Source organism: Zeugodacus cucurbitae, chromosome 6, assembly GCF_028554725.1.
Source record: "Zeugodacus cucurbitae isolate PBARC_wt_2022May chromosome 6, idZeuCucr1.2, whole genome shotgun sequence".
NCBI classification, from domain to species: domain Eukaryota; kingdom Metazoa; phylum Arthropoda; class Insecta; order Diptera; family Tephritidae; genus Zeugodacus; species Zeugodacus cucurbitae.
The window spans coordinates 24882314-24954402 of record NC_071671.1 but is presented as its reverse complement, the minus strand read 5'-3'; the positions used below and the strand labels follow the sequence as shown (position 1 = coordinate 24954402).

At 37.2% G+C, this 72089-nt stretch overlaps 1 protein-coding gene and 1 long non-coding RNA gene across 10 annotated transcripts; both read left to right on the top strand.

The window, feature by feature from the left end:
• Positions 1-28381: 28381 nt before the first annotated feature.
• LOC128922708 (uncharacterized) lies at positions 28382-31123 on the top strand. Its single transcript, XR_008471885.1, has 3 exons — positions 28382-29365; positions 29420-29810; positions 30349-31123. It is a non-coding gene; the product is annotated as an uncharacterized LOC128922708 (long non-coding RNA).
• Positions 31124-36861: 5738 nt separating this feature from the next.
• LOC105210670 (retinol dehydrogenase 12) lies at positions 36862-57811 on the top strand. Of its 9 annotated transcripts, none has more exons than XM_054234001.1 (8): positions 38123-38618; positions 40999-41270; positions 55753-55960; positions 56039-56204; positions 56265-56362; positions 56907-57063; positions 57123-57385; positions 57443-57811. In XM_054234001.1, the coding sequence occupies exons 3-8, from the start codon at positions 55875-55877 to the stop codon at positions 57663-57665; spliced, it is 993 nt and encodes a 330-aa protein (XP_054089976.1). In that variant the 5' UTR covers positions 38123-38618; positions 40999-41270; positions 55753-55874; the 3' UTR covers positions 57666-57811. The 9 variants fall into 9 exon arrangements, with proteins under 9 accessions (XP_054089975.1, XP_054089974.1, XP_054089980.1 ...); XM_011181760.3 differs by having other exon boundaries at positions 55747-55960; XM_054234006.1 differs by lacking the exon at positions 55753-55960 and having other exon boundaries at positions 38122-38618.
• Positions 57812-72089: the final 14278 nt, after the last annotated feature.

Sequence of the window (72089 nt, the reverse complement as noted above, 5' to 3'; positions counted from 1 at the left end):
GTGCCCCAATAGAAAAGGGTTATCCGCTGAGTGCGCGTGCACATTTTAATGGTTCGAACACTCAAGTGCTTAAGTGTGTGTGGGCGCCTCTTTATGCAGGCACCCTTTTGTGTTGTTCGACTTTATTTGTATTTGGGCACTCACCGCTGAGCTGGGAAATTGTTTACAATATTTTGGGTGCACATTTATATTGAGTGGTTGGCTGCTTAAAAGAAATCTACTTTCGAAAGTAAACTATTTTTTCGAAGTACTCAAATCAAGTCAGTCACTATATAACGGAATCAGCAATTATCTGCCCCAAAAAATTAAAAAGCTAACAAGTCTTTTATATTCTCGCAACCTGTTGCACAGAGTATAATAGTTTTGTTCACATAACGGTTGTTTGTGTCATCCGGATGTCTGTCCGTCCGTCTGTCCGTGCAAGCGATAACTTGAGCAAAAATTAAGATATCTTAATGAAACTTGGAACACATGTTCCTTGGCACCCTGAAGCGGTTGCTTTCGAAAATGGGCAAAATCGGTCCACTGCCACGCCCACAAAATGGTGGAAACCGAAAACCTATACGGTGTCATTACTAAAATTATGAAAATGAAATTTGGAACATAGTATCCCATGGAGGGGCACATGTGGATGTAATTTTTTTGGGAGGTGGGCGTGGCCCCGCCCCCAATAGGTTTTTTGTACATATCTCGGAAACCAATAGAGCTATATAAACCAAACTTTCTGCAGTCGTTTTTTTAGCCACTTCTTAATGGAGTCCAAAAATGAAAGAAATCGGATAATAACCAGGCCCACCAAACCTACAAAGGTTAGGTTGAAAATTACTAAAAGTTCGTTAACTCACTAACGAAAAACGTCAGAAACACCAAATTTTACATAAGAAATGGCAGAAGGAAGATGCACTGAGATTTTTTTACAAAATGGAAAATGGGCGTGGCGTCGCCCACTTATGGGTCAAAAACCATATCTCAAGAACTACTCAACAGATTTCAATGAAATCCGGTATATAACACTTTCTTGACACACTGATGACTCGGGTGGAACGGATGGTGGATATGGGCGAAATCGGTTCACAACTACGTCTACTTCCCATATAACTCAATTTTGAATTCTTTTGATTCGTTCACTTTATAATATATATATACTAGGGTGTCCCTTAAATTTCGAAGTGTTTAATTTTTTATGCATACCTTCTTAAAAGTTTTGTTTTAGCATAATACTATTAAAAAAAAACAAGTAAGGAAGGGCTAAGTTCGGGTGTAACCGAACATTTTATACTCTCGCAATTTATTGATGTAATTTTATAAAGACAACACAATTCGACCCATATATTCGGCATAAAGTTCAATAGAATAACGAAAATTATCATAAATAGTATATGGGGACTGAGGTAATTCCTAAACCGATTTCACTCGTTTTCACCACCAAGATGCAACGTATCGAAGACTATACGCTCACTTAATTTAATATTACTTATAATTAGGTATATGGGATCTGGGGGAAGTTATGACCCAATTTTTACCATTTCAGGTACAGAGAGAAACTGTTATAAGAAAAAAATTCAGAGGGAATGAATTACATTAAAATATCTGAGGGATTTACCTATATTTTCGGTGAAAAATTAACCTTAGGCACTGAGTTCTTCATGTTTGATATCAGGGGCCTTGAAAAGTCATGGTTCGATTTTGACAATTTTTCCACAAGTGATGTCACAGCTCAAATACAGTATTTGTGTAAAGTTTTATTCCGCTAGCTTCATTGGTTTCTTATGAATACATTATAAAGTGAACGAATCAGATGGAATTCAAAATTGGGTTATATGGGAAGTAGACGTAGTTGTGAACCGATTTCGCCCATATTCCATCCGTGTCATCAGGGTGTCAAGAAAGTGTTATGTACCGAATTTCATTGAAATCGGTCGAATAGTTCTTGAGGTATGGTTTTTGACCCAGAAGTGGGCGACGCCACGCCCATTTTCCATTTTGTAAAAAAATCTCAGTGCATCTTCCTTCTGCCATTTCTTATGTAAAATTTGGTGTTTCTGACGTTCTTCGTTAGGGAGCTAACCCACTTTTAGTAATTTTCAACCTAACCTTTGTATGGGAGGTGGGCGTGGTTATTATCCGATTTCTTTCATTTTTGGACTGTATAAGGAAATGGCTAAAAGAAACGACTGCAGAAAGTTTGGCTTATATAGCTTTATTGGTTTGCGAGTTATATACAAAAAACCTATTTGGGGGCGGGGTCACACCCACTTTTCCAAAAAAATTACATCCAAATGTGCCCCTCCCTAATGGGATCCTATGTTCCAAATTTCATTTTCATAACTTTATTTATGGCTTAGTTATGACACTGTATAGGTTTTCGGTTTCCTCCATTTTGTGGGCGTGGAAGTGGACCGATTTTGCCCATTTTCGAAAGCGACCTCCTCAGGGTGCCAAGGAACATGTGTTCCAAGTTTCATTCAGATATCTTAATTTTTACTCAAGTTATCGCTTGCACGGACAGACGGACAGACGGACAGACGGACGGACAGACATCCGGATTTCAAATCTACTCGTCATCCTGATCATTTATGTATATATAACCCCATATCTAACTCTTATATTTCTTGGTGACACAAACAACCGTTATGTGAACAAAACTATGATACTCTGTGCAACAGGTTGCGAGAGTATAAATATTAGCTCGTTTTATCAAAGATAACCCGTGCCGATTGAAACTTGCTCATACAAGAACCGCGCAACTGAGCGCTGCAACCTGTAGCGACGGGCAAGATGGATGTCAAGAGCAATATATTCATTGAAAATATGTTTACTGCGGTCCCAATTTCGTATGAACGCTAATGATAAAAAGGCTCTGCAAGATGTTTGTTTGTTTATTGTATGTTAAACCATGGCTTCAATGCTTGGTGGCGACTAAAGCACCAAACCAAGATTTGTGCTTTTTGAAAGCATTGAAAGCGTATGACAAAGTTGATGCAGCTATATCTAAAGCTTACATAAGCAAGTTTAGTCAGCATTTATGGTACCTTTGTGAAGAAACTGTTAGTTTATCACTTTTTGATAATAAAGTTGATAATGAGACTAAAAGGAAAATTATTGCCAACTTGAACAGAGAGGAAAGTCCGAATATTGGAAAGCGCTACATTCCATCGACGCTGGAAATGTCTAATACGTTGTTTGGTAAGTCTAATTTTTATAGATCTTATGTATATTATTTTTGTTATTTAAAATTTAATATATTTTTCTGGATGATTTTCTTTCTATGCGGAGCATCCATTTTTTTCAAGATTTCAAATAGATGCAAGCTTTCTCCACGTCGATGTATCTGCTTGGGAAGGTAATGCTGCTTTTCAGGATGCTTTACGAAAAGTAAGCCAGTTAAAAGTCGTAAATGACACTGCTGAAAGGGCCGTTAAATTAATGCAAGACTTTAACGGACTAATCACAGCCGAAGAAGAGCAAAAACAATTTTTATTACGATGTGTCCAGGAACATAGGCACTTATATCCAGATTGTAAAAAAAATACTCTAAAAAGAAGTTATTCTGCTTAATTTTAAGGTTCTTTTAATAAATATTTGTCTAACCTAACCACTTTTTTTATTTAACAGCGTTTTAATCAATTTTACAGTAACACAAATAATAGATAGGCTATATCTCAGAATAATGGCTATATACTAAGACAAAGAAAACTTTGGGGGGTTGGTCGGCACGAGCTGCACTCGTCGTAGAAAGATGAAAATTTATATTTGAGTATATATTTACATTTATAAAAAATATATAGGGTATGCGTTTTGAATTTCTAAAAGAAAAATTTTTTCGTCATATAAGGAACACCCTAATATATACATTAGGAACAAATGGAGATAGCGGAATAAAACATTACACAAATACTGTATTTGAGCAGTGACATCACTTGTCGAAAAATTGTCAAAATCGAACCATGACTTTTCAAGGCCCCTGATATCGAACATGAAGAAATCAGTGCCTAAGGGTAATTTTTCAAAAAATATAAAAAATATAGGAACATATAGGTAAATACCTCAGATATTTTTATGTAATTCATTCCCTCTGAATTTTTTTCTTATAACAGTTTCTCTCTGTACCTGAAATGGTAAAAAATTTCCCCAGATCCCATATACCTAATTATAAGTAATATTGAATTAAGTGAGCGTATAGTCTTCGATACATTGTATCTTGGTGGTGAAAACGAGTGAAATCGGTTTAGGAATTACCTCAGTCCCCATATACTATTTATGATGATTTTCGTTATTCTATTGAACTTTATACAGAATATATGGGTCGAATTGTGTTCTTCTTCTTCTTCTTGACTGGCGTAGACACCGCTTACGCGGTTATAGCCGAGTCCAAAACAGCGCGCCACGCATCTCTTCTGGCAGTTTGGCGCCAATTGGTTATTCCAAGCGAAGCCAGGTCCCTCTCCACCTGGTCCTTCCATCGGAGTGGAGGTCTCCCTCTTCCTCTGCTTCCACCAGCGGGTACTGCATCGAATACTTTCAGAGCTGGAGCACCTTCATCCATTCGAACAACATGTCCTAGCCAGCGTAGCCGCTGTTTTTTTATTCGCTGGACTATGTCTATGTCGTCGAATAACACATACAGCTCATCGTTCCATCGTCTGCGGTATTCGCCGTTGCCAATTCTTAAGGGACCATAAATCTTCCGCAAAACCTTTCTCTCGAAAACTCCTAGTGCCGTCTCATCGGATGTTGACATCGTCCACGCTTCTGCACCGTAAAGTAGGACGGGAATGATGAGAGACTTGTAGATTTTGGTTTTTGTTCGTCGAGAGAGGACTTTACTTTTCAATTGCCTACTTAGTCCATAGTAGCACCTGTTGGCAAGAGTGATTCTGCGTTGGATTTCCAGGCTGACATTGTTATTGCTGTTAATGCTGGTACCCAGGTAGACGAAATTATCTACAACTTCAAAGTTATGACTGTCAACAGTGACATGGGAGCCAAGACGCGAATGCGCTGACTGTTTGTTTGACGACAGGAGATATTTCGTCTTGTCCTCGTTCACCACCAGACCCATACGCTTCGCTTCCTTATCCAGTCTGGAGAAAGCAGAACTAACGGGGCGGGTGTTGTACGCCAGTAGCTGTACACTCTTATAAAGATAGATTAGAAGATTGTACCTTCTCTGTTTAGCTCTGCAGCTCGTATTATTTTCTCCAGCATCAGGTTAAAGAAATCACACGAGAGTGAGTCACCTTATCTGAAACCTCGTTTGGTATCGAACGGCTCGGAGAGGTCCTTCCCGATCCTGACGGAGCTTTTGGTGTTGCTCAACGTCAGCTTACACAGCCGTATTAGTTTTGCGGGGATACCAAATTCAGACATCGCGGCATAAAGGCAGCTCCTTTTCGTGCTGTCGAAAGCAGCTTTAAAGTCGACAAAGAGATGGTGTGTGTCGATCCTATTTTCACGGGTCTTCTCCAAAATTTGGCGCATGGTGAATATCTGGTCCGTTGTTGATTTTCCAGGTCTAAAGCCACACTGATAAGGTCCAATCAGTTCGTTGACGGTGGGCTTTAGTCTTTCACACAATACGCTCGAAAGAACCTTATACGCGATGTTGAGGAGGCTTATCCCACGGTAATTGGCTCAGATTGTGGGATCTCCCTTTTTATGGATTGGGCAGAGCACACTGAGATTCCAATCGTCAGGCATGCTTTCTTCCGACCATATTCTGCAAAGAAGCTGATGCAAGCACCTTATCAGCTCTTCGCCGCCGTATTTGAATAGCTCGGCCGGTAATCCATCGGCCCTCTCTGCTTTGTTATTCTTCAAGCGGGTAATTGCTATTCGGATTTCTTGATGTTCGGGTAATGGAACATCTGCTCCATCGTCGTCGATTGGGGAATCGGGTTCGCCATCTCCTGGTGTTGTACTTTCACTGCCATTCAGCAGGCTGGAGTAGTGTTCCCTCCACAAACTCAGTATACTCTGGTCATCAATAACTAGATCACCTCTGGGGGTCCTACAGGAGTGTGCTCCGGTCTTGAAACCTTCAGTTAGTCGCCGGATCTTTTCGTAAAATTTTCGAGCATTACCCCTGTCGGCCAGCTTGTCAAGCTCTTCATACTCACACATTTCGGCCTCTTTCTTTTTCTGTCTGCAAATGCGTCTCGCTTCCCTCTTCAGCTCTCGGTATCTTTCCTATCCCGCTCGTGTTGTGGTCGATCGCAACATTGCGAGGTAGGCAGTCTGTTTTCTCTCCACTGCGAGACGACAATCCTCATCATACCAGCTGTTTTTTTGACTTTTCCGAAAACCAATGGTTTCGGTTGCAGCTGTACGTAAGGAGTTTGATATGCCGTCCCACAGCTCCCTTATACCGAGATGCTGATGAGTGCTCTCAGAGAGCAGGAGTGCAAGTCGAGTAGAAAATCGTTCGGCTGTCGGTTGTGATTGCAGCTTCTCGATGTCGAACCTTCCTTGTGTTTGTTGACGGTTGCGCTTTTCTACACAGAGGAGGGTGCGTATCTTAGCTGCTACAAGATAGTGGTCCACGAAGCGTACGCACATCAAAAACACTGGAGACATGTCGTCCATCTATCACAATATGATCGATCTGGTTGCGAGTGATTCGATCCGGGGACAGCCAAGTAGCTTGATGGATTTTCTTATGCTGGAATCTAGTACTACAGACGACCATATTTCGGGCCCCGGCGAAGTCGATCAGCCTCAGACCGTTTGGTGATGTTTCGTCATGGAGGCTGAATTTTCCGACTGCTGTGCCAAAGACACCTTCTTTACCCACCCTAGCGTTGAAATCGCCAAGCACGATTTTGACATCGTGGCGGGGGCAGCGCTCATAGGTACGTTCTAGGTGCTCATAGAAGGTATCTTTGATCACTTCGTCCTTCTCTTCCGTCGGGGCGTGGGCGCAAATCAGCGATATGTTGAAGAACCTCGCTTTGATGCGGATTGTGGCTAAACGTTCATCCACCGGAGTGAATGCCAGGACTCGACGACGGAGTCTCTCTCCCACCACGAATCCCACACCGAATTTGCGCTCCTTTATATGACCGCTGTAGTAGATGTCACAAGGACCCACCTTCTTCCGTCCTTGTCCCGTCCATCGCATTTCTTGGATTGCGGTGATGTTAGCCTTTTACGAGGACATCAACCAGCTGGGCAGAGGCACCTTCCCAATTAAGGGTCCGGACATTCCAGGTGCATGCCCTTATGTCGTAGTCCTTTAAACGTTTGCAGTGGTCGTCATCAAAATTGGGGTCTCTCATCCGAGGCTGTTTTTTCTTTTTCATTGGGGGGTGTTTTTATGTGGTGGGTCCCAAACCCTACGCACCACCGCATAGGCGGGTTTCGCCTTCTCACTTTAGCTCGCCTCCAAACGGATGTCTGTTGGCTACCCAGAGGATACTTGGTCTAAGACCGGAAGTCGTGAGCTGCTTGAGCCACATGTAAAAGAATCGTTCCTGGCCACTCCCAAGTGAATGACAGTCAGAAACTTTCCTCACTTATGTGAACTTCTACATATGACTCCATCCTCCATTGTCGAATTGTGTTATCTTTATAAAATTACATCAATAAATTGCGAGAGTATAAAATGTTCGGTTACACCCGAACTTAGCCTTTCCTTACTTGTTTTATTTATCGAAAGATTATAGCGAAATAATAATATTATTGAATAAAAAAACAAACTAAAATAAAACAGATAACAAGAAAACCGCGAGGCACATTTTCGCACCATTTGAACAGTGCTGTGCGACGCTAAAACAAAAAAAAAACTTTTAAAACCGAAATAAGCCGCAACACCTTTCGGGAACCGTAAAAAATTAAATATATTCCCGATTTACACCGAGCTTGGCACCCGGGTAAGGTTTTCGTCAAAACCGCTAGGCAGCCTATTTATTAATAGATATACAGATTCGGGAAGTTTCCAACCTCAAAATGTGACTAAGACTTCGCTCGTGGTGTTCGAGGTATTTTCCAAAATTATTTATTACAGTTTTATGGAATCTATCGTAAAAGCTAATGAAATCTATATGGAAATATTTGATATTTATTATATTCGACCTGCAGCGAGATTTTTCAATTACTACCAATCTTAAACCAATGCCTAATGCAGGGAAAGAAATCAGCTAGGAAAATATTCCTTAATTGCAGCTGGATAGCATACTAGGGCTACATTTCCAAATTTCTCTGACGAAGTCCAACAACTAATACTCATTTTTCTGTGGACCAGCCTAGTCGAAGTTACTCATTTCCATAACCCATCGTTAGATAATTGAGCGAACCTTATGATGATATAAATATTGCTATCAAAGCCAATTATTACCACACGCATATCTTCAGTGGTCATCGATTTATCCTGGAATGTCCTTACCAATTCCAGCTGTTAGTAACCCCATATTATCTTAGCTACATGATCGTAGGCGCGACACAACTGCCGTTGTATCGTTACCGATTCAGAGAAGAAGGCACATCACTTAAGGATCACTTGGATAGGAATCATTCCCAAAAAGTAGAAATAAATGGAACCCATTGTGAGAGCTTTCAACTCGAAATTACAGTCTACCAAAGGCAACAGAAGTAATAATAACCTATAGAATAAGAGCCTTTCAAAAAACACTACTCTCTCGACACTAAACTCCCGAGATAGTTATCTGTTGGATTGTTGGAGATATTATTGGATGATATTTCTATTTAATAGCTAGAGGGAGAGATAGAATGAAAGGTGAAGAGAGAGAAAGAAAGCAAAAGAGTGAGACAATGAGAGATCGAAAGATATTGATTTAGAGAAAGAGAAAGGATAAAGGAAGGAGAGACAGAAAGCAAAATAGAGAGAGTGGGACAGAGAGAGGGCGAAAGGGAGAGGAAAGGAGACAGAGATAGAAAGAAAAAAAGCAAAATAAAGAGAGTGAGAATTATTTGTCTAATTTTCTTTGTTCTTCCCAAAGTGTATTCAACAAAGTGAACCAGGTATATGACATATCACAATTTTTTACCCGAATGTGACATGTTTGTTGCCAATGATTTAACCCATACATTTATTCAAAAATTCAAATTTTGAAATTCAAAAGTAAACAAATTTCAAACCAAAACAAATATTTTTTAAATGAATAAAATAAAATGCCGAATACTTTCTGCTTAGGCAAAACAACTCATGGAAGCAATTTACTAAGGTTTTGTGCTCCAACTGACAAATTGCAAACAAATTTATCAATATATATTATATTGTTAAAGTTAAAAAAGACGGGTTAATGTAAACAAATACATGTATTGTTTACTATTTTATTGTCAAAAGCGGGTATGCCAAATACTTAGTTCACTTTGTTGAATACACTTTGGTTCTTCCATAAATAAGCTTTTATTATCAATTTTTTTCAAACACTATTTCCAAAATCGCTTTTCTGACTGTAACGCACTATTACCGTAAAATCATATTATTAGCACAAGCAAAATATTTAAATTCTAATTTTCCGCAATAAGCGCTTTAAAAGCTATGAATGGGTGCATATAGAACCTCATATATGCCAGAGTGTGAGTGTGTGTTCACATATGTAAAAGTAAATGTATTGACTAAAGCCAACAGCTGTGCACAATTACCCTATCTTTTTCATGTATATGTTTTAGTATCAAAAATGCAGTAAAATTCAGCAGACAGAATGCAAGCAAACCAACACAAGCACATACATACTGAGAGACTTTCATATGTATGTATATGAATATATATGAGTGAGTCTTAAAATGTTCATTGTTGTTGTTGTGTTTCCAAGTATTTTGCAGCTTTGCCGCCACATAATTTGTACGTCAGCACCTTAGCAAAATATTTACGACGAGTTAGCACTTTTATCAGCGCTTGCAAATTACGAACACAGACAAAGGCAGAACAAGCTTAACACTTGCCTTTATACATACATATGTATCGCTATGAGTCTCCAAAAACTCAAAAAAATTTGTACCTGCTAGTGCTTACTATTTTTTGCAAATATTTTACTACATTTGGAATTTACTAGTTGCTTATTTGCATAGAGCATGCCAAACCATCCAGTAGACACCCTGTAGTAATAATTCGATGCTAGCGTAGAGTCAACACCGCCGGATCCAATGCACATTGCTACAAGCTACAAGCATGCTTGTTAACATGCAACAACAAAAATTATAGTATTCAGTTGTTAACAACAACCGACAAGCGAGAATTTGCTTTCTTCCGTGAGTGTGCGAAAATTGCATTTACATTTTGTGGGGGATTTCTTCAACAATGTTTGTTTTGTTGTTTGTGGGCATAAATATATTTATGAATAAGTATATGTATATGTGTGTGCAGCATATCTAGGGACCGCAAATTTAAATTTTTAAGTTTTAGTTTTAACTTTGTAATACTTTGTAAACGTCTCTTAAAAAGAGAATAAATGTGAAGACTCTGATAAGAACCCGACAAGGTAGTTAAACAGTCAAAAGATCTGAGCTTGACAGCTGGCAGTTTGAAAAATCTCTTCTTCGATAAAGAACTAGGTTCTTATAAGCTCGAAACTATAGTCCCACCAGAAACAAAAAATATTTGGACGATATAAACGAACTAAGCATTTCGACCCCCTCTTATGTACTCTAGAGTACTTCTTAAGGGGTTAAAACTATTTCCTAGATTTTTCTTCTTTCATAGATAGACTGTCCCCATTCCCATGGAATTAGTGTTCTAACCCTTCATATTGCAGTAAACTTCTGGAATATTTTACTCCTTTAAATTCACTTCCGACATAATAGGCTATGAACTCTTCTGAATCCCCTTACTAAAGGCATCACTGCATTCAAAACAAACTCTTGAGTTTTCGTTTAAAGGAACAAAACGAATAATGTTTTAATCTTTCTTTGAAAAGTTAAGACGAGAAATAAGCCTACAGATAAGAATATATTAGCTGTCCTCAACTTTTCATCACTTTCAAAACACTTTTGGACCGAGAAGGGATTGAAAGTAACGCTAGATCAGAATTTGAGAGTTCCAAAAGCGCTGACGAAATTAGGATGACCTGGTTCTATGCTAAATGACTTTGTACCATTTGTGAATTGCATTGCCCACTTATACGTAATAATCTCTTACATATCGAAAACTTTGGCACTTCACAAGATTCTCAGTGAAGAACTCAGTCTAGACTGTAAGATCGAACACAGGAGACCTGTAGTTAAATCAGTTTCTGACAACGAAACGAGACGATTGTAGTATTGTGAAAGAGGCTCTGAAGCAAGGTTCATATTTCTATTTTCCACGCAGATCAGGACAGAATAAGTCTCCACTGAGATGATTTGAGGGAAGGTCAAGGGATTAAGGACTCTGGTGCTATCTTCGGATAGATTATCCATGAAGAAGGTTGTTTTAAAATTAAGAGACATTATTAAGCGTTTTAGGCAAAGATCGTGGATTATAGATCAATAAAGGCGGTCAGATGCAAACTTAGGTTATGGTTCAGATTATTGAAATACCTATTCTACGAGGAAGAGTTAGGTTATTATTTTAGCTCAATATCATGAAGTCGATATATTAATGTTAAAAGAATAGATGAAATAGATGGCTCATAACATACAGTGAACGCTATATGCTAAGCAGAGTGGAATTTGTCTAGGTTAGGACTAATTATTAGCTGTTAAGCTGAATATATAGAAATTTAAAGTTTGTTAGGAGTAAAGTTCCGCATATTGAATAGATCATTGAATATAACATCTCGAAAGGCTTGTATACGCTTAGGTACTGCACTAAGCTCACTGATTGAAGATTAAGTAAGCCTCATATATAGCTGAAAATGGTACAACGCTGCTGGGGAGAAAGTAATGGAAATACTGGAAGTTGATGAAAAGAACATACAACCGGATCTTTTATATAGTCATTCGAGTCGTCTTCAAAAAAAGAAATTTTTAGACACATTCATTGAGGAAGATGCCAAGAAATGATGAAAAGCATTCACTACAGATAGATAATTGGCTACGTGTCTATATTCATTTATTTTGATATATATCCAAGCAATTGGTTGATTGCTTAATTGAAGGCAAACTCAAAGTTAAACGAAACGGCAACAACAGTGTAATTTCTAACACGAATTTTGATGGGAAAGACATTTTCAAGTTTGAGGCTAACGGGCGACGACAAACGTGTTTATAACGCACAGCCAGCGGAGTAATAGTATTTGCAAGCAAGAAACACACACACCAACATGAAATTGCACATATGTATGTTATGTATGTGTGTGCGCTGTGTTGCATTGGAATGCAGTTGGAAGAGCAAAATTGTTATTTGCATGAAGATTAAGGACGAAACAACGAAGTGAGATTCAAAGAAGTGATGAAAAAACAACAAAATTCAGCCAGAAGGATATTTTCGACTGTCAGACTTGACAGATGCGTACAGCGGCCAAAGCAGTTGTTGTCATTGTTACTGTTGTTGGATATTGTTTGTTGATGCTGTCACATTCACTGCGGCTCTTGCTGTTGTTGTTATTGTTGTTGGCAGTGTAGGCGTGCTGACGCCAACGGTGTTAGCTGCAAAGTGTGAAAATATGCCGTTAGGACAGTTTACAGGCGGCGTGACAACAACAATAGATTTTCACACACAAACCTTTCACTTTTGTTGTTGCTTTCACACAGTGAAGAGAAAAAATAAGCACAAAAAAAGAAAGAACATATGTACGTCAGCGCTGAGACTGCGTACGTTGGCGTCCGCACTGATGCGTTGCTGCCGACAAGCGACATATGCACGCAATCAAGTGAAATAATTGCAATTTGCATTTACAAGCACTCACTCAACTTCAAACAACAGCAACACAAATAACAACAACCACCCGATTCTGTACTCTTATAATGAGAAAAAGACTATAACGGAATTAATAGAAAATTCGTAAGCAATATTTGAAAAAAATAACAATAAAATTCCACATAGTCGTTTTTAAAGGCGCACTTCTAAAGCAAATAAAGCTTTATAAAGTTAGAAAGCTTCATATTAAACAGTTGAAAACTATATTTTTGAGGTTAGGTTAGGTGAGGTTATGTGGTTGTCAAAACGACGCACCTAGGCCTTTTGGAGGCCCATTGTGACACCAAGAGCGGCTCTTACTCCATTCAGACCATGTTTGTCTACTTACGGAACAAGTCGTTAATTGTTTCCATTGTTATCCGAAAATATGAATATATGCTTAGTCGTTAGCACTCTTTTTGACAAAACGAGAAGGCTTTCTTTAATTGCAGAGATCTCTGCTTGGAAAACACTGCAGTGATCCGGTAATCTGAAAGCGATTCTAGTATCCAGTTTCTCTGAAAATACCCCGCCTCCTACTCGTTTGTCCAGTTTTGAACCTGTGTAGATACTTATCTCTGAATCTTTGTCCACTTTTCCCATTTTCCACTCCTCTCTAGAGGGGAAGGATATGTGTAGGTCCGACTTTAGATTCATTTCTATAGGATTTCGAAAGTCCGTACTATTCGGTAGAAATGGGAACTTGCCGAGTATACTGGAATGTCCCCTATTGCAGTTTTGCAGTAGCGACGATTCCCTCAGCCTTAGTGCCGATTTCGCCGCCTGTTGTTTGCAGAATATATAGGCAGTAAATACAGAATCGCATCTATTGCCTGGCTCGGCGTTGTTCTGAGAGCTCCACTGATACATATACATGCCGCTCTTTGTAAACATACCATATGTTTTACTGCGTACTTCTTGTCAATTATTGGCCACCAGACCAGTATCCCATATGTCATAATCGGTCTAACTACAGCTGTGTAGAGCCAATGTGATACGCGGGGAGTTAGTCCCCATTTTGGTCCAACTATTCTTTTGCAAGTGTATAGTGCCAAAGCTGCATTCTTTACCCTGAAGGTGGTGTGAACTCTGGAATCTTGTGTTTCCTTGTAAACATCACTAATTCAGTTTTGGTTGCATTTAGGCTTAATCCACATGACTTTGCCCAACGATTTATCTCATTTAGCCTTGTTTGCATAAGGTCCGAGAGTATTTGTGGGAATTTTCCCCTAATTGATACCGCCACATCGTCAGCGTAGGCCACCACATGTACTCCCCCTTTCTCTAGATCTAACAACATACTATTCATTGTTAGGATCCATAGAAGTGGGGATAGCACGCCTCCTTGAGGTGTACCCCTTTTGACAGATCTGCACATCGTCGAAACCCCCAGCGTTGAAGTTATGAACCTGCCTAGAAGCATCTGTTCAATAAGTTTCATTAGTGATTCCGAGACGTTCAGATCTTTAAGCGCGTTGATAATGGCCTTCGGCTGGATGTTGTTAAACGCGCCTTCTATGTCTAAGAAGGCTATGAGAGCTTTACTACTAGAGCCCTTTCAATCTCTGTCACCACCGAGTTTAAGGCTGTTTCCGTGGATTTTCCTTTGGAGTATGCGTGCTGTGAAACTGCTAACTTTTCCGGAGCTAGCTTACTTCTTATGTTAATTTCTATTAATCTTTCCAGTGTTTTTAGTAGAAATGAGGAAAGACTGATTGGTCTAAAATCTTTTGGACTTGTGTGAGAGCTTTTGCCCGCTTTTGGTATGTATATTACCTTCACTTTTCTCCACAATGAAGGAATGTAATTTAACCCAAGGGTTCCTTCGAGAATGGTTATTAACCAGCCCGTTACGTAACTGAGCGATTTCTGCAATTAAGCCGGGAATATACCATCAGGTCCCGGAGATTTAAAAGGCTTGAAGCTGTTAATTGCCCACCTTATTTTGTCTATGGATATTAAGTCTCCAATATTAGGATCTGTGTCCACTACTCTGTCTAGAGTATACTCTGCGATGAAGCTCTCTGAGCTGCCCGGGAAGTGAGTATCCATCAGCAATTTTAAGGTTTCTTCACTGGATTCCGTCAAGCTCTGATCTGGCTTCTGTAGGTACCCAACATTATGTGTTGCCTTTGCTATTACTTTTCTTAACCGAGACGCTTCTGTCGTCGTCTCGATTTCTCCATAGAAGGATTTCCACGATTTACGTTTTGATTTCCTTTTTGTATAACTTAAGAAGGCTATAGTATCGTTCCCAGTCCTGCTCTACTTGGGATTGTTTCGCTACGTTAAATTGCCTCCTGCACTCTTTCTGAGATTTCTTGAACTCGGGGGACCACCATTGCGGTCTAATTCTTCCCTTACTGCGAGTAAGTGGACATTCCACTTCTAATTGTTGAAAAGATTCTGTGAACCTTTCAACTAGGGAATCTATGTCCTCCCTGTTCTTAGGTTGGAATGGAGGAGTCATAGGGATATACCTCTTTAGCTCTTGCATATGCACTAGCCAGTTTGTTTTCCTATAGTTCCTATATTTAGTATCTCGACCTACTTTGTCACTCAGTACACATTCAATATACCGATGATCGGAAAAGGAGTGTTCTTCTAGAACCCTCCATCGTATTACTCTGTTTACCAGTTCTTCCGACACAAGTGTTATATATTTGAGGTTAACTTAATAGAGATCTTATTATGTGTTCTTCTTTAGAACGGACTACAAATAACGCCCATTAGCTTATACCTTCTTCAAACCCTATACCGAGGTATCCAGAGCTTTAAGTTCTTTCGACGACTTTTTAAGCGCTCAACTCATACTTGTCTTCTTCCCTGAAACCGATATTTGCGTTTCGGAAACAGAAAACAGTCACAGAGTGTGAAATCTGTCGAGACCATGTAACATTAACGAGTAGTTCTGACTTCACACTCTTTAACTTAATAAGACCTACCTTGGACCTCTTTTGTCAGCTTTAACCCAGAAAATTCTATACTTCATCAACAGTTAAGAACATATTACGAAATTTTTCCTATGTTGCCCCAAAAACCTCTAAAATTATGTTGAATTCAACTAACAGACCAGTTTAACGAGTGCTTTATTCCTAAAGTCTCGGTGACCTCAACTTTTTAACTTCCGGTAATTTATACTAATTTCATAGGCCGGATCTGATGTCAAATATAGTCACATAAACGTCAGACCTCCTCAAACATCTTTGTTGAACGAAAATCTTAGTACATATTTCACTCAAGATTGCAATCTTTCCATATCTTGATTCCAAAAAATGAGGCTTGTGATGGATTCACCAGCCGATTTAAGTTTATCTAAATTTACATATTTTTATTGAAAAGAGCCAAAGAAAATTCACTGAAGCCGACAAGAGAATAAAGACTAGACATGGATAGAATTAGGCGGATATAAGAAGAACTTCTATATAGAAGATATTTCCTGGTGTGTACCGGATACCAAATTTTCAAAGCCCGCCTTACTGATTCAAAAACGTTGCATCTCACTTTGAGTTTAGTGGACCCAAAGTTTGCTTAAATAAATATTTTTCTAATATCATACTAAATGGTTCGAAACCAAAAATATGTTTCTTGTCCCTTTGGGCGAGCTTATTTAAACCCTAATTTCTCGGGATCTAATCCAAAGTCTTACCAAAAATTTAGTACAATAATTTAGTGAACACTTTAAGTTTTTACCGCTGGGTATATTTATTTTGAATTTTTAACAATTTCACGCACGACTTCGCATTTGCAATTTTCAGTGCAAATTTCTGTATGCTCTCAATCATTTCTAGTTGCTGTTGTATGCGTTCAGTGCAACATGGTCAGAACAAGCTTCAATGTGTCTAAATATGTAGAGGTAAAGATATATTGCATGCTTACATACACATTTAATAGTAAAGAGTTCATAATTTAAAAGAATGAGAGCAGTATCGGCGTCGAGGGCGGTAATTTTAATTTTTTCTTATGCTTCGTAAAGGAATTATTTTAGAATACACGAGGAGAGTTTCTTGCTTCCAGAAACTACTTACTAACTATCTGCAGAATCAACATCCTATGTTGAACTATGACTTAGAATATTCATCAAAACTATACGCACATCTTTTAGTTTTAAATCTTAAACCAATTTATTCCATATCAACATAAATAATAAAGGACTTAGAAATTTCGTTTAGTCCACTTACCTTACCAGAGATGTAGTGCATTCGCAATATTTTTTCCATTAGTTGCAAGCAGACATTTTTAACGTTTTTGTTTAGCAAATTTTTAGCTAACTTTGCTTGCCAATGAAAATTGTTTGAATAATTTTGGCATAAGTTAACTGTTGTCCTCTGCGAAGTGGTGCATAGTGGGGCGAAGCCGCACATTTTTCAGGATAATTTTTTTTAAATTAATTTAATAACTTTTTTAATCAAAAAAAACAATATATATTAAATAAAAGATATATAAATTAAAAAAATAAAATTAATTATATTTTAAACTTTCATTTAATTCATTTTTTTAATATATATATATATTTGTAAAAAACATTATTTTTTATTTGAATAATTTACTTGCATAACTAACTTTTTAATTTTATATTATATTTATATTTATTCTAAAAATTTAAAGAATTATTTTAAGCTTTAATTTAATTGATTAATTGTTTTACTGTTTATTTATAAAGCTTTATTTAATTTTTTATTAAAACACTCGTGAAAATGATTATAGTTTTTCATAATTCTAATTTGGCTAAAAAAGTTGGAAATAAAAAAAGAAAAGAAATGATCTTTCAATATAGATCATTTTTCTATTTGAAAAAAAAAAAATAACGATAAATAAATTTATCAAAGTGTGAATTTAAATGCTCTCAAAGCTTGAAAGCTTTCGGAACTCACTATAGATACGAGGACTGCTATATATGTTTCTTGTCTAGGCAACACTAAGTGTTGCCAGGTGCAATCTGACATTTCCATTGGAAAGCACTGTGAAAAACTGGAACAACGAATTACATCGTGGCCGACGCTCGCTCAAAGACGAATTCCGTGAAGGTCGTCCAGACAGCAAAACAGCCGTTGTGCCAGAACACATCGATGCCGTACGTGAACTGATAATGCAAGACCGTCATGTAACATACCTTCAGATAGAGGCATGCCTATGCATTTCTCCCACCAGCATACATTCGGTGTTGCATGAACACCTGGCCGTAAAAAAGGTTTGTTCTCGTTGGATCCCGCACAATTTGACAATCGCTCAAAAAAAGGCTCAAAATAAGTGCTTCGAAAATTGGTTTGAGCACATGCAAAAGTGTATAAATCTTGATGGAGAATATTTTGAAAAACAATAAAACCATTTTCGTTGATAAATATTTCTTTTTTATTATTAGGCCAGAAATATATATAGCAGCCCTCGTATCAACAAATAACCATTTTCTATTATATACATAGATAATATTTCATTTGGAAAAAAAATATTGATAGATATATTCTTACTAAATTGAACTTCAAATCTCTCAAAGCTTTAAAACTTTTAGAATTCACTATGGAAAACAACAAGGAACCATTATCTTGTAATATAGATCATATTTTATTTATAAGAAATTATCGATAAATAAAATTTTACCACAGCGAGTTGAAAACCTCTCAAAGCTTTCAGGGTTCACCAATACAAGTAATAACCAAGCAAGCTCACCTAAAATAATTCTAATATTTTTACCAAAACTTACTAAAATTCGCCCACTGTGCAACTGCATACCTTACCTCCAACTTGGCATGCAGCAAAAAAGAAAGCTTTGCATTTTATACTACATATCTCTTATATATATATATACAGACGTGCACTACAATTTATGTAGCTCTTTAAGGACATATGCGAAGATGCCACTGCCGTAGAGGACGTAAAAAGTTATAGTTCCGTAAAAAATATTTGCGCTGCACTGCTTTCACACACACGTGTGCACTGAGCACAAATTAAATACAACAAAAAACTTGTCGCACTCAAAGTTGTGTCCTTAACCGTTATATCCTTGCAACTTCCGTTGTATTGGCCCGAAGGCAGGTAAAACGTCTTTGTTTGAAACACGCTGCAACTTTTCAGCAAGTGAAGCTTCCTTTACTCACATATATGAAGACACATACTCTTTACTGTACATGTTGTTGTTTGACGCTTTTGGCTACCGGTAAAAATGAAGAAAAGTAAACTTTTACGTACGTGTTTTATACCACTACCGATATATAACGTATTTACAGTTGTAAGCGCCACGTTCAAGCCATTTCGGCACGCGCTCTCACTCACTCTGCCACTCTCACACACTTGTTGTCTCAACAGTTAGTTTTTTCTTCTCCCTTTTTTACTCCTTTGTTGTTGTATACCTTTAATTAGCTCACGTAAACGCCGGCCAGTTGTGTGCAGTGGCTGATTTATGAAGCAGATAAATTTTCGCCCAAATTTATGACACGTAAATTGCCATGGTACACCGATGTAAATGTACGGTTATACGGTACAGTTTGGCAGCCGCTCCTGCAGTGACCCCCAAAAACACACAGACACACACACACACATACTCCTTCCTGACTTTGGTTGGCTCTTGTTGTGTTGTCTGACACATTAAATCACCGTAATGCCCGGCCTTGAACTTCATCACCATTTCGGCTTTGGCGTAAGGGAATAGATAGCGCTGATCTCTTCGGTAAAACTGCTGTCATTCAATTAATGAAAAACCAACAATGCTCCATTTCGGTGATGACATCAATTTGTTGGTAATGGTAATGGTAATGTGCTGTTGGTAATTAAATTCGAACTTTGGGTAGATTATGAAATAATTAAATTTTAATGCATTCTATTAATTGCCTAATGACAAATTAGTAAGAATGGGTTTACAAAATACAGTCGATAAGTATTTAGATATGTGTGGAATGTATTTAGTATTCAATTGCTCGATTGGTAGCTGTCCTAATAATATTTAATTGTAGTAGCTTGGGCTGACAGACGTTCTTCGAACTAGGAGCTCTTTCGAAAAGTTGAGAAGCTAACGACCTGAAATTAATTTCTGTCGAGTTATTTTATTAGTCAATATATTTAATTAAATATGAACTTAATCGGTTGAAAAACGAGACCACCTGCCATATAGTTTTTTTATTTTATGAGCTCATATGTACAAATTCAAAGTTATCGAGCTGTAATTCAGCATAAATTCCTCTATGGTTAAGATCAGATGCAAATTACGACTACTTGTCATATAACGGTTTTCTAATTCATGAGTTAGAGCGAGCAAATCGAAAGTTAAAATTTGGTATAAGTACTTCTTTCTATAATCACTTTGATGTGTTTAAAAATGGCAGTGAACAGTTGTCAAACAAGATCACTCGCCATGTAACGGTTTATTGTTTCAGGGGTTGATATAAGCAATTTTTGGCACATACGATACAAATTCGGCATTCAGATCTCGATTTATCATGTCAAAAAAAGAACGTGTTCCAGTAAAGTTCACATCTGCCTTCCATGTAAAGGTTGACTTTCTTTTTGGTTGCTTTAAGAAAATGTAGTAGAAGTTTATGAATATTTTGTTTCATATTGACCTTGCTGTGTACTTACATCTCAACTCCCACATAAGAATTTGTATTCAAATATATATGTATATATCTAAACGACTTCTATGAGTTAAACTCACCGCCGCATATGCATCGTACAGCCTCGCATGCAAGCCTAACGGCACAACTTTTAAGCAGCAAAATTCCCCATGCCCTTCATGTTCTCTCCTGCCGCTGTCATTAGCATTTACTTTCACTCGCTGCAAACGTCTTTTGAGATTTTCCTTTTACTTCGTACGTTCTTTCATTTGCTTACTGTTGCATTTCGCATTACAGATAATTCAGTTAAAACTACTTTGCAAGTTACGCAATACGCGTACACATGCAAACACTCACTCACTCACTCACCAGACACACATGTCTTTGCAAGCATGCATCCAACTGCAACAGCAGCAACAACAACACATTTAAAGTCAGCTAAGTAGAACGAAATAGTTAATAAGGTTCTTAATAGTGAGCCCACACACACACGCACACACACGAGGAAAGTTGCCAACTTTATTCAGTGAAAGTTGTGTTTACACGGCATTTCTTGCTGCAACGTCAACGATTCGGTTGTTTGCTACGCTCAAGGCCATATATGTATGTAAATGTTTGTATATTGAAAGTAACTCAAAGTGATCAAGTAATGCGATTCGAGGTTAAAATCTTAATATTTTGTGTATATTTGTTTGCTGTTAAAATTTTTGAATGCAGAGTTCTCTAGAGATCATGTGAAGCACAAGTAGATCGTCTTAAGTAATTTGATAATAAAAATCTAAGAAAAATTATATGAGAAAGGACCATAGTTATCCAGGATGCAAAACTCTTCAAAGATCAAACTTAAATATCAATTACTCAACTAAAGGGTGATTTTTTAAGAGCTTGATAACTTTTTTTTAACGCATAAAATTTGCAAAATCTCATCGGTTCTTTATTTGAAACGTTAGATTGGTTCATGACATTTACTTTTTGAAGATAATTTCATTTAAATGTTGACCGCGGCTGCGTCTTAGGTGGTCCATTCGGAAAGTCCAATTTTGGGCAACTTTTTCGAGCATTTCGGCCGGAATAGCCCGAATTTCTTCGGAAATGTTGTCTTCCAAAGCTGGAATAGTTGCTGGCTTATTTCTGTAGACTTTAGACTTGACGTAGCCCCACAAAAAATAGTCTAAAGGCGTTAAATCGCATGATCTTGGTGGCCAACTTACGGGTCCATTTCTTGAGATGAATTGTTCTCCGAAGTTTTCCCTCAAAATGGCCATAGAATCGCGAGCTGTGTGGCATGTAGCGCCATCTTGTTGAAACCACATGTCAACCAAGTTCAGTTCTTCCATTTTTGGCAACAAAAAGTTTGTTAGCATCGAACGATAGCGATCGCCATTCACCGTAACGTTGCGTCCAACAGCATCTTTGAAAAAATACGGTCCAATGATTCCACCAGCGTACAAACCACACCAAACAGTGCATTTTTCGGGATGCATGGGCAGTTCTTGAACGGCTTCTGGTTGCTCTTCACCCCAAATGCGGCAATTTTGCTTATTTACGTAGCCATTCAACCAGAAATGAGCCTCATCGCTGAACAAAATTTGTCGATAAAAAAGCGGATTTTCTGCCAACTTTTCTAGGGCCCATTCACTGAAAATTCGACGTTGTGGCAGATCGTTCGGCTTCAGTTCTTGCACGAGCTGTATTTTATACGGTTTTACACCAAGATCTTTGCGTAAAATCTTCCATGTGGTCGAATAACACAAACCCAATTGCTGCGAACGGCGACGAATCGACATTTCACGGTCTTCAGCCACACTCTCAGAAACAGACGCAATATTCTCTTCTGTACGCACTGTACGCATTCGTGTGGTTGGTTTAATGTCCAATAAAGTAAACTGAGTGCGAAACTTGGTCACAATCGCATTAATTGTTTGCTCACTTGGTCGATTATGTAGACCATAAATCGGACGTAAAGCGCGAAACACATTTCGAACCGAACACTGATTTTGGTAATAAAATTCAATGATTTGCAAGCGTTGCTCGTTAGTAAGTCTATTCATGATGAAATGTCAAAGCATACTGAGCATCTTTCTCTTTGACACCATGTCTGAAATCCCACGTGATCTGTCAAATACTAATGCATGAAAATCCTAACCTCAAAAAAATCACCCGTTACTAAGAATGTCACTTTTTATGAAAAATACTTTTGTAGACGGCTTTAAGCCTTCAAAATATACGATCACTTAATTATTATTTTTTATTTCAATATTTATCCAAGACCACAACCACATGAAAAATGGTGTCTGACTTTGATAAAACATATCTACTGATCGATTAATCGAATCGGCACTAGATTCAAGTTCCTAAAAGTCAAAGTCTTCATCAGAGTACGTTGGCTTTAAAGTGCTTTCTCGAGAGCTCTTAACGGTGTCGCAGGTTCACAAAAATAAACCTACTAAATAGAAATATTCAGTGCAGACTTGGTAAAACCATAGTTACTTTAAAGCTATTAGTTGTCGCTCAAATTACTACTAAATCTGTTCAATATATGTACGAAGTGTGTTCAAAAATTTACGGGAATTTTCGATTTTTGAAAAAAATATTTATGCATTCGTCTATATTAAAGTTGTAACCTTCAAAATAGTCCCCATTCGATATTATGCAATTATGCTACTGCTTTCTCAATCGTCGAAACACTACTCAAACTCGTTTCTTTGGAAAGCCTTTTGCTTTTTCAGCAATCTTTCGTATTTTATTTTTGCATAATAGGAAAATGTCACTCAGACCCACGACTGGCGAATATTGAGACTGGGTCATCGTTACAGTAATGTTTTTGGCCAAGAATTCACCACCATGACAAAGTGGATAGCAATGGATACAGCTGAAAATTCCTTATTGATTTAAAGTGCTTAAGAAGAATACGAAGTCGTTACTGTAAACCTCTGAGTGTAGATTTATAAAAATTAGCTCAGTCCTTTTTTTGATGATTTTTTCGACGTCAATAAAGCCTATAGATTTCAATGCTTAGTGCTCATTTTATTAAATTACTCAATATGATCTAACTACGATTCTAGGCTTAAAGTGTTTCGAGTTGAATACGCAGAGTTCAGTTTATATTATGAGAATCAGATTTACCTACTTTTAAAGTACTCAATATTGAATGCAAATACTCTGTGTATCTGAATTTCTTAATTTTTAAAGAAAGTGATCAGTGTCGAAATTAGGTTTCAAGTAATCTTTTAATCCACTGAGCACATCCCAAAAGCTTAGTCGTAACTCAAGAACCAATTAAGACATTGGATGTTGATCCAAAATACTCAGTGACAAATACTCTCTAACAGTAAATGTTATCGGCTTAAAACATTCAATGTTCGAATTGCACAAAAGTATATTACTTCCAATGCTTCAAAGTACCTTTAAAATCACAATTTTATCATATACCTTTCACTAAACCGTTCAAAATTGCCTTGTTGCCACACTTCCCGCTTAGGAGTAATTAAAAACAAAAAAAAGCGGCAACTTCCCACAACATAAGCGCGTTTAAGCCTACTAAACAATTTAAGCCGCTCTTTCGCACTCGTTTTTGCGTTATTTTTTCATTTTTTGCAATACCGTTATGTCCACTTGCGTGCCACTGAACTGAAAGCCAGTGCAGTGTTGGCAACAAAACTCTTTTACGGCTTTTTAGGTGCTCACACAAAGTGGACAAAAATCCTACTTAATACGCTTTAAGTTGAGAGAAACTTTCACAGGCTTCTCTACTATTTACAACAACAACTGCAACAACACTGTGACTATGTAGTACTCAACTCGACATTGCAAAAGTGTGTGTCGGGAAAAAAGCGTAATAATTTTGCAAATGAAGTAAAACTTTTGGTCTACACGAAGCTGACTGACAGTATAGGCCGCCAGCCCCCCCACAGACACCATTACCAATCCCTAGACAATTAACTTCTCATTTGGGGTATTTTTTTGGCTGTGAATGTCCTAGTGCGAATTCTCCAAAGGACTTTGACGATTTAGTGCAATTTCGAAAGTTTAAACTTTGCGTACCCTCGCGCCACGACCTCTAGGAGAGAGGGAGGGCCAGTCTTTCAAGCATCGAAATCGTCGTCTCGTTTGCACAAATCAAAAAGTTTGGTTGAGCAAAAGTTTGCATTGCGAAATTAAAACTGCAGCTGGCCACAATATTTCAGTCAAAAGCAGGTAAATATGAACAACTTTGTTAAGGGTTCGAGGCACACAGGTGTTGCGCAGCCAGGGCGGAAGTAAAAGACAATATATAGACATGCATTTGTTGTTGTTGTTGAAAAAATTTACATCTTACAATTCGTAGAAGTTTGTGGTTTTTAGTTGCTGCAGGTTGAAACGCAATATTTCTAAGAACTTTCGTTTCGTTCTTTTTTTATGATGTTTCCTTGAAACTTTACAAGCGCTTACATAAGTGCACACGTGCACACACGCACACGTATTTGTGGGGAAGAGGTAAAAGTTTGTAGCATTAAGAAAACAGTTTAAACGTTACTATTAAACTCTTAGAATTCTATAAAAGCATGTCATTTAAGCTGTCCGATAGCAGCGTCAAGTAAGTTCAAATAGTTGTTATTAAGCTGTAAGCGTAGTTGAGTGAAGAGCACGACAAAATTAAAATTTCATATAAAGAACAGGAGAACAAGCGCCATTTTAAAGACTTTTTTAATTGCGCAATGCAAAATTTGAATAATTTTAAAATCAAAAATCAGAGTTGCCATCTATTTGAATTATGTTATTTAAAAATGTATGCAAAAATGAAACACATTACAAGCTGAGGAAATTTAAAAAAAATAAGTTTAAAATTTTTTTAAATATTTTTAAAGTGTGTTGCCACCTTGTTTTAACAGATTGAGTTCATAAAAATTATAATAACCGATCTTTTGCAATGTGTATACCAAACTAGTATGGTTAGCGAAGAAACTATTTTCGTTTAACATTTCTAATTTAATTATCAATTAGATCAAATAAATAAATTATACCAAAATGGACAACAAATCGAAGAGATTTTAGAAAGATTTCAGCCACAAAATGGGTTGACAAAAGTTGTTAGAACGCTTCAATTCAGAAAACACAAAGAGAATGTATTACTGTGAGCTGGATCTCACTATATTACATAACCAAACTGTGTTTAGATCAAAAAACTCATCTAAATAAACAATTTATAGTTAAAGTACTTCGAGAATACACTAATGTGTATTCTTTTTTTTTTTTTTTTGGCCAATATATTTTGTAGACTATTGGAAACACTAGGATCTGGGCCTAAGAGTATTGAAACCGAACGGGTTTAATGGGATCACAGATAAAAGTTTTATATCTTCGAAGAGCGTGAATGATTATAATTTAAGTTTCTTATGTATTTGCAATAATATGTACTTAGCTTAAAGATTCTAACTTAATTAACAGATTTCAGCTTCTTATATGTTCAATTCACTATGTGCTCAGCCTAAACTAACAGCAATTTTTTTAGTTAATGAGAGTAATGAGGCGCCTCACAATCATATATGTGATCGATCTTACAAACTCTTCTTCTTTCATTACTTTTAATAGCCTAAAGCCTTTAAGTTAGAAGCTTTGGAACACCTTGAATATCCACCAGAAATGTTTAAGGTTTTAACAGTGCAGTACATCTTGAAAATCATTGAAGAGGGCTGAATGACTAAAGCTACTGGTTTTAAGAAAGTTGATGGTTACAAAGTTGATAGTACATAGTCAGGAGATATTTTGGTTTTAATAGAGAGACTTCTGGCAAAATTAAATATTTTGAGGATAAATATAATTTTTTGTCTTCTAGTCGTATCAAGCCAAAAGTAAGTAGTCGAAAAGTTTGATCTTAAGTTCAATATGCCAAAAATCGATTAGAAAATATTAGTAGGAGCCTCCTAAGGCTATAATTTAGAGTTTAGCAATAAATTGATCTTCTTTCAATCTCATTTATGTGCCAATTTGACCAAATTTAGACTCTCTCATCCAATTTGACTGAAAGTTTAGCCTCTTTTCTTGCAATTTCTCTAATTTTTTCTCACATTTACATTTCTTTGAATACTCAGATAATACTATTTTCAGAGAACATTCCCAGAATTTTATTTTTGTTGCGTCTTTTTAAGATTGTTAACTTTTAGTAATGAAGTACGACCTCAGGGTATACGCAAACGAGTAGATAAGTACATATGTACATATATATTGTATAGACACGTATGCCTCAGTATAAAATGTCTCCGAGCACTGTCGTCGTGTCTTATGTCCGGTTACTTTGTCTTTCTTATAATTCACAAATTAAACAAAAGTTGACACTCTCAATTGAGCGCACGAAATTCTTTTTTCCTGCAAAATGCGAACTTTGATCTTTCCCTCTCCTCCATTTTTACACTCGTTTGTATGGAAATTGTTGTAATGACTCGTGTCTAAGCTTCATTATACTTATGTACGAAGATGTTTGCTTTTGCTGTTGCTTGGCAAAAATCTTATGGAAATTAAAACAAATAGTCTAATTTCGTATGAAAAGTCTGTCTAAGAAAATTTAAATAAATATGAGTGAAAAAAAATTGCAATTGTTAACTAAGCATCTATTTTTTTTGTATTGAACAAAGCAACAAAGCATTGCTTGGAAAACGGGGGAGAACATTTATATATATGTATTCTGTATTCAGTTTATTCATTTTATTGGCAACAAGGTTTCTATTCCAAACTTTGTCTGCGATTTACTAAGCATAAGCATTGAACTTTGCAAAGTTTGATTTGAAGCGGATTAAGTTTTAAGGGCAAAACATTTACGCAAGGGGTACAAAACAAAGAATTTTATATGTATATCAGAAAATATGGAAAAGCTTTCAAAATTATTGAATTTAAATTTTCAGAGCTTGTAACTGATATCACAAGATGGAGAGTCTCTACTTTCAGTCAAAATTTCGATTAAATGGCGATTTTTTGTATAAAATTTGAACCTTTGAACTATAGTGTTCCAAATTTAAACTCGTTAAATAGTATATAAGAGTCCATTTAGTTCAAATACACTAGTGGTGTTCCTAGAATGCTTCACTAAATTGAGTAGTATTTATTCTCTCCGCTTAAGGTAAGTAAATCGAGATTATTTGTTTTGACGAATGACGAACGAAGATCACGGACAGCTTTGAAAGAAAGAAAAAGCGAAAAGAAATTATAGCGCTTGAACATTACATTAAATGGAATAGAACTCATTCTTACTGCCTACGAAAATACAACCGAGGGGTCTCGAACTGCAAACGTATGCCGAAGAGGTAATAGCTCATTTCTACCACCAAGAAAGAGTTCCCTGAGGTTAACTGATTTCTCGAACTGAAACCGTATAACGAAAGTCAAATCATACAACCTCATCACAATGTTTATAATATGGAACCTAAAAATACTGACAACGGATGCTTTACTACCGCACAGTTAATCTTGGACAGTGTCAATCAATTCACAGTTTTAATAGCATCATAAGTTCTTCACCAGCAGGATTTTCGATTTGTTGAATAATATCAAAGCATTTGTAAAAATTGGATGTAAAGTTCGTCCAAAGAAGTTTGAGTCAAAATTTTGTAAAACTAAATTATATATCAAAGAAACGAACTCTAAAAGTCACTGAGAGGTAGTAATATCAGGATAACACCACGTACCCAGCGATGATCTCGTACTATTTTATCCAATGAGATATCTCCAACTTCCTCATGCAAATCAAAAATTTTCGTCAATAGTGTTGTCCTCGTACCCATAAAAACTCTAATTTTTTCAAAATAGTCAGGGTTGCATCGCTCCCCCTATTGTACATTGAACTTTAGCCTTTATTTCATAAAATATTTTCCTGAGTGTATGGAAATTGAAAGTAAAGCGCATTAGCGATGATTTTTTATTCACTGGCAACGCACGCTAGTCAAGCTCACCGCAGGCTGGATTTTTGTAAAGGGGTTCCCAATGAGTTAATGTCTATAAGGAAATAAAAACATTTTGTCAATTGGAGTCACTCATGCGCGAAGTTCGCTGTATTCTAAGATCTCCTGGATATTCATATATCCTGGAACCTAAGTTCATCGATTAGACATTGTTTAAATTACAAGCCTGTGACTTAGTAGACCTGAAACATCAACCTATGCAAAAATGTATCCAGTTGGCCGCCCTAATCAGGTGAGGAATAGTCAATAAATTTCAGCTGAGTTTTATTCATGAGATCGGTAACCTCTTTGAATCAACACAGTTGGAGTTTCAGGGAAAATGCCAACCGTGGCATCCACTATGAGGTCTCTAATCCCATCCTCTCTGTTGGATGGATTTATTTTAAAGGGTTTCAGTACCATTTGGGTATACTACTTGATTTGTATCCAGAGTTCAAGCTAGTTCCTTTGTAAAATACTAACCACAGACACAAAGTTGAATTTTTCAACATAAATTATGAAACTTTGTTAAACTTCTAAACCAATGTAAAACATCCCTTTGTTTTGACTTCTTCTTTACTTTACGACCAAAACTCGACGGAAACTTCAGTTTCAAATAAGGTTCTACTAAGAGCTGAATTTTTGGTCTCATCGGGAACTTGACTTTCTTGGTTCCTCTTAAGGGGTTATATACAGTTATGGTTTTCAAAAAATCGATTTTTTTTTTGCGTTTTCTTAATATATAAATATCTGAGACACATTAGTGAAGGCGCGCCGACTACATGTAAAGTGCTTTCAAAACTTTAAACTCGTTTTTCTCGAAACGATGTTTTCAAAGTCGATGGGCAAGATTTCTCAGAAACGGCTGAACCGATCGGTCTAAAATTTTTACACATGCTTCTTAACTACATTTTTTAGTAATTAATCGAAGGATTTCCCCATCCGATGAAAATTTCTTATTTTTATAAACAATTAACCCTGGCTCACCAATGTTAGTGGTTTCGACTAACATTGTTCCTTTTTGCTCTCGCAATTTCTTTTTTCTTTTTATCTATCGTCCTCTCATTTAATGTTGATTTAGTTGCTAAGCTACTGCCGATGAACACAGTCACGTTGTGTGGATTAGCTGAAGGGTATGTATGTGTTTGTAAAAGTAAGGTAGTCGTTACGACTAACATTGGGTTTAGTGTAACTTTTTTTTAGCGAGTAATATGGCTGCACATAGAATATCTGACGATGAAATTGAGAGAATTTTGGATCTTTCCGATGATGAAGAAAAAAGATTTCAGTGCTTCCGAAAGCGAGTACGCACCAAGTCCATCCGAAGAAATGATGCAGGGAAGTTCGTCAGATGAAGTAGTAGATAGTGATGGTTATGAAGGCAGTGATCACAATCTGGAAGGCAGCGATGAAGAAAGCAGTCCTACTCAACCGACTCACAAAAATATTATACCTTTTTCAAAAAACATTTTACGTGGGAAGAATAAACACAATTGGACGAAATTTGCGCCTTCTGCCCATATCAAAAACACCGCATGACGAAGGCAGTATGCACAAAATGCGGCAAAAGTACCTGTGGTGAGCACAAAGTTGAGCTTTGATCTTCTGTGCAAAATAATGATTTAAAAGTTTTTTTCTAGTTTAGTTACTTAAAGTAATGCTTTAATTTTATAACCGCAAAAAGCCTTTTATGTTTTTAAGCTATGTTCTATTTTTTTTTTTCTTAGTACCATATGATACTACTAAAACTGAATAAGAGTAGCAAGTAATTTTATACCAAAATTAATCAAAAATAAACTAAATATGAATGATTTTTTATTTTTAAAAACAAAAAACTGTATTAGTTTCTTCTTTTGATATCTTTTATAATATTTAATGAAGAACCGGTTCCATAGAATCGATTTTTAGGGTACATTAGTCGAATCGACTAACATTGATTATAACGCATAAAAAATATGATTGGTTATGCAGGGTTAAAGACCGGAATTTTCTTCGAAAATCGAACCTTTTGCTTTGAGTAGCCGCCATTTTGTCAAAAAATTGTTTGCTAATTCCTTCGATCAATCACTAGATTATTTATTATATTAATGAAATTTATTTGGTTTTTGCATTTTAGATGATCCAGTCCAGAGATATCGTGGTCACCGCAAAATTGGCAATATCAACGTTCCCGATAATTATTTTTGGCAATAAAAAATATGTGAATATAGTTTAAGGTTGTCATAATATACCTGCCATGTTTCAAATCAATAAACCAAATAGTTTGCTTAGAAAAAATTCTTGAAAAATGCCTTTTTTTCGACCTCCTAACTGTATATAACCTCTTAAAAAATGTCTGCTACAGCGAAGACACCTTCTTTTATTTCTGTATTTCTGGAACTCTGATTGATAGTTTCTGAGCTTTTTACAACGAACTTGATCTTCAAAGAAAGGTGTATTGTTTTTAAAGATATCTGAGAACTACCATCATATGTCCAACTTCGAGAGAGAGACCCACAAAGAGACACGCTATATTTGCCTTTTGTACATTTCCAAACAACGTCCAGTAAATACACACACCATTGCGGTACTCTCACAGAAGTGTCAATATTTTATTATTGAAAATGGGTTTTGCCATAAACTTTTCCGTGGCTTGCAGGCAACAACTGTGGCTTGGCTTGAGTTGCCATAGCTTTTTGCGTTTCATATTTTATACGGCTGCTGGCATACTCTTGCTGTTGTTGTTGTTGTGTGCTGTTGCGCTGTGCGGCTGACTATTTGGCTTGTCAGAGACTGCAGGCGTGGGAAGTGCGAGCGGATAATATAGCCGGAAGTTGTTGCTGCATGTGATTGTGTTGGCACAGTGACGCTAATACACACACCGACATACATACGCATACACCCATATTCCTTCCGCCGCCATGTCGACTGTGGCCTTGCGTTATTGATATTCCTTTGTGTTGTTTTTGGTTTTTAAATATATATATTATATATTATGCTTGTTATTGCTGTTATTGCCACGAACAACTGGGAGTCATTTGTAGCCGGTAATTTACGAAGTTTAACTTGGGATTTCAATTTTGCGCAACAAAAACAGTAAAAAACAAAAACAAAAAAGTACACGGTTATTGTTTTAAACAAATGTAGTGAACAAAACAAAATAATATCAGCTTATTTATCGCACAACAAAAACAATTGTTTGCCACGCAAATAAAGTAGTAACGAAAATTTGCTGCTTTTTACAATACACAAGCAATAACAACATGTAGAATATTTGTTTCGAAACTTTTCGATCCTAACAAATATTAACACTAATACAACAACAATAACAATAAAATATAGCAATTGTAAGCGTTTTGGTTTTGTTATAATTTTATATGCTTTCGGTTCGAGCGATTCCGTTAAAAATTTGAGGCAACTGTATTAGTAGTGTGTGTGTGTATATGTCTCTCAATCCCCAACACTTTCCCTCCCTCTCTCACACACATAGCGCTACACTTTATGACTATCAACGGTCAACTTTGCATTGTAACGAGGTCACGAGCACAATTCATTTGCCTCAGTCCACTTAAACATCGAAAACAGCAACAATAACAAGAACCGTTAAGTTTCTGGTTGCAAAAGTTATGCTGCATTGCAGTATATAAAGTAAAGCGCAACCGACAGCTTTGTGGTATGTGTAACGGTAGCAGCACAAGGGTCCGTTACTCGTTACTCGCACAAAAGTATTGACAGCTTTCCGAATTTATTGCCTTCAACTTTTCTTAAATATTACATTCTTTATGAATTTCGGAAAGACTTGTGTGAGGTTAGCTTGAGTGGGCTGTCTCGGTTGGTTATTGGTACGGAAGTAGCACTTAATAACTCAGGCACCTCAACCTCCCCACTTTTTCGGCTCGGCTACGACGTCTCACGTACTCTCAAGAACTCATCTTAACCATCAACTCTAGATGTATTTCCACTGAACTTCGAATATCCTTCGAGTGTTTGTTTGAGGTACATTTAATTAAATGATTTTCTGGAAAAGTACAACTGTACCAGATTCAATTGTTGGACCACATACGATGCGAACGAAGAAGGACTGTGCATTAACCACCGGTTTAGTATCTTCAGTCTCCTTTTGAGCTCCTCCTGTTCCTTCTTTGAGAGGTCTCTGTTTCTCATCCTATTGGAAACTTCACTATTGTAAGTCAACTGACTAGTTTTCAGCGTGATTGAGATAACTCGAAGTAACCTCAACCCTAGATGGATTTCAACTGAGCTTTGAATTTCCCATACAGTTTTTATCTTCTGGATACATACGTCAAACGAAAGCATAAGATCTGTCCATCAACTAGCGGTTTAGTACCTTAATTTTTTTTTTTTTTTGAGCCCCTCACTTCCTTAATGCCGAATCATAGACCTCCACTTACATATTCCTTTCAAAAAATAATCACTGGTATACTAATTTCCCGTAGTATTCTTTCAGTTTGGACCGGTTGAGCGAATACTGTAATATTATTGAGTATTCTTTATTTATGTATATGAATGACAACTCCTTAAAGCTTCAACCCTAGTTATCATACTGGGTTCCTGAGTACATTAAGATATTTTTCAAACAAATTGTTTCCTGCCAGCCAACGTGACCAACTAAGCCGAAGAACAACAGCCATGTTGCCACACTGCCTTACTGCGACTGCTCATTTCGTCAGTACTTTTTGTACTATCCCTTACAGAAGGGATTGAATACTTCAGCAAACAATGCCAACATGCAGCTAGAAAAGAGCACTGCAGTGGTGTTGCAGCCATTTGTAAGAAGTATGTAAGGGTGGATAAGAACTTCCTGCATTTCGCCTTCATTGCAATTAAAATAGTGTTGCCATATTACTTTTACACTTTGCATTCCCGGGTGCCAACTGTGCAGTGCACGTAAGGAACTTGGCAAAATACCTGTGCGCCAAAAGGAGTTAAGTGCGGAGGAGCCAAAGTGCGGGAAGAGAGGTTTGTTCAGGCATTTGCTGCATTTCCGCGCCCACTTTACCTGATGCCTAAGACAATGTGATATACTCCAATATCTTCCTGTGATGCATTCCATACTGTTTGTTTGTATGTGTTTTTGCGAATTTTAATGCTGTCAATACGAAGGACTGTAAGTGCAACGAGCAATGTTGGCAATGGCAAGAACAACAATGAAAGCTACCGGCAACGCTGACAAATTCTGTGAAATGCGAACAGGGAGTTACGGATTGTGAAATAAAAGTGCCAAAGTAGGTATTGTTTCTTGTGGAACTGCTGGAGTGGTGTCCTCAATATAATGAAATGAAGAAATATTACAATTGCATTACTTGATGAATCACCGTGGGCGTGAATGATGATAACGATGATAAGTTTTGTAATATTCACCGACGGCTAATCTTAAGTAATTATGTTTGTAACTGATACTATAGTTAATAATGTTATTGGGGCAGTCAGTTATAAATACAATATTGAATACCACAATTACATGTAACAGATTCACTACCAATGCCAAATATTAAAGATAAATGAAATAGATATAAACTACAAATGCAACTATAAATACCATTACAATTACAAATCGAACCATCATAATCCACAAAAAACTTCTAGTTAGAGGGACTTCGAGTTATAGAAAGATTCATTCATATTATATTGTTTGGCTCTTGTTACATGATTTATGCAATCCATAAGTGTAATATCATATTTTTTGTTCACCTCGTTATGGAAGTTCTGCTATACTTTTTTAGTTACAAATACAAAAGATATTGTTTTAGTTTAAAAATTCAATTAGAATTGCATTACATTAAATTCTTCTTCTTTATATTAAAATGTAGTTATAATTACTTATAATTACAAGTAATGCTATTTTCAATTAAAACTGATGCGACAATTACTTCTTCTTGTCTGGCGTATACACCGTTTACGCGGTTATAGCCTAGTCCACAACAGGTCCCTCTCCACCTGGTCTTCCATCGGATTGGAGGTCTCCCTCTTCTTCGGCTTCCACCAGCGGGTACTGCATCGAACACTTTCAGAGCTGGAGCACTTTCGTCCATTCGAACAACATGACCTAGCCAGCGTAGCCGCTGAATTACATACAGAAGAAACTCGTTTATCCGGCCCTCAGTTATACGGATTCGCGATTATCCGGACTACCAACCGCGACCAATTTATATGTACCATACAGGACCATCTCATGATGTAGCATTTCATGCCCTGGAAAAAGCACTCAAGTGGTTTGAAAAACAAACAGAGAGTGATACTGTGAGTTTACTACAATTGAAATGAATTCGTGATATAGCAGCAATGAAGAGAAAAAGGTGCTTACGTCAAATGACAATTACCAAATATTTTAAACCAAATTAAACTTATTACCTACATACTCATTTCATGATTACCAAATGCAAATTACCAAATACATATTGTAAACAAATTATTCGTACATACGTACCTAAATATTTTATTTCATGATTAATACTGCAGTTTAGTATTATGTATGTAATGTAATCTAAGAAAATATGTACATACATACATAAGTAAGTGTTCATTTCTTAATAAACATTGATTTTCGATGATATCTATTTGTTTTTCTTCATACATTCGATTATGCGGATTTTCGATTATCCATATATTTCTCACTTCTTAATTATATTATTATTTATATTAGCATTACTAATATGCTACCATTACAATTACTATATAATAATTTCAATTACTTATTTAATTGCATTCAAGATCACCAGTGTTCATTACAATGAAACATTTAATTAAAATAATAATTGAATAACTCTTTCATTCATAAGAACAGCATTTATAATTACTTTTGCAATAAATATAATGATTACTTCTCCTATATCGATGTGATTATGCCATATTCTTTGAATTGTGAATATAAAAATAATGCATTTATATTCTCCTGATAATATAATGTCGAAAACGCTCTCGCGAAACAGTTCCGTTAGGCCAACACAATGAGCGAATAAGTTTTCCCTATATTGCCATACAGTTAGGACCCACTGTATAATATCTTCATTACATCTTTTAATGCACCTTTACAATCTCTTTGACTCCCACTTTCGTAGTGTTGGCAAGGCTCTGCCGTGTAGTTTATACCGTTATCATTTCGCTGCGTTCCTTTCATAGCAACTTCTCTTTTAATAAATAATTCACTCTTCATTGTTTCACCAACGCTTTTAAAATGCGAAGAATGAGCAAAATATTTAATGTCTCATTAATTAAAAGTAAAGAGATGCTGTAAAGCTTATCGCTACAGGCACTAAAATACCAAGCCAATGAGCGACGGGATAACGAGAAAATATTATTTTATGGCGAGAAAAATTTTAAATATGAGACTGAGTCCCAATACTGTCATACATAATGGGATCAGTACCCTAATGAGCTTTTAAATGACTAAGACCTCGTTCCCAACCTTCGAACTTGTTCTTAGATCGATTTTCCTTCTACTGAAACACTCCACATACACGCTGTTTTCAAAGTTTCTAGCTTCACATATACTCTGAGCTTTTGAAAAGCTTTTATAGTTGACTTAAAAGTCAATAGTTCACTGATTATCCTTCTATTGAAAGACCCCAGATAAGTGTTAGTTAAAGTTAATAAAGCTTTCAAAGTTCAAATGGTTAAGCTTTTGTAATGCTTTAATGATCGACTTTGAGGTCAATAGTTCAAGGCTTCGCCTTCTATTGAAAGACTCTAGATAAATGCTGGCCTCAAAATTTGAAACTCCACATAAAAAAGTTTTTAAAAAGCTTTTATATATATATATTTGGCGTAGGAACCGCTTTAAACGATTATAGCCGAATCCACCAGAGCGCGCCACTCATTCCTCCAACAACTGGAAACACCAAGTGAAGCCACTTCACTTTGCACTTGGTCTTTCCACCGGAGTGGAGGTCGTCCTCTTCCGCGGCTTCCTCCAGCGGGTACTGCATCGAATACTTTCAGAGCTGGAGTGTTTTCTTCCATCCGTACAACATGACCTAGCCAGTGTAGCCGCTGTCTTTTTATTCGCTGAACTATGTCAATGTCGTCGTATAAATCGTACAGCTCATCGTTCCATCGTCTGCGGTATTCGCCGTTGCCAATGTTTAGAGGACCATAAATCTTTCGCAAAACCTTTCTCTCGAAAACCCCAAGAGTCGTCTCATCGGATGTTGTCATCGTCCACGCTTCAGCGCCATACATCAGGACGGGAATAATGAGCGACTTATAGAGTTTGATTTTGGTTCGTCGAGAGAGGACTTTACTTTTCAATTGCCTACTCAGTCCAAAGTAGCACCTGTTGGCAAGAGTGATTCTGCGTTAGATTTCAAGGCTGACATTGTTGGTGTTGTTAACGCTGGTTCCCAGATAAACGAAATTATCTACAACTTCAAAGTTATGACTGTCAACAGTGACGTGGGGTGGGTATCGAACGGCTCGGAGAGGTCCTTCCCGATCCTGACGGAGCTTTTGGTGTTGCTCAACGTCAGCTTACATAGCCGTAAATATTTATAGTCGACTTAAAAGTCAATTCCTCACTGCTTCTCTTTCTATTGAAAGACCTTGATAAATGTGGGTTTCAAAGCTCCACAAAAAATAGTTAAGCTTTTGAAAAGCTTTTAAGGGTTATTAAAATTCAATAGTTCACTAACTGTACCGGCTAATTTCAGGTTTCATTATCAGTTTTACAACTGCAAAAAATGTTCATATTTACTTATGCCATATTTATAATACTTTCTTCAAGCTCGCTTAAAGCTTTTTACTGCGCTTTTAACAACACTTAATAACACTGCTGCCACTGCACTTTACCGCTATACCGTATTCTCTTTGATTTCTCAATTTCGACCACAAATGAGTATAGAATGAAGACAGTCTTCAGTCATGAATGAAAAAGAAAAGAAATGAAATCAAAACTGCTGAATCGACATGCTATGAAATGGGGTTAAAGCATTTTTTTCGCTACAGCTTTAATTGTTTCTAATTGTAAGAGCGCTTTTGTGTAACGAGCTTTGAGAAACTTTATACTTTTTCACCGAGCAGAAATTGAAGATGAAGTAAGTTCTTTTTTTGGGATTTCAAGGCAAAAATGTAAAAAATGAAAATAAAAAATTAAATTCGAAATCAAAGCGAACAAAATAAACTAACGGTACATAAATGCAAGTGGCGGTGTAAGTAAGTAAGTGACGAAGCAATGCAAAGCAGCAAATAAAAAGACGGCCACAAAAACCTGAAATTGTGAACAGTGTGCTGTGCATATAAAAAAGTAGTAAAAAACACGATGGAAATAGCTTTTAAGGGAGTTGATGGGTTTGTGGGTGCATGCACAGTGGAGATTAGAAGCCGTCTTTTGGGTGCTGTGTGTTGCAAGCTTTGTAAAAATGAGAAAAACAAGAGAAAGAAAATGCAAAAAGTAGTAGAAAACTTGTAATAGTTGGCTAGCTAAACTGTAGTGGCAACGGTAATGGTTACAGTTACTTTCACATGAAAACCAAATGCGTCTATAAAATCAGTACACTCTTCTCTCTACTAAAGTTTCTAAACCCATTTGCTTTTGTTGTTGCGCTTACAATGTAACTATAGTTTACTACTTGCTTGTTGTTGTTGTGGATTTGCGTTTCATAGCAATGGTTTTTGTTTGTCTTAGTTTTTGGTGATTATTTTTTCATGTACACCTTTTGTCTCAATAAACGTGGCAACTGCCTTAGAAGTGTGTTAAGTTGACCAAAAAACAAAACGGCTTAGTCCATAGTATAAAAGCCAACCAGCCGCAGTAGATGAGGAATAAATAGAAGAAGAAGCAGGAGTAGTAGTAAAAGGGGCGCATAACAAGTGATAAAAACGGTACACACACAACTGTTGTTTGGAACTTTGTATCGCACAAGCAAAAACCACTACTATCTACACTCGGCATGCAACACTGCATAGACAACGACGTCAATGTACTTCAAAAAACAATAACTTTTACGTTTTCGAATTGGGTTTTTTGGGTTGGAAGAAATCGCACAAACGAAAAACGTTCGTACGGCCAATGTATTGAAGTGTTGTTTGGCGAAATTCTGTCGTCATTGCAATAATAACAAGACAAAAGACGCGAAAGGAAATGTGGTGAATTTGAAGTGAAGAAGATGGATGAATCAATTTAAAATTTAATAACAGAATTTATGCCTAATATCTAATTAATATTACATAATTTGTGGCCGTAGAAAATCAAAGTCTGTAATAGGATAAAAAAACCGGAAATATTGATGATACCAAGTCTATAGAAATCAGATAAGACGAGCTAAAGATAACCTCCAAAGTTGCCAAACAATTGAAATATAATATTTTACATACCAAGAATAATCGATGATCTATGAACCTTCACTTGCTTCAAATCATCGACACCAAAGCAACTGTGTCCAAAATTCGAAGGTTCGTAAAGTCCGTTTTTGGTCAATGGCAAGTAAAAATGCTTATTTAATTACGAAAAATTGTCAATTCAACATTCTTTTTATCCGATTTATAGAATAACATCTCATCAATAATCATTAAGTTGTTATATCATATGTATACTTAGTTTCCTAGAACTCGAACAGTTCAAACTTTCCTAGACTATAATTAAGCTATGTAAAACCTCAGCTGGCTCATTTTTCCGTCAGCAACCATTTAGAGTACTATCATAAGCTCATTAATTAAGAGAACCTTCCATTTTCCAAAACTTTCAATTTACCACAATGACTAAAATGTACTAAGAGCCGCAGAGAGATGCCACATCCTAGCATATACCAAACGACCGCAGTATTGCCCGCCAATGAGCATATCACAACTTGGATGGACACAAAATGGATATGGCGGAACAATGCACTGTCTCTAGCTTAGCTGGAGTGACACTCTTCACTTACTATATACATACATATGTATGAGAAGTTCATATTCACATCATACATATCCTAATTGAAGCTATCGAATTCTGTGTGAAGTGCGGTCTCTATGTAAGCGTGGCTTTTGAAATATTGTGTTAGTTGCTTTTGCAATCTGAGGAGAACAATGAATATTTCGGAGCCACAGACAAGAGAATTGAAACGGCCAAGACTTTCTTTTGAAAATTTTCGTTTGTCGTTTCGGATCCAAATTTTAACTATGAAGAAACATATTATAAGGGAAATTGTAACAAGTAAGGAAGGGCTAAGTTCGGGTGTAACCGAACATTTTATACTCTCGTAATTTATTTATTTAACTTAATTAATATTATATAATACACAATTTGACCCACATATTCGTCATATATATTGTATAAAGTCCATTGAAAGTTGGAAACCCTAATATTAGGTTAGAAGTACCGAGGTCCTCATGTTCGATATATGGGGCCTTGACAACCTAAGGTCCGATTTCGGTGATTTTTAGAATGGGGCTGCCACACTATAAATGTAGTATTTGTGCAAAGTTCTGCATCGATATCTTTACTAGTGCTTACTTTATATATTGTATAGTAAACGATTCAGATCGTCTTAAAATTCTGGTATATAGGAAGTAGGCGTGGTTGTGAAGCGATTTGGCTTATTTGCACAACATATCATTGGGATGTAAAGAAACTATTACAAACCAAGTTTCATTGAAATCGGTGGAGTAGTTCCTGAGATATGGTTTTTGACCCATAAGTGGGCGATGCCACGCCCATTTTCCATTTTGTAAAAAAATCTGAGTGCAGCTTTCATCTGCCATTTCTTATGTGAAATTTAGTGTTTCTGGCGTTTTTCGTTACTGAGTTAACCACATTTAGTAGTTTTCAACATAACCTTTGTATGGGAGGTGGGCGTGGTTACAATCCGATTTCCTCCATTTTTGGACTGTATAAGGTAGCACCTAAAAGAAACGTCTCTAGAAAGTTTCCTTGATATACCTTTAGTAGTTTGCGAGATATGTACAAAAAACTTAGTAGGGGGAGGGGCCACGCCCACTTCCCCAAAAAAATTACATCCACATATGCCCCTTCCTAGTGCGATCCTTCATACCAAATTTTACTTCCATAGCTTTATTTATAGCTTAGTTATGGCACTTTAAGTGTTTGCGGTTTTCGCCATTTTGTGGGCGTGGCAGTGGTCCGATTACGCTTAATTTCGAACTTAACCTTCTTATGGTGCCAAGGAACACGTGTTCCAAGTTTCATTAAGATACCTCAATTTTTACTCATGTTACAGCTTGCACAGGCGGACGGACAAACAGACATCCGGATCTGAACTTTTCTCGTCACCCTGATCATTTTGATATATATAACCCTATATCTAACTCGTTTAGTTTTAGGACTTACAACCAACCGTTATGTGGACAAAACTATAATACTCTCGTAGCAACTTTGTTGCGAGAGTATAAAAATAGTGTCAATGATTTCTTAACTAGTTTGAAAGCTTTCTATATTCTTAATATAAGAGACAGTTTAGGTTAAAGTGAAGCTGAGCAAGCCTGAGTTTTAAATGTTTAACTTTACAATAGTCTCCCGAACATTCCTAAGACAGTTGCTTGACTTAGAACCATTTCAATTCAACTATCTCGAGTTCTTTGATAAATCAGACTTTAGCTTAAAAAGTGTCCACCCTATAGCGATTATAAACATGTTCATGCTCGTACATCAATTTCTACTTCTGAACAGTATAATAACAAGTTTAGATACCCTGCAGAAGCATTTCGTGAAAAATATGTCAGGAGCTGACGTTACGAAAGAATTTTCTTCGATATATCTGCTCCAAGTCTCGAAAAGTACTAGTAATTTATATTAAATACATCACTTATATTAAATATATATATTCCTTTATAGGGATCCTGGCTGGATAGGATAGTCTAGAATTTTTAAACTCACTGTCAAAATTTTCGGGGAGAAGACGAAATAGAATATATCAATTTCCAATAATTCAAACCTTTTCGAAAAATAAGGTTAAATCTCTCACTCTCTAGCCGTCCCGAGAAACTATCTGCTGTAAAAATAAAACGGATTTGGAAATTTCGAACTCGTTCAAGACGTTTCGTCCATCAATGAAGCTTTAATTTGCAACTGGAGCAGTTGTCCGAGACTTTTCATTTCTAAGCACCGTAAGTCCGCAGTAGTACTTCATTAGTCCACACTTAACACGCTGCACATATAGAATTTTAACTGCATTTCATGTGCAGCGCTTTATTGTTGCTGCTTGTCGTACAGCCATTATGGCATTTCACTTTATTTTTGTTGTATGCCGATATTGTCCTTGTGGCCATAATTTAGCAAATAATACTATTACAGCAAATTCATCAATGGGGAGCCATAGAAAATGTTTTACCGCGTGCCGCAGGCACACATTTCTACATTCATACTATATGTTTACCCAAAAGCTGAGTCCATATACCCAATAAGCAATAGTGTTTGGTAGCAACATGAGACGTAATCATATTTCCCAATACTTTCTCAACAGTTTCTCAATAGGCTGTTAAGAAAATTCTACACAAGGAAAATAATTTCCAAAGCTCCTAGCATATTGGGAATACTTGGTTATGTAGCATAAATTAAATGAGGGCTTGAGAAATTCCTCAAATAAGCTTGAGATTCATAATGATTTCATGGAAGTTTATGTCCAAGTCAATATAGAGATTTATTTGAGTTATAAATTAAATTTTTTCAACTATTTGAGACTTATTGAGGAAAATTAATTCTCAATAGTTTGCCCAACACTTTCAAAAAAGCATAGGTTTAAAAAGATTATAAATAAAATTATTATCTGTTTATTGGGTACCCTTCTGCCTGCCAGCTGTACCACAATAAAAGCTACTACTACGGCCTTCATGAGCTTATTTCGTGCTGCAGCGCATTCCTATAAACGCTTCTAAAATTCCACTACATACCATCGCTGTATGAATACACCTCCCCCTCCACTCCTATGGCCAAACACTGTCCCACAACCCTTTTGTCCAGCCAAATCCACATATTCACAAAAGCTTGCGGTTCCACCATATTCTATAGCTCGATTGGCTTCTCTGGTGGATTTGCCCGAAAATAAATGATGGCCATAGTGTTGCAACATTGTTCCTTGTTGCAAGCATGCATCATTGTTAACGGCTCTAACGGTGCAATTTAATATGACAATGTGAAAATTTGACAACAACAATGCGCGTGTATTGAATGCAGCGTCAAAAAATAAATTAAATGCCTTTCAAGAGCAATGACAAAATCAAAACGGAAGAGAAAAAATACACATTTCACGCGTATTCAATTAGAGTTCCATTAATTCTTGAAATAAAATACATATAAGCAAATGTCACATTACCTCCCATAATTTAAACCGATTTCTAATGACCCTTTAAAATACAAACAAATTGACATCACATGACCCCCCAAAACTGTAAACAAAATGTAATCAAACCTGCGTCACGTGACTCTCCAAAATGTAAACAAACCGGACATCACGTGACCCCCAAAATGTAAACATACATGACATCACGTGATGTCTCAAAATGTCATCACGTGTCACCCAAAATGTAAACAAATCTTGTCCAAGGTCATTGACCTTTGTCGAGGGTTTCTTTACATTTGAGCTGAGGTCATTGACCTTTGGCCGCGGTTTGTTTACCTTTTGGCTGAGGTGATTGACCCTTGACCGGGGTTTGTTTACCTTTTGGCTGAGGTCATTGACCTTTGGCCGGTGTTTGTTTACCTTTTGGCTTAGGTCATTGACCTTTGGTCGAGGTTTGTTTACCTTTTGGGTGAGGTCGTTGAACTTTGGCCGGGGTTTGTGTCTCTTTTGGCTGAGGTCATTGACCATTGGCTGGAGTGGTTGTTATTAAACAGTAAAAATGCTGATCCCGAAATTTCAGGATTTTGATTTCGAAATAAACTTTTCGGGGTAGTTTTAACAAATTTCGTTTATAATATTTATCACTTGTTTTGAACTCAGATTATTATTGGAGATCGAATCTGATTGATTACATGTTTTTTTTTTGTCGGATAAACTGCAAATTTTAAAGTGATGTGAGTCCCGAAAATTGGGAATTGTCATTTCGAGATTCCGAAATATGTGTTTTACTCCTTTTCTGGCTTCCACAAGGTTTGACCTGTTATATATAGCAAATAATTCCAGGAGTTTTAGTCTAATTGTTTATAAAATTATATATATGTTGGAAAACACTATAAAATCTTAAAAAATGTGCTAATCCCGACAATTCCGGTATTGTAATTTCGGGATCCCGAAATCTATTTTTCGCCAGGGATACGTAAAAATTGCGTTTATTGAATACATTTGTGATATTTAAGACAAATTGTTATTGAAATTAGTTTAATCGGCTACGGTTACGGTTACAGAAAGGACTGCAAAGTTTTAAAAAAAACGTGAGTCCCGAAATTTCGATCTAATCTAATCCATAGAAATTGTTTGAAAACACCGTTAAAAACTAACAAAATATTTATTAAGTTGTAATCCCGACATTTCGGGATCCCGAATTATTTATTTTGCAGTGATTCATAAAAAAAGTTTTTATTGATATCATTTGTGTTATTTAATGCAAATATTTATTGAAATTAGTCTAATCTGTGACAGTTAAAGTTGTTAGTTATAAAAATAATTTCGTCCACAAATTTCAAGATTGTAATTTCGGAATCTAAGGGAACTGTGGAACGGCATCTCAAACTCACTGCGTACCGCTGCAGCAGAAACAATTGGTTTTCGGCAACGACAAAAAACAAGCTGGTACGATGAGGAATGCCGTCTCGCAGCGGAGAGAAAGCAGACTGTCTACCTCGCAACGTTGCAAACGACCACAACACGTGCGGGATGGGATAGATACCGAGAGCTGAAGAGGGAAGCGAGACGCATCTGCAGACAAAAAAAGAAAGAGGCCGAAATGTGTGAGTAGGAAGAGCTTGAGAAGCTGGCAGACAGAGGTAATGCTCGAAAATTTTATGAAAAAATGAAGCGACTTAACGAAGGTTTCAAGACCGGAGCATCCTCATGTAGAGACCAAGGTGGTAATCTGGTAACCGATATCCAGGGCATACTGGGATTATGGAGGGAACATTTCTCCGACCTGCTGAATGGCAGTGAGAGAACAACACCAGGAGGCGAACCCACTATCGATGACGATGGAACAGATGTTCCATTACCCGACCATGAAGAAATCCGAATAGCAATTACCCGCTTGAAGAACAACAAAGCAGCGGGGGCCGATAGATTACCGGCAGAGCTATTCAAATACGGCGGCGAAGAACTGATAAGGTGCATGCATCAGCTTCTTTGCAGAATATGGTCGGAAGAAAGCATGCCTGACGATTGGAATCTCAGTGTGCTCTCCCCAATCCATAAAAAGGGAGATCCCACAATCTGCGCCAATTACCGTGGGATCAGCCTCCTAAATATCGCATACAAGGTTCTACCGAGCGTACTGTGTGAAAGACTAAAGCCCACCGTCAACAAACTGATTGGACCTTATCAGTGTGGCTTTAGACCTGGAAAATCGACAACTGACCAGATATTCACCATGCGGCAAATCTTGGAGAAGACCCGTGAAAAGAGGATTGACATACACCACCTTTTTGTCGATTTTAAAGCTGCTTTCGACAGCACAAAAGGAGCTGCCTTTATGCCTCGATATCTGAATTTGGTATCCCCGCAAAACTAATACGGCTGTGTATGTTGACGTTGAGCAACACCAAAAGCTCCGTCATGATTGGGAAGGACCTCTCCGAGCCGTTCGATACCAAACGAGGTTTCAGAGAAGATGATTCACTATCGTGCGACTTCTTTAACCTGATGCTGGAAAAAATGATAAGAGCTGCAGAACTAAATAGAGACGGTACAATCTTCTACAAGAGTGTACAGCTCCTGGCCTACGCCGATGATATTGATATCATCGGAAGCAACAACCGCGCCGTTTGTTCTGCTTTTTCCCGCATGGATAAGGAGGCGAAGCGAATGGGTCTGGAGGTGAATGAGGACAAGACGAAATATCTCCTGTCATCAAGCAAACAGTCAGCGCATTCGCGTCTTGGCTCCCACGTCACTGTTGACAGTCATAACTTCGAGGTCGTAGATAATTTCGTATACCTGGGAACCAGCATCAACAACACGAACAATGTCAGCCTCGAAATCCAGCGCAGAATAACTCTTGCCAACAGGTGCTACTTTGGACTGAGTAGGCAATTGAACAGTAAAGTTCTCTCTCGACGAACCAAAATCAAGCTCTACAAGTCTCTTATCATTCCCGTCCTGCTTTACGGTGCAGAAGATTGGACGATGTCAACATCAGATGAGACGACACTAGGAGTTTTCGAGTGGAAAATTTTGCGCAAGATTTATGGTCCTCAGAACAATGGCAACGGCGAATACCGCAGACGATGGAACGATGAGCTGTACGAGTTATACGACGACATTGACATAGTTCAGCGAATAAAAAGACAGCGGCTACGCTGGCTAGGTCATGTTGTCCGAATGGACGAAAACACTCCAGCCATGAATGTGTTCGATGCAGTACCCGCCGGAGGAAGCCGAGGAAGGGGAAGGCCTCCACTCCGTTGGAGGGACCAGGTGGAGAGCGACCTGGTTACACTTGGGATCTCCAACTGGCGCCGAACTGCTAAGGAGAGAGAGAGGTGGCGCACTATCGTCGATTCGGCTATAACCGGCTAAACGGTTGCAACGCCAATCACATACATACAAAAACGTTTTTTCTGTGATTCATACAAAATTTAACTTTAGTTTTGATATTTTCTTTGAAAACTATTAAAACTGTTCTCCCTCAGTCAGTCAATTGTACCTTTAACTAACAAATAATTGTATTCCAAGTCATGAAAGGAACTCATTAAAACCTTTAACGTGCCTTTTAAAAACAGAAACGATAAAAATTAAATTAAGCAGTATTTTAATAGCAACACTTATCGCTGGCAAAATAAATCGCTGCTGGCGAATTAATGTAAAATGTACACTACAATATCAATATCAGGTAAAGGAATTAAGTGGGTAATAATTCTGGTGGAAAATCGACAAGCGGTAATTTTCCATAGCGCTTATATTACAGCTAACTCTTTCTCCCCCGCTATCTCTCTTTCACTAGCCTTCACAAGCTTGCTGCAACGCTGCAAATGATTACACTTTCGCATTTCCTGTCCAATAAATCAAACAAATTCATCAAAAATTTCCCAGCAATTTCCTGTATCTCGGCTAATAAATTTCATCAATGCACCTGGAAGCCAATGAAGCAAACATCTAGGCCACACATAAACTCACATGCGAACACAGGCATTCATATACTCACGCACACATATGTTGATAGGCGTGAACGAGCGTGTGTGTGGGTTTGTGCCTTGACATGCTTTAGCCATAAACCATTTGGCGTTTGTATTGACTGAATTATGAGCGGCGTACGTGAGCGAATTTTATTTCCGCTATTAATCCTAAAATGCTATATTTTTCATTATTCGGTTTTCACATCAGCTCGGATGTGTATGCATGTATTCAGCTGCATTACATACATATATGTGTGCATCTACTATCTGTGCAAGCCGCAGACACGTAGACGTTTGCCAACAATTTTTGCTCTCCACGTAACCTTTATTCACGGCAAATATTTCAATTTTTACAACCATGTACTTTAATTTGATTTTTCATTTTTCATTTCTATTTGCGCGATGCTCATTTTTTATCTTGTAGCAATCATTTTTATACGCTTGCATATGCAATTGCATTGCCTTGCTTATTTATTCTATATTATTTAGACTTAGTACGAATCATGTAAGGTGCTTGAAATGCGTGTGGTTTTGAAATTGAGGGCATATTGCTGAAGGTCATATCAAAAGCAGGCAGTTTTATTTATATTAAAGACAGTATTTTGATAGATTTCTATTTGATAGAAGGCAGTTATGCCCTACAAATAATCAAATATCCGTTAAGTCTCAATATATTGCGCCCAAATGTAGGCAACGTTTATTTCAAAATTTCTTTTTTTGAGTTCAGAACTTCGATATTGACGTGAGCGTGAGCTCAATATGATTAAAAGTGCAGAAAAATGTTATTACAAACTATACAAGTCTAGTAAATTTAGGTTACAGAAAGGTATATACCGTTTAGATATTCCTGGAACCACATTTCCGTTTCACAAATTTATTATTTTATATTCACATGTGGACTAACAAATTTAAATAACATTTCATAGTAATTGAGTACTAAATAATAAATTTATATCATAAGCTGAAACCACTGCGCCTAAATGTAGACAATCTTTTATTTAGAATCCATTTGTTGAGTCATACTGAGAATTTGGTTAGAAAGTGAGTTCAATTCACATAAAAATACCGTTACAAACTATAGAAACTAAATAGATACTATAGTACCCAGTCAACTTGGGTTACAGAACGGAATATACTGTTTATGTAGATATCCCTAGAATACCACTTTGGTTTTGCAAATTTCTTTCTGTCACAAAATAAATTTAAATAACATTTAAAAGTGGTTGAGTACTAAATATCATCTTTTATAAGGTAACCTCAAAAAATGCGCCTAAATGTAGGCAAAGTTTCATTTGGATACAATTTTACCATTATCTGATACTGATGTGATAGTAAATCTAAAAAATGTGCAATAAAACTAAGAAGTTATTCAATATCAAACGTAGAAATACAGCTTTTGGCCCTACGTAATACAAATTGCGCCTAATTATAGGCAATGCTCCTTATAGAGTGATTTCTTACACTTACTGACGAGTGAGCTTTTAATATGTAGGTATGTAAGTGATTGCCGTTGAAACAGTTTAGCCGGTTATAGCCGAATCGACGATAGCGCGCCACTCCTCTCTTTCCCTCGCAGTTCGGCGCCAGTTGGATATCCCAAGTGTAACCAGTTCGCTCTCCACCTGGTCCCTCCAACGTAGTGGAGGCCTTCCTCTTCCTCCGCTTCCTCCGGCGAGTACTGTATCGAACACTTTCAGAGTCTGTCTTTGCTGAGCTTCCAATATACCCGGAGAAAATCAAATATATAGAAAAACAAGTAAGGAAGGGCTAAGTTCGGGTGTAACCGAACATTTTATACTCTCGCAATTTATTGATGTAATTTTATAAAGACAACACAATTCGACCCATATATTCGGCATAAAGTTCAATAGAATAACGAAAATCATCATAAATAGTATATGGGGACTGAGGTAATTCCTAAATTAACCTTAGGCACTGAGTTCTTCATGTTTGATATCAGGGGCCTTGAAAAGTCATGGTTCGATTTTGACAATTTTTCCACAAGTTATGTCACAGCTCAAATACAGTATTTGTGTAAAGTTTTATTCCGCTAGCTTCATTGGTTCCTTATGAATACATTATAAAGTGAACGAATCAGATGGAATTCAAAATTGGGTTATATGGGAAGTAGACGTAGTTGTAAACCGATTTCGCCCATATTCCACCCGTGTCATCAGGGTGTCAGGAAAGTGTTATGTACCGAATTTCATTGAAATCGGTCGAATAGTTCTTGAGGTATGGTTTTTGACCCATAAGTGGGCGACGCCACGCCCATTTTCCATTTTGTAAAAAAATCTCAGTGCAGCTTTCTTCTGCCTTTTCTTATGTAAAATTTGGTGTTTCTGACGTTTTTCGTTAGGGAGTTAACCCACTTTTAGTAATTTTCAACCTAACCTTTGTATGGGAGGTGGGCGTGGTTATTATCCGATTTCTTTCATTTTTGGACTGTATAAGGAAATGGCTAAAAGAAACGACTGCAGAAAGTTTGGCTTATATAGCTTTATTGGTTTGCGAGTTATATACAAAAAACCTATTTGGGGGCGGGGTCACGCCTACTTTTCCAAAAAAATTACATCCAAATGTGCCCCTCCCTAATGGGATCCTATGTTCCAAATTTCATTTTCATAACTTTATTTATGGCTTAGTTATGGCACTGTATAGGTTTTCGGTTTCCTCCATTTTGTGGGCGTGGCAGTGGACCGATTTTGCCCATTTTCGAAAGCAACCTCCTCAGGGTGCCAAGGAACATGTGTTCCAAGTTTCATTAAGATATCTTAATTTTTACTCAAGTTATCGCTTGCACGGACAGACGGACAGACGGACAGACGGACGGACAGACATCCGGATTTCAAATCTACTCGTCATCCTGATCATTTATGTATATATAACCCCATATCTAACTCTTATATTTCTTGGTGACACAAACAACCGTTATGTGAACAAAACTATGATACTCTGTGCAACAGGTTGCGAGAGTATAAAAATGCCATTAGCTAACATTGGGAATCACAGTATAGGATTCAAAAACTAGTTTCTTCTGTTTCAAAACAGCCTTAAGGGAGTTCTAAAAAAATACCCCTAGTTATGACAGAAGCCAGATGTGAAAGATTTCATATATTGTCGATCACAGTATAAGAGCTAAGGAACAATTATTTTATATATGCCCTTACTTTGGCCTTCATAGCATAGAGAAAGCTCGTTAGTCGATCAAGGTATTGGTGAAGACTGCCATTAATATTAGCTTTAAAAAATTTATAAATACGAAAATTTACTTGTCTAAATAATTCATAGTTGTTAGGATTCAGATTCTAATGTCACACTTATTAAATGCAGTCAGGTCGACGATGGATTTTAGGCTTTATTTTAAAACCCGTGACGACTTAACCTAGCTTTCAAATTGAGTGCTCATCTTCCCAATTATGTTGAACGTAAAATTAATTAATTAATGTAATAAATTTTTATTAAAAAATCTATACTAATGTTTACTAAATTTCACTGAAAACAAATTCAAAAAAAAATTATCGAAAAATACCTTTCTAAATCTCCCGAAATAATGTAAATGTATACAAAATTCAGCAAACTAATCATAACAGCTCACAACGCATTTAGCCACGAACAACAAAAACTCTGTAGTATTTATGTAAATATTACAACAGCTGTTGCATGCAGCAGCCACACTTGCCACATGCGCCATATATGCCACAGTGACGCTAAAAATGGCGTAAATAACGCACATATAAAAACTATGTCGTTTTACGGTAATTTAAATTAGTCGACGGCATTATTTGTTATTAATTTACCAGTAAATCCAAAAGTGAAAAAAAATAACAATAACAGACAAAAACAACAATGAACATTGAAAACTATAAAGTAAATAACAACACATGTCCATGTCCATGTATTTATGTAAATTTGTAATTTTGCAAATAACATAACCAAACTCGCCCTCAACAACAACACAGAACCACAAAAACGGCAACAAGTTGCAAAAACTCTCACACCGTTCATATATAACCATACATATATATTTGTATATTCTAATAATACGAGGAAATACAAATCTGAAATCAACCCTGTATGAAATTCAGCTTCTGATGTCACCTTGTTTGGTCGAGAGTCCGAGTCCGAGGGTTATAGACGAAGCTCGTACACACTGTTCCTGTAATTTTTATTTTTATAGCACCAGGCTGTTCCGAAACACTTCCGAAAATCACAACGTTCTCAAGCTTATCCAACGAATCGACTGTGCCGGAAAGTAAAAAGATTAAGTTAAGATTCGTGGTGCCGAATAGAAGTGAGCTGTGTATAGTCATGTATTACATGGGTCGACTTCTTGGATGAAGGTTTCATCTGTGATCCAAAAAAAAAACAGATTTAAAGTCTTGATTAAGCTTAATATACAAATTAGTCTTCACAGGAGATAGGCTCGCAGAATACTTACACTTTATAATATTCTATATAGACCCCGTAGCTTAGAACCTGTTATTGGATCAGTTTGGATGTGGCAAAATCCGTTATTTTTTGCTATATAATAAATACAACGTTATTGACTATATATCAGTTAGAACTACTCTCTAAAATATATAGTATTTAAATATCCCGAATATCTGGGGAGATTCCAGAGCCGTCGAGAATCACACCTATCCAACCCCAACAAGGGTTACGCCCGACTTTTGCTTGTAGTTTTGTACTCGTAATCTAATAACGAGCTAAACCAAGTTCTACGAGTAAATTATCAAAAACAGATTGCTAATTCTAGATCTATAGAATAGCAGATCTGCGAACACTTTTCAACTGTTATCCACAACATGAATTATAAAAGAAGATCGGTAACCTTAATCAGCTTATCGGCAATTTCTTCTACATACGTTCCCCTAATAATTTCATAATCAAAGATGCCACATATCATTTTAAGTCTTTTAGTGTTTTAGTTTTAATATTCTCGAGCTGATTCGGGATCAATTTGTTGGGCAAAAGATGAAAGATATACCGAAATGTTATCTACTAGAGAAAATAATTTCGGTTTTGCACAATCGAATTATAGGTACAGAAGATATATGAACATGATTTAGCTGTGAGAGTATTCACTAACCAATGTGTTCACATTCCCTCGATTTTAATTGAAAGCTCGTGACTGATGGTTCACTTCAGACCTTTTCATGAAGCGTCGAATAATACATAAATAACTACCCCCATAACCTTATACCAGATCCCATTTATTCCTCCCTAGCTGGAATTAGACTTGTGAAGAAGTCATTTGGGACTTTAATATTGATATTGTCATAATGTTCTGCAAACTATTTAAGATCTTTTCTTTTATAAAAGAGAAATCTCTACAGGTTATGATCCACTTAATTGGCCCATGTGCCTCTCTATCTACACATTTCGATATATACTCGCATGTAGACATAGTAAACATGTATAGCATGCGAGACACTGTCTCTCTCCGCCACAGGCGTGTGCCGCTGAGTATTACTTTAAACTTTCAAAATTTAATAGCTGCCAAAATGGAAAATCACATTGGAATATTTCTAATTTTATGGGCGTGTTTAGCAGAACTGCAAGCGAGTGACTGTGAATTTTTGGGAAACAAAGCACAAATTTCTGTGCCCATTTTGTAGTGTGTTTGAATGGGTATATGCATATGTTTGATTTTTTTGTGCAATTTTGAGGATAGGTAAGGTGGATCACACTGACACAGAAAGTTCGGAATATGTGGGTTTAAAGCTTGATATATACTGTAAGTATATATGTAGATATTTAAATTTATACATATAAACAAATTATTTGGTTTTTGTTTCATATAAACAACTTGGTTTCTGTGTTAAATAGTAGTTGAAGCTAATAATGTGGATGTTTTATTTCTATAAATTTAAACTGTTAAATTTAACAGTCAGACTTAACTTTCGGTGAATTTATATGTGGCACATTTATTTGCAAATTCGACTTTTTTGAAATTATTTAAAGAACAAGAGATAAAATTATAGGTATAGCTTATCCTTTCATAGTGAACCCAAAGTTTATTGAACCACATTTGAATAGGCACCGATTCAGACACCATGGATAAGCCAGCCGGCGGAAGAACTGTTACGACGAATACCGATCAAATCATGGAAAACATCGAGTTAGACCAGCATGTGGCATCTCGTGATCATCGCCCAGGAGATGGGAGTTAGTCACCAAACCATTTTAAACCATCTGCAGAAGGCTGGATACACAAAAAAGCTTGATGTTTGGGTGCCACATGATTTGACACAAAAAAATCTCTTGGACCGAATCAACGCCTGCGATATGCTGCTGAAACGGAATGAACTTGACCCATTTTTGAAGCGGATCTTGACTGGCGACGAAAAATGGATCACATAAGACAATATCAAGCGAAAACAGTAGTGGTCGAAGGCCGGCGAATCATTCCAAACAGTGGCCAAGCCGGCATTGACGGTCGGGAAGCTTTTATTGTGTGTTTGGTGGGATTGGAAGGGAATCATCCACTATGAGCTGCTCCCATATGGCTATATGCTTAATTCTACCTTCTACTGCAAACAACTGGACCGCTTGAAGCAGGCGATCGACCAGAAGCGTCCAGAATTGGCCAACAGGAAGGGTGTAGTGTTCCACCAGGACAACGCCAGACCACAAACTTCGTTGATGACTCAGAAACCATGGTAGCTCGGATGGGAGGTTTTATCGCATCCACCATATAGCCCGGACATTGCGCCACGTGATTACCACCTATTCCTGTCCATGGCGAACGCCCTTGGTGGGTAAATTGAAATTGAGTAAAAATTGAATTCAAAAGAGGCTTGTGAAAAGTGACTGTCCGAGTTCTTCGCAAATAAGGAGGGTGCTTCTACGAGGGGGGTATTATGACGTTGCCGTCTAGATGGAAACAGATTATTGAACGAAACGGCGCATATTTGAACGAAATCCGATGAATGTAACACTTTTTATAAAGCATTGAATAAAGAACAAAAGAGCGGAAGAGATGTATTTGCCAACCTAATATTAATATACTTGTGTTAAGTTGAGTTCAGGTGTCGGCTAAGTTAAGTTAAGTTTAAGTGTAATTAAGTTGAGTTTAAAGCAAATTTACTTAATTTCCATAGCGAATTAAGTTAAGGCTCTAAAACAGACACATTTGGACTTAATTAGGTTAAGTTAAGTTAAAGTGTACTTATGCTTAAGATAGATTAAGTTAAGCAAGAAATTTAGGTTACGTATACGATTGTTTAGTTTATGTTAAGGCTAAGTTAAGTTAAGTTAGAGTAATTGAAGCTATATAGAATTAAGTTAAGTTAATTTTACGGAAAATTAAGATGAGTTTAAAGTAAATTAACTAATTTCCATAACGAATTAAGTTAGAGTTAAGCAAAATCAGTAGATTTGAATCAAGTTTAGTTAAAGGAGACTTAATTAGGTTAAGTTGGTTAATTAAAAATTATGTTAAGTTAAGTTAAGTTAGGTTAAGTTAAGTTAAAGTTTACTAATGCTTAAGGATATATTTAGGTTAAGTTAAGTTTATTAATGTTTAAGACAAACTAAAATCAATTTCTGGTTACACATACGATTCTTTAGTTTATGTTAAGACTAAGTTAAGTTAAGTTTAAGTAAATGAAGTTATTTTTGCACTGAATCATATCAGATTTTATGCAAAATTTGTGATGATTTCGATTATGTTAGGCTATAGTCGCGATTAATGGTTATAGGTTAGGTTAGGTTACTCTGGCTGGCTACAACGCCACACATAGACCAGTTTTGGTCCTTTGTGAAACCAGATGGAGTGTCGTCACTTGGTTAATGAGGAGTAGTCATCCTTTAGGATGCCAGCGCTTGTTGCGAATTTCAAAAGGCTTTGTGGCTTTACCAACGAAATCTCCTCCAGATTATCGTACTGTGCAGCCCCCAAATGCTGAAGCCGTTGTCTTGATAATGCAGGACATTCACAGAAGAGGTGCTCCATTGTTTCTCTGGTGCCATGCTCTTGACATTTCCTGCAGCCTTCACGATCTATCAGCCCCATCTTGTAGGCGTGCGCCGCCACAAGACAGTGACCAGTGAGTATGCCGATCATATTCCTACATTTGCTTCTATCGAGCGCCAATAGAAATTTCGTGTATTCTTATCTACCGCCTTGCACATAACTTTTGCGGTTTTGCATCCCGGTGTATTCTTCCAGCGCGTTTTGAACTTTTTTACCAAGTTTCTGTCTAGATTATCATATAGACAGTGTATAGGTCTATTAATTTTCATCGTATTTTCGGATGACAGTTCTACGCCTCGTTTGGCAATCTCGTCCACTATCTCGTTACTTTCTATGCCCTTGTGGCCTGGCACCCAGTAGAATTGAAGTCGCCTATTTCTGGTGACATCATCCACTGCTGTCCTACCACTTAAGACACTTTTGGCCGATATGCTGAAGGATGATATTGCCTCGATTGCCGCCTGACTGTCTACGTATATGTTTACTTTAGAATATCTTGTTGGTGCGCTTAAGGATAGCTCAGCGGCTTTTCCAATTGCAAACACCTCCGCTTGAAATATACTGCAGTGGTCCGGTAGTTTGAATGGTTGCCTTATACCTAACTCCGGACAGTATATCCCCGCGCCTACTCCGTGCTCCATTTTCGAGCCATCCGTAAATATGTTTAAATTTCTGCGTGCGAGTGCTATGCCCTTACGCCAGCCATCTCTTTCTAGGTTCACTTTGAACCTTCTTTCCCATTTGAAAGATGGGGTCAGGTAGTCGGTGTCCGCCAAACTGCCATTACCCACTGAGCTATGTCCAAAGGTTCTATACTTAAATTCTCCTGCTGCCATAAGACGCCCCGCCGATTTTGCCGCGCTGTTTTCAGCGAAGAAATCTATAGGCGGCAGGTTTAGTATTATTTCAAGAGCCGCCGTTGGGGTGGTTCTTAGTGCTCCCGTTATGCAAAAAGCCGCAAGCCGCTGAACCCTTTCCAATGGCTTTCGATACGTTGATTTCCGTGCGCCTGTCCACCACACTAGAGCACCGTAAAGCAGAATCGGTCTAACCACTGCTGTGTAGCACCAGTGCATAAGGGAGGGAGAAAGCCCCCAGGTTGTACCCAGCATTTGCTTGCACGCATATAAGGCATTGCTGGCCTTTCTTACTCTCTCCTCTACATTGTACTTCCACAGCAGTTTGGTTATAACTAAGATAGAGATAAATTCATCTTAATTCACAAGTTCAAGTTAAAGTTAAGTTATGTAAATCAGTAACCGCGTAAATTCGGATTCCAAACTTAAATATTTGTACATATGCCATTTTTGTCGACATTTCACATAATTTTAACTAATTACAAGTTTCAGATTACCAAATTGTGATAAGATTTAGCTCCGATACGAACAATTACCGATAATACCGCTGCACTGGGTTTGAGGTTCAATGAGCATACAATTTTAAACAGTACTGCTTGAGAGTTCGCTGATAAATGAGTTTCTTGGCATTTCTACAGACACCTATTGTGATCGCAATGCTCACTATAGTGCTGATAATATTTGTGGTGATTTTAATAAAGTGCGTTCAAGTTCTATCTAAAAAATATTCACATATTTTCAATATCCCTAAATCCAATATAATTTCTGTACCCCACAGATGGTTAATGCAAGGCGGTAAATATGTGAAAAATACAACGGCTAACGGTAAAGTTGTCATCATAACTGGCGCCAACTCCGGCATTGGTGCAGAGACGGCGCTTGATATGGCAAAACGTGGCGCCAGAGTCTATATGGCCTGCAGAGATATGGCCAAATGCGAGAGGGTGTGTTGGATTTTTTTTTTTTTTATTTGATATTTTTTTTACTTTTGAACTGAATTACAGGTACGCCAGCGTATCATCAGCGAGACGCGTAATGACGAGGTTTACGCATTGAAATTGGATTTGGCTTCAATGAATTCTATAAGAGAATTTGTGATAGAGTATGCAGAAGTATTAATATGTTTTTATTCGTGTAATATACATTTTATGCTGACCTTATTTTAACTTGAAGAGAACATAACCTATAATTCTCTTATCTTAGAATCTACAAAACTCTCAATTTATTCAATTCTGGGTCATAACCGAGAGTCTTAAGCATATACAGTTCATGGGTAGAAGAAAAAAAGGTGTAAGAATCTTTTAGTGACCTTATTTTAGATTGAAGAGATCATAGTCTAGAAATTCGGGTGTCTTAAATCATCTTGAGAATATCAAGTTCATATTTAGACTAAAAAATGGCTGTACAAAACTTGTAGTTGAATTTCTGGATCATTACTGAAGGTCTTGAGATCATCTTCTTTATTTTATGATGTTAAGCATCAAGAAATTCAACCCGAGACTTGTTCCCAAATTTATGGTTAGGGAGCTTTGGCTAAAATTATTTTTTTTTATCAAAAAAGTCTCTAGTTTTAAGATCTTCGGATAACCCATTAATTATATGATATAGAGAAATAAATCTCTGGATTTAACGAGCCTTTATTTCAGATTCAAAAAACGAGAAACACGTCTGGATATACTAATAAATAATGCCGGGATAATGGGTTGTCCACGCATGCTGACCAAAGACGGGTTCGAGATGCAAATCGGCGTAAATCACATGGGACACTTTTTGCTCACAAATCTACTGCTCGATTGGCTAAAAGTATACTTCTGCATTAAAACCCAAAAATATTTACAAAAATACAAAAGAAATCTTTACAGAAATCCACACCCAGTCGCATTGTTGTAGTCTCTAGCCTGGCACACGTTTGGGGCAAGATCAAAAAGGACGATTTGAATAGCGAAAAGAATTATAAGCCACAAAAAGCTTACAGCCAGAGTAAATTGGCAAACATACTCTTCACCCGTGAGCTGGCCAAGAGGTTGACTGGCACTGGTGTTACTGTTAATGCGCTGCATCCGGGTGTTATTGCAACGGATATTACGCGCAATATGGGCGGCACTTTCTTGAATTGCTTTTATAAGTACATTTTTATATTTTTCCCAAAAAGGTTTCAAGAATTAATAGTCGGTTTCTTTAGTTTCGTCTTCAAGTTCCCGCTATGGCCATTCACGAAGACCATTAAAAACGGCGCACAGACAACAATCTATGCAGCGATAGAACCCGAATTGACTGAAGTAACAGGCAAATATTTTAGCGACTGCAAATTAAAAGAAGTTGCGAAGCATGCGCAAGATGACGAGCTAGCCGCCTGGTTGTGGAACATAAGTGTAGAATGGACCAGTTTGAAGAATAGCATATAGATTTTAGAAAATGCAGTGTTAATGGTGTTTTCACGTTATGAGAACAAAGCATATTTTTCCATATCTAAAAGCTAATTTTAATCTCAATCGGTTTATATCAAAATTTTTTCATTAAATAAAGAGTTCAATAAGTGAATATCTTAGTATCACTGTGAAGTTGGGTTTATTCTGTAACCAAATATCTTAAGATCCTAATTTATGAGAAAACTCAGGATAATGGTGGAAATATTGACTAAAGGTATCAAAAAACATAATATATTATATTCCACATACTTGGACTAAAAATTATCATTAACTTAAATCAATCTCAATCAGCTTTGACTTCAAAGAATTCACGCAGAAGTTTGACTTGGAAGCTCTAAAACTTTTGTATCTCAGAAATCTTCAGCTCTTCTTAAGCTTGGACCTAGAAATTATTAGAACCTAACAGAAGAATCAACATCATATAGATATCAAAGATAAACCTCGTACTCAGAAATTCCAATTAAAAGACATATAACCTCTCTCTAGGTAACTCATGGACTTAGATTCCGGTACGTAAGATGGACTTTTAAGTCGGAATTGACTTAGCAAATAAACGTCTAATTTAGCATTTAGGATGCAGGGCCGACCCAGAGCCGTTTCTTTGCTGAGTTGTGGTTGGGTTTCTTACACTATTCTTTGAAGAGGCCTTGATGTTAGCCGCCAAATGGAGTGTAGAATCCTAAGAAACCCAACCAAAACTCAGCAAAGGAACGGCTCTGAGATTGAACTCCGAACTCTTCTTCTTCTTCTTGACTGGCGTAGACACCGCTTACGCGGTTATAGCCGAGTCCAAAACAGCGCGCCACGCATCTCTCCTTCTGGCAGTTTGGCGCCAATTAGTTATTCCAAGCGAAGCCAGGTCCCTCTCCACCTGGTCCTTCCATCGGAGTGGAGGTCTCTCTCTTCCTCTGCTTCCACCAGCGGGTACTGCATCGAATACTTTCAGAGCTGGAGCACCTTCATCCATTCGAACAACATGTCCTAGCCAGCGTAGCCGCTGTTTTTTTTATTCGCTGGACTATGTCTATGTCGTCGAATAACACATACAGCTCCTCGTTCCATCGTCTGCGGTATTCGCCGTTGCCAATTCTTAAGGGACCATAAATCTTCCGCAAAACCTTTCTCTCGAAAACTCCTAGTGCCGTCTCATCGGATGTTGACATCGTCCACGCTTCTGCACCGTAAAGTAGGACGGGAATGATGAGAGACTTGTAGAGTTTGGTTTTTGTCGAGAGAGGACTTTACTTTTCAATTGCCTACTTAGTCCATAGTAGCACCTGTTGGTAAGAGTTATAGACATTGTTATTGCTGTTAATGCTGGTTCCCAGGTAGACGAAATTATCTACAACTTCAAAGTTATGACTGTCAACAGTGACGTGGGAGCCAAGACGCGAATGCGCTGACTGTTTGTTTGACGACAGGAGATATTTCGTCTTGTCCTCGTTCACCACCAGACCCATACGTTTCGCTTCCTTATCCAGTCTGGAGAAAGCAGAACTAACGGCGCGGGTGTTGTTTCCAATGATATCGATATCATCGGCGTACGCCAGTAGCTGTACACTCTTATAGAAGATTGTACCTTCTCTGTTTAGCTCTGCAGCTCGTATTATTTTCTCCAGCATCAGGTTAAAGAAATCACACGAGAGTGAGTCACCTTGTCTGAAACCTCGTCTGGTATCGAACGGCTCGGAGAGGTCCTTCCCGATCCTGACGGAGCTTTTGGTGTTGCTCAACGTCAGCTTACACAGCCGTATTAGTTTTGCGGGGATACCAAATTCAGACATCGCGGCATAAAGGCAGCTCCTTTTCGTGCTGTCGAAAGCAGCTTTAAAGTCGACAAAGAGATGGTGTGTGTCGATCCTATTTTCACGGGTCTTCTCCAAAATTTGGCGCATGGTGAATATCTGGTCCGTTGTTGATTTTCCAGGTCTAAAGCCACACTGATAAGGTCCAATCAGTTTGTTGACGGTGGGCTTTAGTCTTTCACACAATACGCTCGACAGAACCTTATACGCGATGTTGAGGAGGCTTATCCCGCGGTAATTGGCGCAAATTGTGGGGTCTCCCTTTTTGTGTATTGGGCAGAGTACACTGAGATTCCAATCGTCAGGCATGCTTTCTTCCGACCATATTCTGCAAAGAAGCTGATGCAAGCACCTTATCAGCTCTTCGCCGCCGTATTTGAATAGCTCGGCCGGTAATCCATCGGCACCCGCCGCCTTATTGTTCTTCAAGCGGGTAATTGCTATTCGAATTTCTTCACGGTCGGGCAATGGAACATCTGCTCCATCGTCGTCGATTGGGGAATCGGGTTCGCCATCTCCTGGTGTTGTACTTTCACTGTCATTCAGCAGGCTGGAGAAGTGTTCCCTCCACAAAGTCAGTATACTCTGGTCATCAATAACTAGATCACCTCTGGGGGTCCTACAGGAGTGCGCTCCGGTCTTGAAACCTTCAGTTAGTCGCCGGATCTTTTCGTAAAATTTTCGAGCATTACCCCTGTCGGCCAGCTTGTCAAGCTCTTCATACTCACGCATTTCGGCCTCTTTCTTTTTTTGTCTGCAAATGCGTCTCGCTTCCCTCTTCAGCTCTCGGTATCTTTCCCATCCCGCTCGTGTTGCGGTCGATCGCAACATTGCGAGGTAGGCAGTCTGTTTTCTCTCCACTGCGAGACGACAATCCTCATCATACCAGCTGTTTTTTTGACTTTTCCGAAAACCAATGGATTCGGTTGCAGCTGTACGTAAGGAGTTTGATATGCCGTCCCACAGCTCCCTTATACCGAGATGCTGATGAGTGCTCTCAGAGAGCAGGAGTGCAAGTCGAGTAGAAAATCGTTCGGCTGTCGGTTGTGATTGCAGCTTCTCGATGTCGAACCTTCCTTGTGTTTGTTGACGTGTACGCTTTTCTACACAGAGGAGGGTGCGTATCTTAGCTGCTACAAGATAGTGGTCCGAGTCGATGTTGCACATCAAAAACACTGGAGACATGTCGTCCATCTATCACAACATGATCGATCTGGTTGCGAGTGATTCGATCCGGGGACAGCCAAGTAGCTTGATGGATTTTCTTATGCTGGAATCTAGTACTACAGACGACCATATTTCGGGCCCTGGCGAAGTCGATCAGTCTTAGACCGTTTGGTGATGTTTCGTCATGGAGGCTGAATTTTCCGACTGTTGTGCCAAAGACACCTTCTTTACCCACCCTAGCGTTGAAATCGCCAAGCACGATTTTGACATCGTGGCGGGGGCAGCGCTCATAGGTACGTTCTAGGCGCTCATAGAAGGTATCTTTGATCACTTCGTCCTTCTCTTCCGTCGGGGCGTGGGCGCAAATCAGCGATATGTTGAAGAACCTCGCTTTGATGCGGATTGTGGCTAGACGTTCCTCCACCGGAGTGAATGCCAGGACTCGACGACGGAGTCTCTCTCCCACCACGAACCCCACACCGAATTTGCGCTCCTTTATATGGCCGCTGTAGTAGATGTCACAAGGACCCACCTTCTTCCGTCCTTGTCCCGTCCATCGCATTTCTTGGATTGCGGTGATGTCAGCCTTTACTCTTACGAGGACATCAACCAGCTGGGCAGAGGCACCTTCCCAATTAAGGGTCCGGACATTCCAGGTGCATGCCCTTATTTCGTAGTCCTTTAAACGTTTGCAGTGGTCGTCATCAAAATTGGGGTCTCTCATCCGAGGCTGTTTTTTCTTTTTCATTGGGGGGTGTTTTTATGTGGTAGGTCCCAAACCCTACGCACAACCGCATAGGCGGGTTTCGCCTTCTCACTTTAGCTCGCCTCCAAACGGATGTCTGTTGGCTACCCAGAGGATACTTGGTCTAAGACCGGAAGTCGTGAGCTGCTTGAGCCACATGTAAAAGAATCGTTCCTGGCCACTCCCAAGTGAATGACAGTCAGAAACTTTCCTCACTTACGTGAACTTCTACATATGACTCCATCCTCCGAACTCTTCACTTAGGATAAATTCTGTGTGGTTTATATTCAATCAAAGGAACTGTTCAAGGTTTGCATATCCGAAATCTTCACTGTGTACATTATCAGTGTAGATTATGATCTCTAAATCGTTCTCAATAAGGAAATTCGAAGATTAGCCACGATTCAAGATTGAGGAATCTTTCATTCGAATTACAAAACGAGCATTAAACCATTTTCCACAAAATCTTCTAAAGATGGTTTCAGTGCTAGATTTTTTTCTAGTGAGCACAAAAATAATCGAAATAAACTCCGGAGTATGGAACGAGTCTTTCGGAAGTACGATAATACTCCTCAAACTAGATTTTATAAAGATTGGTTCCAACTATTAAAGAAAGACTAAGTAGACTGGAATGGTCTTCTGAAAATAGATCAGTAGATGAATTCTTAATATTGCTACATTGACGCGATTCTTATCGATTTCAAAATGATTTCGAAAATTACTGAGGAAAGCCTGATCATATATAATCATTGTCCACATTTACACGACACCCCAATTAGATCGTAATATAAAACAATTTTAAACAAATATCCGACAAAGCCTGCTAAAAGCGGTGAATCAAGATCGAATACTGCTTAATTAATTAACAATTAATTTCTTTTTTATATTTACAAGTCCTCTAAGTCACTGACCGACCGCAGCGTTTTGATGCCATTGCAATAAAAACGGACACATTCAAATACAAAGTGATTATCAATTTCCTTTTCGCCAAACTGCTGTGCAACGCAAAATAAATTCTAATAAATTACACATTTCCTTAGACGACCACTTAACGGTCAGTGAAACACCGTTTGGGGGCAACTAATAATAATAAAATACACCATGAATGCGATATCAAATAGGCACCCGCTTCTCCTTGCACCGCCTCCTCCAGCGAAAGCTGTTTTGACCGCAGTCGCAGACGATTTTGTATACCTTGTGGCAAACTAACGGTAAATGTGTGCGCGTGTAACGGTGGCGAGTGCTTATCGCATAATGGAAATGACATTTTAATTACGTGTTTATTAGCTTTATCAGCGTGGATATATGTGTGATGCACACACACAAACACATGCTCCGGAATTCTTTCGTGAATGTGCTTTGTACGCGCTGGCAAATGGAATTAATATATCATTGATTTATAGCTACAGGCGTGGAGAAATGGCAAAACCCCAAATTGGCTTGGCAGCGAGTTTGAAGACGTTTCAATTAAACTAATGTCATGTCACAAGCAAATTAATATCAATGTGATAATTCTCTGCGCTAGTGTGTGTGAATGAATGTAATAGACTTCATATATGTATATTTGGATGTGGAACTTTTCTTGTGGTCAGTTCAAAGAAAGTATGGAATATGTATTTATATTATTTTTAACGAATATGTGATATGATATAATTATATTTGCAATTAACGCATTTATATTTGAAAAATTTCGAAAATCTTATAATACATATTTGAAAAAGTTCCACATACAATCCACAGAAATTTGTGATAAGCGTATTTCCATATTAAAAATTCGGTTTATAATAATAATAATAAGGTTTATAATAAAAATTTTAATAGCTTCCACATATAATCCACATCAAATTAGAATTCAACTATTTATCTATAAAAAATTTCTAAAGTTGTATAATAAAAAAATTAACAAGTTCTACATACAATCCACAACTATTACAAAAATACAATTACGAATTTCTAACGGACCCAGACTGAAACCTTATGATAAAAGATATATCGTGGTTGTTGTAACAGCATAAAATAAATGTTCAAATACCATCGACTTCCATCACAAGAAAACAAATTGCGTTTTTAATGCACTTCAACATAACCTCAAAAGGTTGGGTGTATGATTTGTTGTTAGCATGTTTTGATGCTTTCGTAGAATCACAAAAATATTACCAAATAAATTTACCTATTTCTGCGAAGATCATAATTACTGAACAGAGTATTGTTCCAACTACAGATACCCGTCTACCTTGGAAACGGTATATTATTTATAACTCCGGGTGTAACCATAAAGCTATATCTTCTAAATTACCATATAGAATATTGTTTACTAACTGAAAAGGATTAAAGTTCAAGACCAAGTCAATGCATTATCATGAAAAGCTTTAAGTCGCTTGCTACGGAATTAGCTCTTGTTATGTTCCACAAGTTCATAAAAAGTCGAAAATACACTCGGCACTGGTTTGTAGTTTTAGGATATGGTTGAAAGGGGTCCAATATACAATTATAGCGACCGATTGGAGAATGAATTAATACCTGAATTATGAATCTCAACTTTCATTATAAGAATGACGGGCTGTCATATCTTCTCGAAACTTGCCCTAATAATCCCCTTTTGTAGCTTAAATTAATTTACCATCATCATTATGGTATATAATTTACAGTTCCTTGCTTGAGTAACTGGAGCAAATATATAATATATATGGTTTTTCACGAGCGTACCAGTGAAGGCAACCAGCCATTTTAAGGAACATTAAAATAGGAGGTTTGTCACGTTGTCAATCCCGTGGCTTCGCCAGCAACGCAGTCAACAGGCTCATTGAAGAAAACGCCATAATTTCCCTGTAATTAAATATCTTCGAGACTTCCGGCAAACAATTTTTAACAACGCCGATGCTTGCAATAATATTAAAGAGAAAATAACCGCTTTTGTTGTTGGCTTTGTTAACGAAAATTGAAACTGCTGCTAAAGCATATAATGGCAATATGAAAATTATAGCAAAAAAAGAGAGAAAAATATAAAAAACTGAGAAAATAATGCAAAAACCAACACAACTTGCAGTTAAAGTATATCGATCTGACGAAGAGACTGCAGGTATCAGCTGAAAGCGTTGCTAGTCGGCAACGAAACATGCACTCTTGTCTACACTTTACAATAAAGAGAATGAAAAACGAAAGAAAAGTACCCTGCCGGCAAGCAATGATAATTTTCGGAGTATTTTAAGAAAGAGACAATTAACGGCTTTAGAACCATTATTCTAATGGAAATATATGTATCCGCGCGTTGTTGAGAATAAAAGAGGAAAGAGTGCTTAAAAGCTGCATAAATATTGGAATATTCCACGATTATAACTTCAGAGAAATCTAAACAAGGAAAGAAGACTGAAAAATTCGGAAGCAAACTCGAAGATTATGATGATCGGTAACGACCGACGATCAATAGTTAAGGGATGAATAAGAGATGAGTGAGGAGTTACAAAACTGCATGGAAATTGGAATATTTCACGATTATAACTTCAGCGAAATATAAATAACAAAATGAGACTGAGAAATTCTGAAACAAACTTGAAAATTATAATGTTCAGTAACGATCGATTTTTATTAAGTTACGATTCCAGAGAGATTAACTTCTGTGCTTTCAATAAGCATCCATTTAAGAGAGTCGAAAATCTAAGCACTCGTAAGAAAATGAAATCCAAGTTCAGTCTGAACAACCAAGACTTCAAAAATCAATGAAGAAATATAAAATAACGCCTCATGTTCGGATAGTAGAACCGTGGGAGATCTCAGCTCGAAGTGTACCACGTTTTATATGCATATTGAGTATTGTGAAACCACATCGTATTACGGGTGTCAGAATGGTTTAACTATAGTGACAGGCACTGGCGGCATCAACGAAGTTTTTGAAGTTCATTCGAGAAAATATGAATCCAACCATGCGACAGAGTCCAAGAAAGAGTAAGGATAGTTCCAACCACAGACAAAGACTAATATAAATTTGAGTGACCAATAATAGAACTGATTTAGGCGTCAAACCATAAGAAATTTGAAGCTTACGATTTAGTTCCCAAACTCATTTTCTTATATTTTGCAAAAAATCTAAGCTCCTGAGTTTTTCTTCCATTTATCAGTCTGAAGTTAGGACTCGGAAGTAATATTTGTTTAAGAACAAGAGTCTGTCTGCGAACTAAAACTGAATTTTCCAATCAGATCAGAATAATAGGTGTACAAAAATGTTTCAGGGTATTGGGAAGATTAAAATATAATACTTGGTTGAGAACTCTCTAGCATCTATTTATTATTATTATTATTTCCTACAAGGTTCCAGGAAGAGCCTAAGCGCACCAGTAAAGCTTGAATAATCAATTTTCTAACCTCAGGTTGCATTTAAGTAGTACAATTTGCAAATGCTCACTATGAAATGCAACCGTGACAGCTGTGCTGCTTGTCGCTACTTTGTTTCCGATCATTTCATTATCTACTTTAGATTGTGCAAGTATACGCTTTTAAGATGAAGCCATTCTCTATTTCTTATCATATTTTTTTCATATGTAAATATGTGTATTTCTTGTGGTTTGTTAAACTATTTGCATATATAATCGTATGTTCGTATCTGCTGGTAGGCTGTAGCTTTCTGGAAGCTTGCTATCTATTACTTGCTATTACCATCTTCCTTCAACGGCCTTATGTTCAACATAATCAATAGGAAGGATAATGTTACAATCACCCACAATACCCCTATTGGCTTCTTCCTCTCGCCCATCGTTTCTTGTTCACAGTATCCGATAGTTCACAAGCTCCCGACACTATGCATTTTCTCCTACATATGTAATTATATACTCAAACATACTTGTAAATACATAAATGTATAAGTATCTAGAATGTACTCTCAATATGCATGAGTATGCCTATAATACCGTTACTATCGAAGGCCTACAATGGTAGCTGAATGCAAAAGCTTAAAACAGTTATGCAGCTGCTTCCGATTTTACTTAACTTTTCTAATGTATTTGTTGTCGTTATTGTTGTTGTTGCGATTGTTGCATTTATGGTGCTGGTTGTTGCGGTGACGCTCTTGTTGTATCATTAAAATTTAATGGTTCCCATAAGTGGTCGCCATGCGATCGCATATGGCTTTAGGATTGCTGGCATGTGGAATAGTATACATATGTGTGTATGTATGTGCTATATGTTGCAAGGCGATTTCATTCGATTATAACTAATGCAAGGAGAATGAATTGGTTGCAAGCGCGTTGTAGAAAATCTTTCATATAGTCACTAGTATTATGAACTTGCTCACAAGCTCAGATAAACAGGTGTGTGTGTAGACAAATCTATTTTCGCTTAAATTTGTTGCATTTTTTCTGGGAGTAAACATTTAGGCTTATGTATAAATAACGTTGCATTAGAAATCTGTTAGGATTCCCTCTGAAGCTTAATTTACTATGGAATAGCAAAATATATTCGTTTTTAAATTTTTCTATTAGTTTTCTTTCTAATTTTTATACTCTCGCAACAAAAATTGCTACGAGAGTATTATAGTTTTGTTCACCTAACGGTCGTTTGTAAGTCATAAAACTAAACGAGTTAGATATAGGGTTATATATACCAAAGTGATCAGGGTGAAGAGTGGAGTTCAAATCTGAATGTCTGTCTGTCCGTCCGTCCGTCCGTCTGTGCAAGCTGTAACTTGAGTAAAAATTAAGATATCTTAATGAAACTTGGCACAATAGGAAGGTTGCTTTCGAAAATAAGCAAAATCGGACCACTGCCACGACCACAAAATGGCGAAAACCGAAAACACATAAAGTGCCATAACTAAGCCATAAATGGAAATAAAATCTGGTATGAAGGATCGCACTATGAAGGTTCATATTTGGATGTAATTTTTTTGGGGAAGTGGGCGTGGCCCCGCCCCCTACTAAGTTTTTTGTACATATCTCGCAAACCAATAGAGCTATATAAACCAAATTTTCTGCAGTCGTTTTTTTAGCCATTTCCTTATACAGTCCAAAAATGACAGAAATCGGATAATAACCACGCCCCCTTCCCATACAAAGGTTAGGTTGAAAATTACTAAAAGTGGGTTAACTCAATAACCAAAAACGTCAGAAACACTAAATTTCACATAAGAAATGGCAGATGGAAGCTACACTCAGATTTTTTCACAAAATGGAAAATGGGCGTGGCGTCGCCCACTTATGGGTCAAAAACCATATCTCATTAACCACTCGACCGATTTCAATGAAACTTGGCTTGTAAAAGTTGAAGACTATCTGAATCGCTTACTTTACAATATATAAAGTAAGCACTAGTGAAGATATCGGTGCAGAGCTTTGCACAAATACTATGTTAACAGTGTGGCAGCCCCATTCTAAAAATCGCCGAAATCGCACCATAGGTTTTCAAGGCCCCATATATCGAACACGAATAGCAATTACCCGCTTGAAGAACAACAAAGCGACGGGGGCCGATGGATTACCGGCCGAGCTATTCAAATACGGCGGCGAAGAACTGATAAGGTGCATGCATCAGCTTCTTTGTAGAATATGGTCGGAAGAAAGCATGCCTGCTGATTGGAATCTTAGTGTGCTCTGCCCAATCCATAAGAAGGGAGACCCCACAATCTGCGCCAACTACCGTGGTATAAGTCTCCTCAATTTCGCATATAAGGTTTTGTCGAGCGTATTGTGTGAAAGACTAAAGCCCACCGTCAACGAACTGATTGGACCTTATCAGTGTGGCTTTAGACCTGAAAAATCTACAATGGACCAGATATTCACCATGCGCCAAACCTTGGAAAAGACCCGAGAGAGAGGAATCGATATTCACCATCTTTTTATCGATTTTAAAGCTGCCTTCGATAGCACGAAAAGGAGCTGCCTTTATGCCGCGATGTCTGAATTTGGTATCCCTGCAAAACTAATACGGCTGTGTAAGCTGACGTTGAGCAACACCAAAAGCTCCGTCAGGATCGGGAAGGACCTCTCCGAGCCGTTCGATACCAAACGAGGCTTCAGACAGGGTGACTCACTATCGTGCGACTTCTTCAATCTATTGCTGGAAAAAATAATACGAGCTGCAGAGCTAAATAGAGAGGGTACAATCTTCTACAAGAGTGTACAGCTCCTGTCTTATGCCGATGATATTGATATCATCGGAAGCAACAACCGCGCCGTTTGTTCTGCGTTTTCCAGACTAGATAAAGAAGCGAAGCGTATGGGTCTGGTGGTGAATGAGGACAAGACGAAATATCTCCTGTCATCAAACAAACAGTCAGCGCACTCGCGTCTTGGCTCCCACGTCACTGTTGACAGTCATAACTTTGAAGTTGTAGATAATTTCGTTTATCTGGGAACCAGCATTAACAACACCAACAATGTCAGCCTTGAAATCCAACGCATAATCACTCTTGCCAACAGGTGCTACTTTGGACTGAGTAGGCAATTGAAAAGTAAAGTCCTCTCTCGACGAACCAAAATCAAACTCTATAAGTCGCTCATTATTCCCGTCCTGATGTATGGCGCTGAAGCGTGGGCGATGACAACATCCGATGAGACGACTCTTGGGGTTTTCGAGAGAAAGGTTTTGCGCAAGATTTATGGTCCTCTAAACATTGGCAACGGCGAATACCGCAGACGATGGAACGATGAGCTGTACGATTTATACGACGACATTGACATAGTTCAGCGAATAAAAAGACAGCGGCTACGCTGGCTAGGTCATGTTGTGAAAGTATTCGATGCAGTACCCGCTGGAGAAAGCCGCGGAAGAGGACGACCTCCACTCCGGTGGAAAGACCAAGTGCAAAGTGACCTGGCTTCACTTGGGGTTTCCAGGTGGCGCGAAAAAGCAAAAAGGAGGAATGAGTGGCGCGCTCTGGTGGATTCGGCTATAATCGCTTAAAGCGGTTCCTACGCCAAATATATATATACATATATCGAACACGAGGGCCTCGGTGCTTCTAACCTAATATTAGGGTTTCCAACAACAATGGACTTTTTCAGAATTTTCGCCTTTTTACGTTCGATAATAAATAATCGATAATTTTCAAAATAAATTTTATCGAAAATGCAAATTTATGATTTTTTCAGTTACTGTTTGTACGATAGCAAATAATTGATAATTTTATAAATACATACATATATGAAAATTTGAATGAAAAAGCAAAAATTCTTCAAAATCGAAATTTTAAATCAATTTTCAATTACATATGTCAGGTAAATGATATAATTAGAACTGTTTGAATGAATTTTAAATGAACAGAATGTGAATTTTTATATTTAACTAGCAGACCCGGCCACACGTTTTTGTGGCTAAGGTATACATTAAATTAGTAAATTTTTCAATACAGAGAAAAGATTCTTACGCATAGAGACGAAAAAGTTATAGCCGGTAAATTTGAAAATTCTTAATATATATTATTGTAGATCTGTATTAATCGTAAATCATCATATTTTGTTATAATTTGAATTGTAATCGTATATTGAAGTATATAACAAATGAGCATATTTCAAAGTTGGCTCAATTTTGGCTTCGATGACTATAATATACCTTCTTCACAGCCAATATTGTTATATTGAAAAGTCGAGAAATATTGAAGTCAACCCACACTTCTTTTAATTGCAAGTGAGTGGGGATAGTCCAGGCAATTTTAAATAGTCTGTGGGATTCTTTATGTGTCGCCACAAATTAGATTTAGGCATGAGATTAGTTCGCCAGCAAAAGTTGATCCAGGAATAATTGGAAGGGTCTGGCGTAAGTCACCTGCCAACAGAATCATGTCTCTAACAAAAACGTTTTAGTTGTCGCGTAAATCCTCTAAAGTCCTGTGCAGTGCTTCCAGCGACTTCTTAAATATCTGGAAAATTTTCGCTATATCGCTATTTTTGGCGATTCTGCAGACTGGTTTATCATTGATTTGCAATTTATGAGTAATTTCAAGGCCGAATATGCAATTTAACCATGATGATTTTCTACTGGATTATATGCTGAATATATACGTCAGATTGTGTGTTATCTTAAAAAATATATAGCAATAAATTGCGAGAGTATAAAATGTTCGATTGCACCCGAACTTAGCCATTCCTTATTGGTTACAAATTGTTTTGGGATATCGGCACAACCTTATCCATTTGAGAAATGACAAAAATATTTTAACAAAGCAACAATGTCAACCTTCAAAATATTATTATTTTTTGTTTTCTTTTATTTTGTATTTTTGTTGTCAATTCAAATAAAATTCTCTTATTATTATCTTCCTCACAATTTTTCCATATTTACTTACTTTCTAAAACTTTCTTGACTTTGCTCGAATATTTCAAGACTAAAATTAGCCAGATCGGTGTGACCGTTCTCAACTTTTTGCGAGACTAACGAACAGCAATTCATTTTTATGTTTGTAGAGTAGTTTGTATGGGAGATTAGAAAAGTGTGGATTTTAGACTTTTTAAGGAATTTTTTTAATATTTCTCTCCGTAAGAACCATCCTTCTACTATAAGAAGTATTGCTAAAAAGAATTAGTGAAATCGGTTCAGCTGTTCTCGAGTTATGCGCTTAGCAACACATTTTGCGATTCATTTTTATATTATAGAAGAAGATTATAACGATTTCTACAGGTTTTGTAATTTCGATAAAAATTAATCGATAATTTTATAAATATAAATTATCGAAAATTAAAAAGAACGGTATGAGTATTTTCATAATGCATTATCCAGATATTTTCAGTTTTTCCACTTTCGATAGTACCTTATCGATAAATTTTAAAATAGATTTGATCGATATTTTATAATTTTCGTTGTTAGATTGCTTTTAGACATACCGATCTATCAATAATTCCGACTAATAAATTTAAAGTCTCAGTATTTAATCATTACAGTTAAAATGTACTACAATACAAAGGAGAAATAAAGTAGAAGAGAAGTTAAGAATTCTGTAATTCCATTAATTTTAGAAAATACCTAGATAAAATATGAACGGTATGTTTTATATTAATTTATCGATGAAATAGTTATTATGCATATTATCGATAATTTGGTATCGATAATTTCCACCGATAAGATTATTTTTTTAACTTCATTATCGATAATGTTTAAGATGGAATCATATCGATTTTTTCCATAAATTAGTATCGATCATTTTTATTTCGGCCGATAACGTTATATTTTCAAAATTATTATCGAATAAAGAAATTAAAAAAAAGTTCTACAAAATTTAACATATTAATGTGAAATATTGATAACTTACTCACATATTTTCGAAGGACTCATATCGATAACTTTTATAATTTAGTATCGATAATTTTTTATTCCGACCTATAATGTTATCATTTCAAATTAATTATCTGTAATGAATAAATTGATGGTTTTTCAAGATGGAATAATAACGATTTTTTCGATAAATTCTTATCAACAACTTTTATTTCGATTTATTATCGATAATGCATGAAAATTATTTTCAAATTTATTATCGAAAATGTGTAAGCGGATAGTTTCTTGAAGTAAAATTTTATTTTTATCGATAATATTCTAACAATAATCGATTATTTTAGTAAAAAATTATCAATTTCATGTTTTTTAAAGAGCAATTACTATAAATGAAATAGAAAATGTGTGCCACACCAATCATCAACCGCTCACTGACGTCACAGCTAAACCAACGCTCAGCCAATGACAATGACTCAGGTGTAAACTATCCAA

Bases quoted from the DNA above. Each gene is read 5' to 3' on its own strand.
- LOC105210670 (XM_054233999.1), top strand. From the start codon at position 44,831: ATGTTGACGTTGAGCAACACCAAAAGCTCCGTCATGATTGGGAAGGAC.